This window comes from Colossoma macropomum, unplaced genomic scaffold, assembly GCF_904425465.1.
Source record: "Colossoma macropomum unplaced genomic scaffold, Colossoma_macropomum, whole genome shotgun sequence".
Lineage (NCBI taxonomy): Eukaryota > Metazoa > Chordata > Actinopteri > Characiformes > Serrasalmidae > Colossoma > Colossoma macropomum.
The window spans coordinates 11,652,746-11,708,642 of record NW_023494808.1 but is presented as its reverse complement, the minus strand read 5'-3'; the positions used below and the strand labels follow the sequence as shown (position 1 = coordinate 11,708,642).

The 55,897-nt window shown below is 39.0% G+C and overlaps 1 protein-coding gene across 1 annotated transcript; it reads left to right on the top strand.

Annotated features, from left to right (window-relative positions):
* The first annotated feature begins 18,488 nt into the window (after window positions 1-18,488).
* Window positions 18,489-55,113, top strand: akt3b (v-akt murine thymoma viral oncogene homolog 3b). Its single transcript, XM_036557690.1, has 15 exons — window positions 18,489-18,902; window positions 25,301-25,581; window positions 30,393-30,518; window positions 37,910-38,021; window positions 38,762-38,906; window positions 39,195-39,326; window positions 42,999-43,064; window positions 43,206-43,274; window positions 43,408-43,530; window positions 48,752-48,880; window positions 50,325-50,423; window positions 50,771-50,886; window positions 51,081-51,168; window positions 53,316-53,418; window positions 54,960-55,113. The coding sequence occupies exons 2-15, from the start codon at window positions 25,536-25,538 to the stop codon at window positions 55,043-55,045; spliced, it is 1,440 nt and encodes a 479-aa protein (XP_036413583.1). The 5' UTR covers window positions 18,489-18,902; window positions 25,301-25,535; the 3' UTR covers window positions 55,046-55,113.
* The last annotated feature ends 784 nt before the right edge of the window (window positions 55,114-55,897 follow it).

The following is a 55,897-nucleotide window of genomic DNA, read 5'->3' as shown; positions in this document are numbered from 1 at the left end:
GGCCTAGCAGGCCCTGAGGTTATCAAAGAATGCTGATGATAGCACCCACTTTGGACAAAAGTGTACTGCGTCATATGTTATACCAGTGGAACCTGAAATATTGATGTCAGCTTATGCAGAGTATGAACTTTAGCGAAACTGACAGTATCAGCAGTAGAGCGAGAGTCATTGTGTTTTTAACAGAGCATCGTTGGCCAGTCCCAAGGAGGTTCAGTACACCTCCAAACCACAACCCATGGCCATGCATCTAACAAAAATGATAAAAATAAAGACCTTCACAACCTCACATGTAAACAAAATGTAAGTCTTATCATTTTGATCAGTTTTAAATGGGAACTCATGTTTCAAAAGTCAGGATTTTTCACAGTGGTGGTGATAGGAACCAGACAAGTTTAGTGCCTGTTATTACATGAAATAGTTATGAATGTGCTGCCTGATGCCTGAGACATTGTTCTACACCAGTTTTGACATAAATTTGGGAACTTTTTTTAAATCCATTCATGGTGGAGAGGTACGTGTAGGGTGTTGTGAGGCAAAATAGTTCCCAGAGAAACCTTATTTTTCCAGATATACCTCTATTTTACCATCATCAGCACTACATATAACAACTCAGAAGACAGGTGTAGGTTCACTACAATGTAAGTTTTTCTATAATTAACCATTTTACATCAAAACATGATGAAATTATGCAGAAATTTTAAGACATCAGTGGAAATCCCCGTTAATGCATCATGCATGATTATCGTGTGTAATCAGGGTTTGGTTCATATAACACAAGCCTCATTACACTCATGTAGGTCACTAACATCGTACATGTTTTGTGCCACGTCTCTCTGGCTCTGTTTGCGCTGGTGTGCTGGAGTGAATGAATTTAGTTTGGAAACTATACAAACAAAGCAACCTAGATTCAACCCCATCACTGTGGTATAAGGTACTTCCCATACATTATAGCCTTATTTATGTTAAAGGCCTCAAAATGACTGTGCTACTGGTTAAGAAGCACTAGAGATTTCTGATGGACACCTGAATCACCCCAAAAACATGTTTATGTCAAAACAATAAACTCAAATGGTACTTAAGTGTCTTTATAGGAATAAAGTCTGCAAACACATGATACATGTTGTGTTCACCTTTATTCCACGTTTAGGCCAAATTATGCTAATACTGTGTTACACTTAAAGTCTAATTAGATCTGTTGATGTGGCAGGACTACAGTATGAAAACACATCACCAACTAAACATCTGTTAAACTTTATTCCAAATTCAAGTTTGATTATTATGATATTGTGTTAAACTTTATTGCATTTTTAAATAATTGTGTAACAGCTTAAAGGAGTCTCTGCAGAGCAATAAGAAACAGGAGAATATTTTCACTGTCCTATCAAAAACCATGTATCATTAACTAACATTAAAAGTTAAGAATGTTTTTGGACATGGTTTTGTTAGGACAGCGATGTTATATTAGGCCTTAAAAAGAATACAGGGGGTTAATAAATGTTAATTTTGAAATCCAATTTTTCTATTTACTGTTTTACTATATTGTTATGTTTAAGTTTGTTAGTCGAATAACTGATGTTCAAAATGTAATTTTACATATTCATTTTTTATATTCATTTTTTACGTGTTAATGACACTTAACCATCCTTATTTAGGAAAAAGTTTGCAGTAAACAGGATTAGTCCCTTTCGAGAAAATATAAGGTCAAAAAAGCCTAAAAATGGATTTTTAGTTGTGAAGCCATTTTGAACGTTGCTTCGATTATTGCTTGCGGAAATTAATAGTTCATAATAATTAATAAATAACTGAATGTTTCAATGTTTAATGTTTCATATTGATGCCTGCAACATGTTCCAAAAATGGGGCAACAGGGGCATGTTTATCACTTTTCCTTGAAACAACATTCAGTAATTGTATGGGAACTGAGGACCCCAATTTCCCCATTCTTGATTGATATAACATTTCAGCTGCTCAAAAGTCTGTTGTTGTATATTGCACTTTATAATGCGCCACACATTTTCAGTGGGAGACAATCTGGAAGGTCCTTTTCCTTATTGGCCCAGAGAAATTGATGTCCATTATTGCCGAAAACAATTTGAAAGGTGGACTCGTCAGACCACAGCACGTATCCATCTCAGATGAACTTTAGCCCAGAGAAGTCGGCGGCGTTTCTGGGCGTTGTTCATATATGGCTCCTGCTTTGAGTTTTTACTTGCATCTTAGATGCAGTGATAAATTGTATTTAGTGACAAGGATTTTCCCGAGCCTATGTGATCATATTACAGGACCATGCTGGTTTTTATCAGAATCAGAATCAGAATCAGAATACTTTATTGATCCCAGAGGGAAATTGCAGTTGTTACAGTTGCAACCATTTATGTAAAAGAATAAACACTCTAAATGCAGCGCATCTGAGGGATCAAAGGTCACAGGCATTCAGTATTGGTTTTCGGCCTTGCCCTTTATGCGCAGGGGTTTCTACAGATTCTCTAAATCTTTTAATAATGTTATGGACTGTAGATGGCGCAATCCCTCAATTCTTTTCATTCATGCGTTAAGAAATATTGTTCTTGAACTGTTGACCTATTCACTCACGCAATTAAAAAAAAAAGTGGTGACTGAGCCTTTCATAAATGCTCCTTTCATACCCAAACCATGATAGCACCACCTGTTACCTATTCTCCTGTTTACCTCTGGAAAGTTTCAATACAGATCTTTTTAATCATTTCACAAACTTCCCAGTTTACTGGAATGTATTGCAGGCATCAAAATTGGAATTAGCATACATTTACAAAAGTTGATAAGATAAAATTTTTTAAAAAATCATATCTAAAAACTATTTGAAGTACAGCTTTGCAAATTTGCATGACTACACGAGTTAAACATAACTTTTTGCTTGATTTTTTTCATGAAAAGTGAGTTAGTGTGGAAAACATGGTAAAACATGTTTTACATTTCCTTTTAAAATGAGCTTTCATTTAAAGTGCTATGAAATATGTGCTTTCTTGTACTGATGATAAATAAATTGATTATTAAAGGAAGTTTTTCTAGTGAGACATACAGACAAATAGTAATGTTGGTTCACTGGAGACAGCAGGATAAGTGTACATGCTAATTTTATTAGGATAAGCAAAATACTAGGAGATCCAAACAAGAAACTCAAACACCAGCTCAGAACACAAACTAAGAACATGGCCAAATACAAGTTCAAGTAGACACAGATATTTTTTCAGCAAATTATTGATGAATTGTGGATGATAAGAAGTGTGGATAAGAACTGTGGCCAAAGACAATATATGCTAGGAGACTGCTGAACCTTTGTTATATAATTTCTTATCCTAAGGTGAACTGTGTTCACTCTGTTAACTCTGCTTTTTCGTTCTTTTCTTTATCTGTAAAATTGTTAATGCATGGCTTATGTTGTATTATGAACTGTATGATGTTTACTGTGGGAATATTACACCACTTTTGGCATTTATTATCACATGTAGGTCACCAGCATCGTGCACTTTTTGTACCGCATCTCCTTTGGTTTGTTGCACCAATACTGTATATTCAGCATTTTGTTGGAAATTATGCAGACAAAGCAAGACGGAGGTTACAGTCCCTGTAAATTTCTTCTCCAACAGTGGGGCCTTTTGGAACAACAGCTATAATTTATGAGGCATTCATGTTTATGGAACAGTGGATTTTAGTTCAGGAATGGTGGACATCTGAATGGAGTTCCCCCACCCCCCAAAAAAAATATGTGTTACACAAATGTCTGTCAATATGACAGTAGTAAAGTATGCAAACATATAATAGGACTGTGCATGTACACTTTAGGGGGCAGGGGTTTGAAGGAAAAGAAGAGCAACCTGAACATGATTTAAATGTAAAATTATAGCATATTGCAGACTCTCATAACATCTCTATTTAATCATATTGCAGAGGAAACCAAACGTAGTCTTAACAGTTCTTCCCAAGGCGGCCTAAAAAACCTTTAGCACCTCAGCAGGGATTTGAACCCTCATCTCCAGGCTGTAACATCACCCACTACTCTGTCTTTGCAGTAAACTGTGTTTTTTTTTTTCTTTTCTTTACAATAACAGAAAATTGGCTTTACAAGCCAATGATGCATGGTGATGCATTACTGAAGTGAAACATCCTTAGGTGGTCAGTCCTGCAGTATTGAGTGGGCACCCAAGAAGTGTCTGATAAACTACAGTTTCTGTGCTGATAGTTACTGGGTATACTAAGAGGTTAGGAGGTGAAGTAAGAATGTAGGCTGTTTTTTTCAGCTTAGTTTCCATATATGTATGGATTGTTTGGACTGGGGAGTGAATGGTCTTTACTTTAACCGTGTTTACATCAAACTCTTTTATTTAAAAAATTAAAAAGAGGGAAATGTGGGCCCTTTGAGTCTCAATGTGGAGTAGTAAGTTAGGGGCTCAACATGTTTGACATTTCCTTTTCAATGTGCTTCATTTAAATTCACATCTGTAACCCTCATAATATGTTTTGGTCTCACTTTATTTGGATAGTCCATTATAGTCCCCTATAGATTATCTACAGATGTTCAAATTGTCAACAAACTATCTGTAGAAACTCAGTTGGTTCTAAACAGTGGTGGGGTTAGGGTCAGGATTTGGAACAGGTTTAGGGCTAGGACCAGGGTGAGGGTTGGGTTTAGGTTTTGGTTTGAGGTTAAGGTTAGAGTATCTGCAAATCATCTAAAGTGGACTATCCAAATGAAGTGTTACATTTGTTTTTTCTAAGAATTCGTTCTAGAAGTTCAAGTGAAACAGAACTATATTGGCTTAATGTTGGCTGAAAGAACCCAGACGACCATTTGGGAAACCTTAGAATGTGACAACTGCATTGACATTCCTACATCAGTGCTGATTATGCCTCCCTTAGAAAACATTAGTCTTTTTGTTTTGCATTTAAATGTCAAATTTCCCATCATTAGTATGCCATATAAATAAACCCAACTTGACTCGATTCTAAACCTGCCTGCCTTCATTCTTTCCTAGAACTCAAAGCGTGCATTCTGATTATTCATTACCAGCAGATCCTGTCAGAAAAAAGCAGCTTAAGTGTATTTGCCTGGTGTTAACATTCAGAATGGACCAGCCTGTTTGAGTTTCTGAAGAATCATCGTGCAAGACCTCAACTCACAATGATGTCTTAGTTCACATGCTCAGTGCTGAATGTAGGCCTCTCCCAGACTCTCAAAGTGCTGTCTAGAACATAGGGCAAATTCTTGAACACGATTCACATTATTCATGTGATTTTTTTTATTCTAGAATATTTTTACGTGGAAATTTGATAAGGTTAATCAACTGACTGAATTAGTACTTGCTAAAGCAAACAAACACAAACTAAACATGTTTGTTGTCCAGACTTAGTCACCTACAACCAGTAGCATCATTAGGGGAGAGGGGAGCACAACATAACATGTTGTGGGTTTTTTTGCTAAATAATTTAAATGCATTTAAGCAAGATAAACATCTCTACTATAAATAAAATATAATAAAAATATAAACTTTGTTTCCAGCATCTGCTACTATAGAACAGTTTAGCCTAGAGCAGCGCAAGTGCAAAGGTTACCTTTACCTCAGATACAGGGTTAACTGTAATAGACTTTTATAAAAATCATGTAATTAATCTAACACTGTTCTATGGTGCTTGAACCAGACAAGCTTTTCCAGCCTAAATCTAGAAAAATATCTGAATCAGAACAAATATGATCAGTGAAAAGAGATTCGGTCAAGTGTGGCAAATTGATTTTTGATCACAAAGTAGAACAGCGAACATCACAATAACACTGACATGTTGTATTTATATTTGACTTACACGACAGCTATAGTACATTTCTGATTAATTTGTACATACTTCCAGGAAATGAACTGATATGGGGGAATATGGAGGTCTCTCTTTGTTTATTCAGGGAGTCTTAATTGTAACACTCTGTTAAACTAAAGCCCCCCGAGGCCGAACTTTAGTCTGACTAGTTCTCTCTGTGAGTTATTACATATTTCAAAACATTGCTTATTATAGCCAGGGGCAGTGTTTACACTGGGCACAGGTAGACAGCTGCCTAGGGCCCCCATGAGCCAAGGGCCCCTTGAAAATATCAACTAGATATATTGATTTTTCTTGAATTTTCCTAGACGTTTAATAGAGAAAAAAGAACTGTTATCTTCCTTGCATTTTGTGGATTAGGGGTACTGTAGAAAAGATGCCAAATACTGTAACAGCAATAAATAAATAATATGTATAAAAAGTAAGTAACTGCATGCTATACAAATTGCATATGAATTTGTTGCCATTGCTGGGGAGGTGTGGACGAAATCCCTCTTGGTTCTCTTTCAGTAGTCCAGAGGAGCTGGGAATGAGCGCAGGGTCATCTTGGTGTCATCAGGAGCTACAAAACACAATCAATATTACAGTCAAAACACCTCTGTTTATAGTTTTCCAACAATAAACAGATTTTTCTGCTTTCTTACTTTTCAAGCAGACGCTGCCTTCAGGTTCATATTTTATTTATTTACTATCCAAAACGTTTTCTGAGTTTATACATGTAATTTTACATAATATGTAATGTTATAAAATGATAAAATAGTGGAAAACCCAAAATCCACAATTAATGTATTTCAAAAAACACATTTTAGGCCAAAACTTTCTCAAATCATAAAGCATTTTTCAGGTAATAGGGAGCACGTCTGTAACTTTCTGGAAGCTTTTACAGTCCTTAAACTCTTTAGACATCTGGTTCTTATTACCACCAATGTGAACAATTCTGAGTCTGTGAGTTTCATATCCAACCACTCGGAATGACTTTGCTAACATTGAACATTTTGAAAAATGGGTGAAATTCCCAATTAAGAGGGATATAGAGTTGATTATATGTAAGCAACAGGTACATAGCAAAGGCCGTAGTGGAAATAAATCTTTTGACCATAAATGCATATCTTTAAAAATGTTTTATTCAAAATGAGATGGAACTATAGTGGATAAACTTTAAACAGTAAAAGTGTGACTGTGCAAACTGAGAATAAATATGTGAATTATTATGATGTGTAATGATGTCAATAATGCATGTTATAAAATAATTTAAATTATTACCAAATATTTATACCTATAGGCTAATACCCCAGATTCTAGGTTTAACCCTCTTGGATTAACCACGGTAAAAGAAATGGGTGTATTCGAAACAGCACACTTGTATACTGCATACTATAGTAGTACACACTTGTATACTGCATACTACAGTAGTACACAATGTACTGCTTCCTACAGTAGTGTATAGAAACCAGTAAACATATCTCAAAACCAAGGATGCAGCCAAGGAAGGCTATTTCTCAGGCATCGCTGAAGGGCTTTTTGTATTGAATTTAAGGTGGCACTGAATTTAAGGTGGAATTGCATTTAAGGTATCACTGAATTTAAGGTGGCACTGAATTTAATGTATCGGTAAATTTATGGTGGCACTGCATTTAAGGTAGCACTGAGTTTAAGGTGACCGTGGATTTAAGGTATAAGTAAAATTAAGATGGCAGTAAATTTATGGTGACAGTGAATTTAAGATATCAGTAAATAGACTCAACAGGTGCATCCTTCCAGATCTTCAGTCACCCATAGTCCTTCACGCATAGCCCAGGCTTTGAAAACCATGTGGAAAATGGAAACAGCTACATATGAGTGAGACGCTCCTCTTGCAAATACTGTTCTTCAGTGGCTCTTTCTGTCATAATGTAACAGCATATAGTTCATACAATCCTGTACAAACGTGGCAAGGCAGTCCCGCACTATTACATTGTCAGGGATTGTTGATTGGAGTGGTTATACCTTCTGTTTGCTTAATAATTCTAAGAAGTGTAAAAGCAAGTCCAGCAGTAAACAAGATTGTATCATTACTGATTGTATCATCATGATGACTATGGTTAGTGTGACTTTTAAAAATAAATATGTACATGCCAGACATACAGGATCCTTCAGTTTACCCAGGAAAACCACTTTATTGCCCATGTGATATAACCAGTTTAATTTATTACTTGTGACATGCTATGCGATATTCTGTAGCGCAGCATTAACCGGGTTGGCAGAAATTTAATATCATGTTCATGTTTTTGTTCATTAATGTTTTCACCCACTACTCAGCATGAATTACACAAATACAACCACTGGGAATCCCTGTGCTGTCAACTAGTCCTGACTGCTAGCCGAGCCACTGGGCTACAGGGTAATAAATATAAGCAAGCTAGTATTAATATAACTCGGCCTTGTAACTTGACAAAATCATAAAGAACTGAGATCTTTTTTTAACACGAAGTGGATGCTAGAGTTTTTTAACCCTTTCAGCCAGGAAACAGGTAAAATAAGGCATCTACATAGCCAGGTAGCTACCATGCTAACTGTAACATTAGACACAGTAATAAATAGATATACAGCATTAACAAACCCTAAACATTAACTAAGTTACCGTTATTTAAAGTTGTTACAAGCTAACATAATGTTAGCTAGCATTTTGAGAGTCTTTGCTTGGGTTTAAATATTTAGCAATGCTTGATGGTAACAGTCAACATCAAGTATAAAGCCAAAGCAAAAGAGTCTGAACAGTTAATCTGAATGTGTAATTTAGCTATTTTTTGGCCAGTAAATTTAACATCTATGGAATTTGCCTGCATGACATCCAGCTAGCTGGTTAACGTTAACAGTGGCTTTTCTTCTTAAAGGAAAACTAATATGCTTTACAAAACGTGACTGATGACAATGGGGGCAAATGGAAAACCACATTTAACTGTAATGAATCTGTTTTGTCTTTCATTCGTAATGATAGATTTGACCTGTAAACTGTTTAGTCTTGAGTAAAAACAGTATAGCTATAATAATATAAATGGAGCTATTGGTACTAAGATGCTTCCTCAACAACTAATGTTAAATTCTTCTTGTTTTTGTTTTTATGTTTAGAAATATTTGTGAAATATTTCCTTTTTTACATTGTTGTAAATATATATCTTTTACAGATAAAACTGAAATTTTCCGTTAAAGGAGTGAAGAAGTGCCTAGTTGAAAAACACTGACGGTAAAGCTGGGACTGGTGGCCGAACCCCTCCTGGTATGTGGTGCAGGCTGAGGGATGTGTATAAGGTGTGAGCTTCACTCTCTGCGTGGCCTTGGACAGGTCCAGAGCCTGTAGAGTGAGAAGGTCAAAGCCTCGCTGGTATCGTTCCTCCAGTTTCTCTGACCACGGTGGACACTCTGCTGACATCAGCCTCGGTCTGAAGGAGAGAGAAAATCAAAGTGGCCTCTGATTTTCATAATCCAGATGATGAACACAAGCTCTACGTTAAGATTCCAGAAAAGAAAGACACGTCTACACCTTCACTCAGCACAGACCCTGGGGATGAGCCTTGCCTTCATCCTGAAGGGCATTTTGATTCTCAAAATGAAACTAAAGTAAATGTTAGTTAAATGAGATGCAAACCTTTGACCTGAAAAATTTAATTTGATTACGATTCTTTATGCTTATTGAAATGTCATATTTCGCTTTGACTCAGTTTGATTCCAGTACTGTGTTAAAATTCAGATTTTTACTTTTTAAATACACTGAATACACAAATGTGAACAGCGCAACTATTTTCACAGTAGCAGAATAAAATCAGTAAAAAACAATACAACAAGCATTATCTTGTATTTTTTTGTCCAAAAAAATTAGTTTTTTTATTATTATAGTTATTATAGTTTATCATAATTGACTATAACATTCCAAAATTGGGCCGCCATCTTCAGATCAATGCATCACAATGCACAGCGCACATTTTTACACCTCTACTACATATCGCTGCTGTCGGAAAAAACCTTGTATCTCGTTTTTTCAGTTTTTAACATAATTTGAAAATGACCGTTGTCATTTACATTGTGTGTAAATTTCATGATGAATGGACCAAAAGAAACGACGCAAAATTACTTGGAAAAAATTCTGGTTCCATTGACTTACATTAAAAGTAAAGTAGGTTTTTTTCCTTTTCCTGTAAAGTTGTTGTTTTGGAAACATGAGGTTTTCTTCCGACAACAGCGATAAAATTAAATGAGGAATTCATCAGTTTTGTAAATTTATGCTAAATTAATCATTCATTCAAACTGGTTTGATGTGAAATTGTAGAGAAACTCACAGACTCTGAAATCTTTACAGTGGTGCTGATAGGAACCAGGGGTCACAATGTCTGCAATACAAAAATAGCCACTCTATTTACTATTCAAAACCACCAGTGAACCTACACGTGTCTTCCGAGTTTTGATCAACCATGTTGATGATGGTAAAGTAGCAGTAAATCTTTGAATGAAAAGTTTTCTTTTGGTACTGTTTTGCCACACAACACGCTGCATCTAGATCTCTGCCATGATTGGATATTAAAAAATAAGTTTTAAGCCAAAACCTTCTCAGAAGAAAGTAGAGTTAGAGTTATGTAGAGTTTTCATGACCATTTCATTTAATAACTTTCTGTGAGGGAGCTTTTAAAGACAAACATTTCAGACGTCTGGTTCCTATCACCACCACTGTGAACAACTGGGAAGAATTGGGAAAAATAACTTTTAATTCCCTCACGGGAAGAAATACATAGCATGAGTTCTATTGCAGGATAGATTTGTCAGGATAGTCACATTCATTTCATTTTTCTAATATCTGATACAGCATTTTCTTCTCATATCAGCCTGATACCGTCTCTAAATTCCAGTTTCTCTAAAATGGAGCTTTCCACATCAAACCACTTGAGTTGGTGCATTTACATGCTCTCAATAATCCGATCATAATCAGATTTTTGCAGTTATCTGATTATTGAAATGTTCATGTTAACAGCATACTCCGATTTCTTAGATTGGAGTAAGGTCTAGAAATCCAATTAAGAAATCTAATAAAGACAGATGGGTTTTAGCTCAGTAATCAGATTTCTCAGTAATGCATGTAAGCATGTAAACTCTTACTCTGATTTCTTTCTGAGTTCTCAGTCTGCGCATGTGTGAAAACAGATGGCGGTAATGAAAATGAGCAAGCAGCGCTGCGACGAGACGCGGAAACCAAATACATGTTTAACGAAAATAAGGATTTAAATATTCTTCATCTTCTAGGTGATGTATGCTCATATTTTCAGGTAAAGTGGTGCGAATTTTTTTTAAAAAAAAGCACGAAGTTTGATTTTTACATTACGTTTACGTCACGTCTTCTTATGTGAGTTTACTGGTGGGTTGCAAAGCAGAAATCTGATTACTGTCTGACTCATGTAAACGCATTGATCGGATTACTGACAAAATCTGATTTTCTGCAGTTATTGGATTAGTAAGTGCATGTAAACACACTCGATGACTTTGTTTGCATCTTAACCATTTTATTATACAGAAATGTTTTAAAATTGGTGGAATTCCCCTTTAATCAAATCATGAATATCACTGCCTATTAAACTCATAGTGAAAAGTCAACTTTTTCTCTCTCTCTGGTACCTATAAAGTGTAGAATGGATGACGTGAGCTCTGGCCAGCTGTCCTGGATACAGTCCAAGCACGTCTCTGCCCTGCCGGACGCTGCCGAAGAAAACAGACACTTTCAGCTTGGATTTCACGTTTCATTGGTATCCCGTGTCTCACACTTACAAAGGGAGTTCATTCTTTCACACAAAGCAGGTACTTTGGTATGTCTGCTCCTTGCTGGGTTTTTTGTATGTTTATATATTCAGTCATGAACAGTAGTTAAATGCATCGCTAATTATGTGCTGCTTGTTATGTATCTAGCTACAGTACTGTGTAAAAGAGACCATTCATTTATTAAATTTACAGTCAAAAATGGCCCATTAAGTGCGAATTATTCGTTTTCAGCATCAGTCAAAAAAGCAGAAAATATGCATTTAATGGAAAATCACACAGAAGCCTCAACAACTAAACATAACATCATTTTCAGTATTTACTGTGTCCACTCTCTACCTATATTACAGCTTCTGTTCTCTTCAGGAGACTCACTTTCAGTGTTTCAGAAAAATCTGCAGGGATGTTTTTCACACCTCCAAAGTTCAGTCTTAGAAGTTGGTTTAACATTTTCTGCTTCTCACAATCCAAATAATCCCAAACACATTCAGTGCTGTTGAGGTCTGGACTCTGGGGTGGTCAGTCCATTATTCTGAGACACACCAGCAGCTTCTTTGTTTGATGTGTCTCCTTTTCTCAGTAAGAGCTTCTTAACAGCTACACATCCTTTCAGACTCATAGTGCTGAGTGTCTCACAGTGGAAGGATGGACAGAAACTCCTGTGGATGTTTTCAGATCTGAATCCAGAGTGGAGCTTGATTTTCTCCTCTCTCTCAGAGATGAAAGCTTTAAGTGCTGTTTATCTGATGGGGACAGTTTTTTTGTTCTACCAGCTCTTTATCTGTATCTTTTAATCATTTTTATCTAACCTTATGCATTTTGACTGGATATTGAATAAATAAATTTTATACACATCTGTCTGTATACTCATGTAAAAATATGATCAAATAGGCAACGCCTGCTGTTTTCTACTGCTATACTACTTACGACTTGGCGCCCCCTGATGCTCCATGATGTTGGTCAGCTCCATGTATTTCCTTAAACGCGTGAAGTCGCACTGCCACGCCTGGTCCAGCCATTCTGAGCAGAGCCCACATGGTCAGCATCTCATTACTGAGAGGCAGATAAGCGCAGTCTGTACAGTGTGTTTGTGAGTCATTATAGAACCCAGCTATATTCTAGTCCTCCATGAACTCGTCTATGTTCTGATACTATGTTAAATTGTATGTCCAGAACTCCTTAGACACCTGCTCATCCAGCATTTCTTCTGAAATCATGTGCTTTCAGTCACAAGAGCATTAGTGAGGTCAGTTACTGATGTTGGATGGTCAGTTCTGGATCACTCCAGCTCATCCCAAAGGTATTGGATGGAGGCCCATCACTCCAGAGAACTGTTCCACTGCTACACAGCCCAATGATGGGGGTCTTTGCTGCTCCGCTGCCCTATTACGTGATTCTTGACGTTGGAGACCATCCCTTTCTATTGGTCATTGCTTTTCTATGGAGATTATACAAGCTGGATGTGCACAATTAATAGGGACAAACTGTCTTTTAATGCCCTTGATTTCAAGAGAAATGTTGGATGAGCTGGTTACGCTCAGGATCTCATCTGTCTTCTGATACTTCATTGCATTCAAGAACATTGTTAGCCCTGTTCTAGTACTTAAAAGAGAATTCCACCAATTTTTCAAAATTTCTAAATAATTCAGTCTTTGAGGTGTAAACAAAGTCATTCAGAGTGGTTTAATGTGAAGCTGTTCATGGTAGAGAAACTTACAGACTCTGATTTCTTTACAGTGGTGCTGATAGGAACCAGGTGTCACAATGTCTCCAACACAAATGCAGCCATTTTATTTACTATCCGAAACCACCAGTGAACCTACATGAGTTCTCTGAGTTTGCATATATAAACTTTAATGATGGTAAAATATTTGTAAATGTGAAAAAAAGTTTGTCTTTTGGGACTATTTTGCCTCACAATGCCTCACAGTGTCCTTCCGCCTTAAATAGATAATGATGAATGGATTAAGATACATTTTAAGCCCAAATCTTATTCCAACACTATCATAAAACAATGTTTCAGACACCAGGCAGCATATCTAACCATTTCATTCACTAATTTTCTGTGAGGAAGATTTTATAGGCATTAAACTCTTCAGACGTCTGGTTCCTATCACCACCACTGTAAACAGTTCTGACTCGGCAGGTTTCTCCAGAATGGAGCATTTCACACCAAACCACTCTGAATGACTCTCTTTACATCAATCATTTAATTATGTAGAATTTTTTTTAAAAATCGATAACTTTTAATAACTTTAATAACATTTAATAACTTGAGTGGATGAAGCTGTCAGGTTCTGTAGTTACAAGTTTGAGCATAAATGCCAGACGCCTCCACAGACTTTAAGCCACAGAATCTAATTCTGTAAAGTAGATATAGATAGAGATGGTGTGATACCAACATTAAATTGTTCACAGTGATGGTGACCAGATGTCTGAAGAGTATAATGCATAATTCTACCTCACAGGACATTATTACTTGAAATGGTTATGAATATGTTGACCAACTTTTTTGAAAAAAGGTGCTCAAAATATATTTTAAATATATCCTTTGTGAAGAGGTGCATGCAGGGTGCTGCTGTCGGAACAAAACCTTGTATCTCCAAAATGGTATTTTACAGGAGAAGGAAAAAACCTACTTTACCTTTAATGTAAGTCAATGGAAGCAGTTTTTTCTTTTGGTCCATTCATCATGAAATTTGCAGACAATGTGAAGCCTATATATAAACCTATATATATATAGGTTTACTAGTTGTTTTGAATAGTATATAATATGCTTATATTTGTGTGGTAAACATTATGACCCCTGGTTCCTATCAGCACCACTGTAAAGTAAGTTTCTCTACAATGCACCATTTCACATCAAACCACTCTCAATGACTTTGTTTACATTTCACATCTGTATTAAGCAGGAATTTTGACTCAACTCAAGACAAATCCCCCTTTTAATTCCCTCACAGGAAGAAATACCCAGAATGAGTGAGGGCAGTTTGAGGACAGATTTGTTACAGGATTTAATCACATTCATTTAATTTTCAAGACATCCCATCCAGCATTTTCTGCTGATATCAGCCTCACGATACCTGCTATCAGATGTGTGCCATCTCTACATACCACTACATAGGAAAAGATGTCTGATTACTCTATATATCCAAGGTGCATTTTACCTGTTTATAATCAGATGAAAGCAGCTTTGGCTTTGTTTTCTGGTCCTTCTTGCCCTGATCTCCTCTGTGGACATCAGCAGAATGACCCAGTGGGTTTATGGCCCTGCTCTAGTTACCTGAGCCCAGACATCTAATACTCTCTCTCTCTCTCTCTCTCTCTCTCTCTCTCTCTCTCTTACAAACAACGTATAAGGGGATCTCTATGACATACATCCACATACACATATTTGTGCCCAAGAAATAAGGAATGTTCTTTAGATTTCACTCTTCTTATATGGACATTTGGTTAAGGCCTTGTATTGCAGTGCCCTCTAGTGGCCGTCTATTGCCAGATTCTCCACAGTTGTAGAAATGTATTGGGAACGAAGTGCTACACATTTACCACAGTGTGTTTGGCATTTTAAAACCTTAATCTTTCAATAACATCGATTTATTTGCGATTGTGTATTAATACCTTGTTATATTTCATTGAAAAAAAGGCTGAACTTGCTGCCTGAATCTGCACGACACGACATACGGCCAGACGACCACTAGAGGGCGCCGTTCTGCTGCTTTTATCACGATGAGACTCCGATTGCCATACATTTGTCCATATATACATCGGGTTTACATGGAGAGGGAAATGCTTAAACGGCAGGTTTCATGGAGTTGAGTATTTTAGATCTACACTCTGGAGGGACGTGTTTTACAGCCTCCCCCGCTGCTGATGTCTGAGGGCTGCTGAGCTTCATGCACTTTAAAGTGAAACAAAAGCCTTTAATTTCAAGCGCAGCTCATTAAAAGGAAAGCAGATCATTTCAGAGAGTTTAATGTTACACCATGTAAAGTGCACTAGCTTTGAGGACTGATTTGAAGGTACGTGCAGTTTGTGAAAGGCGAGGCAAAACTGTGGCGGATTGATTTTTTTAAGGAGTGTCCCATTCATCATTCAAGCACACTGAGAGAGAGAGAGAGAGAGAGAGAGAGAGAGAGAGAGAGAGAGAGAGAGAGAGACAAAAGCTTGGCAAGAGATAAAGCCAGGAAAAGGGAGGGAGGCGGGAGGGGGGGTAAAAAAGGGGGGGAGAGGGGGCAGAAAGGATGGGGAGTGGGGGGGGTGTGTGAAGGGTATTAAGAGGGAGTTTAAGAGAAGAAGGGGTAGTAAAAAATGAGCATAAAGTGGTGGTTGAAGGGGTAAGTGGGGTAAGAAGGGGCAGTTTGAGGGGTGTGTGTGTGTGTGTGTGTGAGGGGGGTAATAAGGACGGGGAGGCTCCGCGTGACGTCACGAGATTTCCTCCGTGCCACCGGCGGCAGCTGAATGGCTGCTAGTGGACACGAGCTGCTCCGTCAGCGCGCAGGTTGCCAGATTGGGCGAAATTGGGCTTCTGATTGGATTCTCTTACAAAAAAGGAAAAAGATATATGATAATATTATACTGTAGTACCTAAGAGTAACACGTTATACTAAATATATATTGAAGTAATATAACTTAAATAACTGAAATACTGTGCTAAGGTTACAGTGTGTCAATGGAGACTCAAAATAATAATCCCAAACTGATCTGGACTCTGTATTACTGTACAGAGTAGAAGAGGCATTTTATAATTATATGTGTGCATAAATGTGAATATGGACAGTTTATTATTGGCGTCATGTTGTAAATGCTCTGCTGTATTATTGGGGTGAAAATGGTGACTTTTATTTGTTTTTTAATATATACTCGTTCATGCATATAGGCAGTTTTAGACAATTGTTTTGCTGCAGAACAACAAAAGGAATCTTGCAGCTGGTTTTCCTCTGTATCATGGTGGAAATGCTGGATTTATTTACAATATTTAATTATTAACTAATTATTTGACTGAAAGTGTTAGTCTAGCAACCCTGCTGCTTGAAATGCTAGCTTTCAGCTGTTTTTTGATGTGCAAAATTTTGGTGTATATATATATATATATATATATATATATATGTATAGTAATTTGACTGTAAACCAGTCTGGCAACTTTGCCTGCATTAGAGGTGAAAAAAGGCTGAATGTTAACAGATTTAATGCATACACATGGGACTGGGGCAACAAAAGGCTGGTAAAGTTGTGTAATGCTAAAAAAAAAACACCTGGTGGTTGATAGACAACAGGTCAATAACATGACTGGGTGTAAAAAGAGCATCTTTTAAATCCAGTCTTTCAGAAGTAAAGATGAGGAGTGTTTCACCGCTCTGTGAAAGACTGCACGATCAAACAGTACAACAATTCAAAAATAATGTTTCTGAATGTAAAATAGCAAAGAACTTTTTATCATCTACGATACATAATAACTTTAAAAGATTCAGAGAATCTGGAGAAATCTCTGTATGCAAGGGACAAGGCCAAAAAAACAGTATTTGCTGGCTGTGATCTTTAGGCCCTCAGGCAGTACTGCATTTAAAAACAGACATGATTCTGTAGTGGAAATCACTGCATGGGCTCAGGAACACTTCTGAAAACCACTGTCTGTGAACACAGTTTGTCGCTGCATCCACAAATGCCAATCAAAACTCTAAAACGCAAAGAAGAAACCAAATCTAAACAGGATCCGAAGTGCTGCCACCTTCTCTGGGCCGGAGCTCTTTTTAAATGGATGTGAAATGGAAGTGGAAAAGTGTCCTGCGGTCCGACAAATAAAAATTTGAAATTTCTTTTGGAAATCATGGACACTGTGTCCTCTGGGCTAAAGACCACTTAGCTTGTTATCAGTGCACATTTCAAAAGACAGTATTCATGATGGTATAGGGGTGCATTAGTGTACGTGTCATGAGTGTCGTGCACATCTGTGAAGGCACCATTAATGCTGAATGATATATACAGGTTTTGGCAACATGTGCTGCCATCTACATGACGTCTTTTTCAGGGAAGGCCTTGATTATTTCAGCAAGACAATGTCAAACCACATTCTGCATGTATTACAACAGCATTGCTCCATATTAAAAGAGTCTGGGTGCTAAACTGACCTGCCTGCCGTCCAGACCTGTCACCACTGATAATATTTGGCACATTATGAAATGAAAAATACGACAAAGGAGACCCCGAACTGATGAACAGCTGAAATCCAACATCAAACAAGAATGGCATAACATTTCGCATTCAAAACTACAGCAGTGTCTCCTCAGTTCCCAAACGCTTACAGAGTTTGTTAAAAGAAGAGGTGATGAAGCACAGTGGTAAACAGGCCCCCGTCCCAACTTTTTTGGAAAGTGTTGTTGGCATCAAATTCAAAATGGGCATATATTTTTCAAAAAACAATAATATTTCTCAGTTTCAACATTTGATATGTTGTCTTTGTTTGTATTATTTTCAATTAAATATAGGGATTAAATGATTTGCACATCATTGCATTTTGTTTTTATTTACATCTTGCACAGCATCCCAACATATATATATATATATATATATATATATATATATATATATATATATATGTATGTATGTATATATATATGCACATAAACGTTTTTGGGTGGGTAGCATTAAAGCAATCTCCTGGGTGAAAATCGTGGCGTGTAATTTTTTTTTTAAAATCTTTTTTTAAAAAAAATATTTAACTCGAATATTGTACTGAAGCGATCTGCGGTCTCTGTTATGATCAGTGAAAGATTTTTGATGTAGAATCAAAAAATTTGGAGCAATTATCTGGAGCAATCTGGCAACCCAGCGCCTCCGTCTCCTGCAGCAGCAGCAGCAGCTCGAGCCTGCCTGGTTGGGGGGTCATTCGGTTCACCGGGGGAAACGAGCGAGCATGGCAGCTTCACGAGCGACGCGCGGGTCTTCTTTCTTAGCCTCGACCCGCTCCTCTTCCTCATGAGCCGCTGCTGGCGCTCCTCTGTCTTCTTCTCTTCACTTGCGTGCGCGAAAACAACAGCAGCCCATCCGCTCGAGCCAGCAGCCCCGCATGGTGGACGCGCGAGCGGAGCAGAGGAGCTCGAGCTGAAGGGAGAGGGAGAGAGAGAGAGCGAGAGAGAGAGAGAGAGGGAGGGAGGGAGGAACCCTGCGAGCTTACCCCCCTCTAACAACATCCTACTACTCCCAACACCACCCTGAGCGCGAGCACCCGTCCCACCCTACCTACAGCAGAGACCGTGTCGTCTCGCGCTCGCTCGGCCTGACAGGTAAGTTAACGCACATAGCAGGCGCCCCAAATGTGTGCGTGTGTGTGTGCGCGAGAGATGGAGGATGCGGTACGAAGCTGAAGTCGGCTTCCTATTCGAATTCACCCGGTCCACCTTAAATGGTGCAGCAGCTACATGCAACCTAATGTAACCGCTGCACGCAGTACATGCGACTGCTGCGCCATTTAAGGTGGACCGGGCGAGTTCGAATAGGAAGCCGACTTCAGCTTCGTCAGCTGCGGTGGTGATGTTGGCTGGGTGGTGGCGCGAGTTAGCTTGACTTGGCTTGGCTGGCGCGCGCTCTCTCGCGCTCTTGACTATGTATGTATGTACGTATGTATGCATGTGTGTAGTCGGGGTGCGCGCGCGCGCGCGCACTCTCGCGCTGATGCTTCGAACGTTCGGCCTCAAAACAAACCGTTAAACCGTCACTCCGTTTTCTGTGAGGCCTCGACGCGCTCAGGTTAGCACGGTATCCCCTCCCAAACCAGACACGTTTAACCATCCTCTCCCTCTCTTTTAGCTGTCGCTTGTTGTTTATTTGCACCAAAACAAGCTCGTCTTGACTCCTGACAGCGATTCTCGGTCCTCCATTTTGATTGTAATCAGCTACGAGCGAGGGGAAGAGGGGGGAAAAACGCCACATCTCGCACGAATCTCATTGTTTTTAACCCCGTTTTTCCTCCGTCTTCGTCTCTTTCGACACCCAGGCTTCTACGCCGTGGCCTTTCACGTCCCAAACGTACTCGAGAACGACCACCCCTGTGAGGTTTTGTTCATTTTTTCCAGCCTAAATAACGTGACCGGCTAGCCCCGTCAATCTCAGTCTCCTTTTTAGGATGTTGCGGTGGCGGCGGCGGCGGTGCTGCTGCTGCTGCTGCTGCTGTTATATAACCAGAGCCTAAATGACACCACACGCCCTTGGAGCGGAAAAAAAGCTCCGTTGCAGTTCGGGTAGTTCCTTCACTGCACCTCCTCGCCTCTCTCTATCACCTCCTTTACATCTTTAAGTCAATGGCACATCCGTCTTTCTGGGTTTTTGTCCTCCTCTCCTCGGGTGGAAATAGGATACGCAGCGTGGGAGACGGGGAGCTAACGCTAGCTCGGGAATGCCACTAGCCTCCTCCTCCTCCTCCTCCTGCTGCTCCTGCTCCTGCTCCTGCTCCTCAAGCCCAGGGCTGCTTTTTTGTTGACATTTGCTCGGTTTCCTTAATAAACCCGTCTTCATTCTGACTGACTGCGGGTTTTTTGGCGCTCCTTCAGAGATTCAGCAGGAAAATAAGCCAATGAACGTGTATGTTGTGTTTTCTTTTTTATTTCCTGCTAGCCTGCTAACTGTGTTTTTGGTGTTGTGTTGTTCATGTTGTATTCATGATGCTGCACACTGTGGCCTGGGCTGCTGAACAGGACAGCTAAACGTTAAAGCCTCATCTTTTTTTGGCTGCGAATCTGTTTGCTTCCATCCTTTGCCTTTCTGTGCTCAGGCATCAACACATCTTACCCAGCAGCTGTGTTTTTCATGGTATCTACCAAGCTATCTAGCGTTACCTTGGAATACCATCAATCTGAATGGTAGCTATTTTCTTTTCCCTGTAAGGTTGTCATCAGCCTCACAGTTCATGCCTGTTTTGGTTTCTGTGTTTGTGGATGGAGCTGGCTGGTAAACATGGAGGATGGATGTGGAGATACAGACACTGATTTGCATGAAATGAGGAGAAGCCAGGAACTGATTGTTGTCTAGACATTGGCAAACCCATGAAAAGAAGCTCCTTGTGTTTTTGGGGGCATTAGGCCGGCTTTTGTTCCTTTTCACACTCCTGCTATAGCGTTGGCATCGCGTCAGCATACGTTGATGTACATGAATAGGGATCAAGCACTGTGTTTACATGACCGAGGTGCTGAGGATCGGTTTGTTTGTCCTTCTTTGGTAGAGATTTTGGGTTGATTTCAGGTCTTTGAAACTGCATCAAAGTGTAATTTGCTGAAATGGCTGGATGTCCTTTGAATATATAGTGTATATATAATATAGATTATAGATTATTATTAACATTATTAGACCCAAATATGCTTGCATGAATTAGGGAGCAAAAAAGGACTGTGCAAAATGTATATTTATTAGAGAAAAACTGTTAGCGTTTACAGAATTTGCAAAAGTAGAATGAACAACGCTATGAATAACCAAAATCAGAAAGGCTTGGCCCATGTTTACCTCATCAAGGGTGATATCCATGTACTTGAATGTAAGAGAACAGTTTTTAGATTATGGGCCCTTGTTAAATGTGATTCCTGCTGTTTAGACTTGAAGGAGCTAAACAGATAGCTTTAGTTATTGTGGTTGTAGAAACTCCCTTGGGTTGATTACATTCCCAAACAAAGGTTACAGTCCTGAGCTTATGTACATTTAAGTGTTGAGTCAAACGGGCATCGTAAGTAGGGATGTACCGAGATGGAAACTGTGGGCCGATGCTGATATGTGATATTTTTCATGTCTGTATCTGCCGATGCCAATACATTTTTTTAAATCTACCTGAATTACTGAGAAATATTATTTTATTTCTGTGTACACTCTTAACAATGATGGCTCTTCAAGGGTTCTTTAGTAAAGAAAATGGTTCTACATAGAACCATAAACACTCAAATAACTCTTTACATGATTAAGGGCTTCTTTGCACGGTGGAAGGGTTTTTCAGAATGTGCTGTAGATTTTTGAAAATAGTTCTATGTAGCACCAAAAAGCGTTCTTCCGCTGTTACAATGTCAAGCTTGTAACAATAGAAGAACCCAAAATGGTTCTTCTGTTGCTACAAGCTCGCCATCTACAGCACATTCTCCATCGAGCTGACGAACCATTTCACCATGCAGTGAACCCTTTAATCATGCAAAGGGTTCTTTGCGTCTTCATTCATTCTTTTCTCTACTGAAGAATACTGGAAGAACCATCATTTTTAAGCGTGCGGTTACAGATGCAGACATTTTAGCATTATTAGCATTGCGTCACCTAAACATTCTGCTCTGCCAGGGTACAGTAAATACGCCATCACATATGACTATCAGTCAAACCTAAACATCCGTCTGATGCTGATCATTTTAAATTAGTTATCTGCTGATAAGAATACGATTCCAATATCAGAGTAACCCCTAATGGCAAGTCTGCTGGTGAAAAGTGCCAGAACACTGACCTAGAACACATTCTAGACTGCTCAATGTTCTACAATGTGTGTCAAACCACTGGCAGCAAGTATAGGCCCAGACTGTTCTCCGGCTGGCCTGAGCAGTATCTCATTTGCAGTACTGAGGTTGCAAAAAAAAATACAGTAGTGCTGGACAGTATGTTGTCCGTTGATATGTAGTTTTGTTAGTATTGACAGAAAATGAGCATTATACAACAGTTAGTTCCGGCCATGCAAGCTGATTGGTTGAGAAGCGCTCTAACCGTGCTGATATTTCGCCATAACATCACGGGTTTTTCACAAACACTGTATCACTCCGCTGAGACAGCTGTAGGAGACGCTCAAGCCATTTGAACGTTTTTACTTCTTACTTTGCCACAAACAGAAAATGGATACTTTTAAGATCACATTTGACCGACAACCGATTTGGTCAGACTCTGAAGATGAGACGACACTAAATTCCCAAACTGTCATCACCACTGAGCAGCTTTTCAGTCGGCAGCTGTGACAGAAGAACAGCCAAACGACCTGGAATCAGCCAGAAATGAACCCAATACCATTCGCCAAACAAAATGGGCTGTAAGATGCTTTACAGACTGGCTGGAACAAAACAACATTAATACTGATCTGGCAAAAAATGACAAGACTGAGCTAAACCTGATATTGCGGCAGTTTCATGGCTCAGTCTGTGCTTCAAAAGGCGAGGTTTACAGCAGACTGTGCAGCGAGTGAGCGGAGTTCGTTACTCTGACGTAGCAACAAGCTGCTCGATAAGGAACTATAATTTGGCTGAAGGAACTGCGAACATTAAAACATATTAAATGCCACTGCCCGGTTTATTTATTTCTTACTTTATTTATTTAACTGTTGTATAAAAGCAATAAAACACTCGAGGTCGTGTGTTATATTCATGATAATGTTTCAAAGATTAGCCACACCGGTAGAAATACATTGCATTAAGTTCCCTTTGGGGTTATTTTAAGAGAAGAAAACTAATCAAAGCAAGCTGTGTCAGGTTTGTAAGATATTAGCTTAGCATAGACTAGCAGGACCCAGGAAGAAGTGGCTCATTAACATTGTTAATGTTATCAAATATTGGAAGATATTTAATTGTATTGTAAATGAGCTCTTTAACCAGTCACAGTGTGCTGGGAGCATCCTGACCAACCACTATTCCAGATGAACGTCTCCAGGGTGCTATGATGAAGTGAGGTGTTCATCTTATCCAACAGAAGTTAATTATTTTGGTCAACACAGTTCCAGTCTTTGTCCTTGTGACACTATTGGTTTGCCAGTGTGTCTGTCATATGTTGTAAGTACTGCAGTTGCAGTTAGGGATGTCATGATAATGCAATTGAGTTGAAAAAATGTATAAATTAAATGTCTTGAGTCATTTTATGTCTTTTAGCTCTTGCCAACGAGTAAAAGCCAATCTGAGATTTACCTTTGTCTGGTCTTTTGCTCGGTCTCGCTCTCTTTTTTTCTCCTCACTTCCTCCAGTAACATCTTTATTCTCTTCACAGCCTCTGCCGTGATGTCCATGCTGGGAATACTGAGCTAGCTTCTAATAGCTAACTGAGTTGTTGTGCGACTTGGTGCCGTAAAGCGTTACGCAGTTCTCGCGAGAGGTTTTGTGCCCGCTCCTCCAAAGTTACATAGCGCTCTAGCAGGCATTCTGGCCCGCAGTGGCGATGACAGAGACACCATTCTCCCTACTGTAAGTCAGTGTACCATGAAAATGATTTTGAATCTGTTATTGTGAGGTAAAATGGTTACATAATGTCACTGTTTAAATTCCCAGACTGGTCCTGATGGACATACAATTACATTCATTTGCCTTTTTTGTGACAAAGTAGTCACATTCAGTAGTTACACTGTGGCTCCTAAGGCTTCGTAATAATAACTGCTGCACCATTTAAGGAGGAACAGGAAAAGTAATAGGAAATTAATAGGCGAATAGGAAGCTGACTTCAGCTTTGTGTGTTTTAGGCTATCAACCTACAGTTTTATGTAGGGAGCTGCTTATATTTGTGCCCTGTGGTTGGACATTTCAACAAGGCAGCACAGTGTGTCAGAACAAGGCTTCCTGTCGTTCCGACAGCACGACAACCCAAGTTAAGTGAAGATACATTGTTCAGATTACACAAAAAAGTAGTGATATGATGTTACAGGGACTGTGATGAATTCAAATGCAGATCCCACTGTTTTGACTGCAGAAAAAATGTATATATATATATATAAGAGAAAGAGAGAGAGAGATACATATGTAATATATGTCTATGTGTCTATATATATATATATATATATATATATATATATATATTTATATATATATGTATAAACACACACACACATATACACATATATATGTATAAAACATCTGCCAGTGTACTTATATAAATACTTGCAATTAATAATTAAATTTTTTTGTATGTAACTATCATTGTTTAAGTCTGAAGTGGCTAAATTGTGGCCCTATTAGCTGTCTTGCTTCCTAGCTGTAAGTACTCACTGGATCACAACTGACAACAGACGCAACTCGAACTCAGATAAACAGTACTCAACGCTGCTACCTGAAAACGTTATTAACAAACATCAAATAAACAAACGTTACTCACCACTGCCCTCTAAAGGCCTTACAAACGAACATCGAATAAATAAACGTTACTCACTGCTGCCCTCTAAAGGCCTTACAAACGAACATCGAATAAATAAACGTTACTCACTGCTGCCCTCTAAAGGCCTTACTAACAAACATCAAATAAACAAACATTACTCACTGCTGCCCTCTAAAGGCCTTACTAACAAACATCAAATAAACAAACATTACTCACTGCTGCCCTCTAAAGGAGTTATAACACCACCAAACTCATGACTTGTCTCAATAAATGCATTTTTCTTCATTTTCCTCATTTTATTTACACACCCAACGGGTGAAAACAACTTAAAAGATGATCAGGTGAATATACTACTGTATTTGTTCAGCCTAAAGTCCACTGGCTCCCAGAGAGAGAGAGAGCGAGCGAGAGAGAGGAAGAATGGGGAGGGGCGGGAAACCCGCTCCGGGTTTTAACAATGACTTAATTTCTCATGCAAAGTGTGTGTGTGTGTGTGTGTGTGTGTGTGTGTGTGTGTGAGCGACAGAAATGCAAGTGGAGAGTGATCAGTGTGTGTGTGTGTATGTATGTGCTCATTTTTTTCTTTCTTTCTTTTGTTGCTTCCTTCCAGGCTGAGTCACCGCTGAAGTGTCTGAAGGGTCGCGAGAGAAAGAGAGAGAGAGAGAGAGGGAGGTGGAGAAGGAGGCTGAGGAAGCAGTAACGCATCATTAGAGAGCAGAAGAGAAGGAGAAACAGAGAGAGAAAAAAGAGTGGCAGGGTCAGGACGAGTGACCCCGCAGCAAGAGGACGAGTGCTGGGCTCACCCCCTGACCCTTGAGTTCTGACCCTTGGAACTCAGAGTCAACATGAATGACCAGAACGTGGTGAAGGAAGGATGGGTGCAGAAGAGAGGTGAGAGAAAGATTTGAATTAAACAGAGGCTTGGTAAAGGAATACTGTCATGCTTTTCAACCTGACCTTTATCTGCTACATCTTCAGCTACAGATGATCAGCAATTATTTACATCTACTTAGGACACAGTATATTATATTGTTTCGCATTTTATTATACTGTATAATATTAAATTGAATTGTTTGGCTTTGAATTGTGTTGAATTATATTGTATCACATGGTATTGCATCATATGGTATTGCATCATATTTTGTTGTGTACTATCATATTATCACATCGTATTGAATCAAACTGTATCCTATTGTATCGTACAGTAATATATAGTAATATAGCGTATTATGGCTAGCATTTTTGCTCTTGGCTGATGCATTAGCTTGAACTAACATAGGTTACATTCACACAGCAGGTAAAAGTTGCCCCAAATCTGATTTTCTCACCAAATCCAATTTTTTTTTGTTTGGCTGTTCACATTATCTTTTAAATCTGACCTGTATGCGACATCAGTCTGAACGACCAGCTCCCAAACCGACCTGCATGCACAAAAGAACAATGTTTCACGTTGCTTCACGTGGCTCATCCAGAGGTAAACAATCATGACTATGAACCAACGCCAATCCCGGAGCCCCCGGAGGGTTCAGCTTCACCTTCGCCAGCATCACAGGAGCCATCATGAAGCTTCATTGACTGTCAGCGGGGCTCATCACCCAGAATGTGTTCGCGCTTGCTGTGAAAAGGGCTCGGTCACTTCTTTCGTTCATGTCCTCGATTCGTTAAACTTTGCTTTCAGACTTTTAATTGTTCTTTGACACTACAGCCTCGGTCTTTGGCTGTTCCTTTCAAAATCTCTTCAAACACGCATCGGTTGTGATAAGTGCCTCCTAATTTTGTGGTACAGAAACATCAGCCTAAATGTTTATGAGTCTCAGCAGCGCGAAATTATGACGAATGTCGAGCTGGACTGACATAAAAGTCGCATGAATTCCGATCCGTCTGTTCAGGCTGAGTCGCATTGCCGCAGATCGGATACGGATCGGATTTCAGTACCACATATGAAAGCATCTCAAATCGGAATTGAAAATGTCAGATTCAGTGTGTTTTCTGCTGTTCATCTGTGTCACATATGAAGAAGAGATTGGATTTGTGTCACTTTTACCTGCTGTGTGAGCAAAGCCTTATTTGTTTGTGGTTAGCGTGTTTGCTCCTTGCTAGCGCATTAGCTTAGGCTAGAAATGGCTCAAAACTTTGGGTATGAGCCAATGTTAGTGTTAGTGCATTAGCTCAGGATAGAGATGGATCAAAACTGAGTGTTGGCTAATGCTGATCCTGTATTTTCTTCTTTAAAAAACGACCAAGCCTTCAAATTGAAGTACTTCACATAAGATCTGCAAGTACTCTATAATGCTGAAACTACTCATTCACGCTACTAACCCTACAGGAAGAACTACACAGCTAACAACATCACACAGTGAGAGCGAGTGCTGTTTCAAGATGGTTTGTTACAGGATTGGATCACATTATTTATTTCCTACAATATCCCATCAGTATCAGGCCAATACAGATACCCATCAATACCCGATACGCCATCTGCGCTTCAGGCTAACACATTAGCTTGTGACAGTTTGTTAAATTGGGGCTTTATACAGTGCAGTTTGTATTTTTAAGGTTTCTGTGCTGATGAAAAACAGTCTGAATGGATCGGGTGTCATTCTACGGTCTCAAATGTTGTATTTTTATCATATTGAATGATTCTGTGGACTAAAATGGACACATTAACATATTAACATGAGGCATGTTTTCAGGCATTACTCATATTTATTGGTTTGAGAGATGTATAGAGACACCAGTGTCTCTCGAGGAATCGAATTATACATTTTGTGAATTGTTCCCCCACTGTTGCTCATTGGTTTTAGGTTTTTTTCTGTTCTGTTGAAGTTGGGAAAACACGTCAACAGTAACCTCTTTGGTAACCGACCCCATGGTACACATGCAGCAGATAGAGATCAGGTTCACAAGAATGCTAGAGTCTTCCTTTAATATGCAGCTATCTAGAACTGGGTGTAGTGCTTGGCCGTATGTCCATCTGTGTTAGTGTATTGGTATTTGTGCCATACAATAATATTGATTTTATGTTTTAGAGGATTAGAAATGGAATTACAGATGGAGCTATTTTGCTATTCGGATATCTGCATTTTTAAAGTCAGTGTGAACGAGAAAACAATCCTTTTACCTTTGTACCAGGATGTATTTGTGAGTGAAACTCGGTATCTTTTGTACTCTATAGCGTTTTCTAGTCGTTAGAGGTGGGAGGGAGAAGTGAAATTATTAATTAAAATTATTTTCCCAGCTCTCTGGTACATGATAGCATTACCAAAAAAAAGATGTTTCAGAGGTGGGAAAAAGGCACTACATTTTGATGGCAGACAAGAATTTTGTCTTTGTAATGGTGTGATGAATTCTGATGATGTATCTTGAAGGTGGTAGGAACTGCTTTGGGGTGTATTTTTGGAGGGCTGGCTGTTTTGATTCTTCTTTTTTTTTAACATTAGCTGGTGCGTGCGGAAGCTAACACTTTTGCTAGACAGCCCAGTATCTCATAGCAGCTGCCAGGAACTGTAGTAACTGTCTTCAAATCGTTACCACAGTAGAGAGAATGGATTTCTCAAACCACAGAAATGACTCATCAGATAAGGGAGACTACAAGCTAAAGGTAGATTCCTGGCTATCTCGGTACATTTCCTCAGTTTAGCTTTTTTTCTCTGGCTGAAAGAGTAATAATCTTGTTTCTGGTGTCCATTTTTTCTGCCGGATAAAGAGAGAACCGCAGTTTTCTTAACAGTTTTGTTTGACATCCAGGTAAGAGTTACAGTAATGCTTGATTGGCTGTATTTACTAGCCTAGAGATCAGTGGCTAGCAGCCAGGATTGGTATTGGTGTGGTATCGTAGTGAGAGAACATTGATGAAAAAACACATGATCATATAAAATTGCGAGTTCAAATCAATGAGGCTGAGGTAGGGCTGGGCGATAAAACGATAACGATAAAACTTTTCCTTGATAGAGTGATACGTCGTTCAATAAATGTTCGATATAATACACCATTCTCATACTTCCACGTTCAGCGAAAGCCTTGGTGGCGTTTTCTACTGCAAGGAAAGCGACACTACTCTGCTGTCGCCAGGAGAGGGCGCAGGAGAGTTTTTCGACATGATTAGAGAGGGAGGGGGCCACGAGAAAGATGAGTCGTTAGCAACAGCTGAAACGCGGAGTTACACATTCCCTGTCTGAGCGGAGCGACCGGCGATCTGCTCTCCTGTGACCGAGTCTGAGTGACGAACTATACTGTCCTACAGTGAACTCACCTCTTTCCTAACATCCTAACCAGCTTTAGCAGCGTTAAATCACAATCCTCACAACTACAGCGCTGTTACAGCGCTCGGACAGTCATATTTAAGTATGAGTGCATTCACAAGCAACGAAAGTGAAAGAAAGAAGTGAGTTCATGTAAATTACAGCCCTGATTTATACAAAAGTAAACTGAGGAAGCTGTGAGGCATTGGAGAGCGGGAGAGCGCTAGGTTAGCTTTCCAGGCTAGCTGTTTTTAGCAGCTGGCTAACTTGAAGCAGCGCTCCGTCACTCCACAACACAGAGAATTGATGATACTGTAGATCAAACACGACACAAAAGCACCGCTTTCAGTTTAAACATACCTAAAAGGAGGACTCTGTTTGTCTGGTGTTGATATTTTGCGGTTTACCCCTTAAACTACTACGATAGTATAGAGAAATCCAGTCGTCGCCAGCTGGTGTCTGAATACTGTGATGTCATGCGTAACGGGGTAGCCGAACGCTCATCGTTTTCTTTCTTAAATTATGACTATTACTAAATAGCCATGCTTTTCCAGCTGATAAAAACAGCTCAGCAGACACTTTCTCCCACTCTCCCATGACAGATTTGTGAAATGTTCCACTGTTTGGTGAGTGTTCATCGTGCTCAGACCATAAAGTATAGTTTAAAACAGCAATTAACCACCCAGGAGCACAAATCAGCCTTCAAACTTGAAAGAAATAATGATTTGACATTTATCGCGGTATGTATCGATATCAAACGATATGAATTTTGTTTATCGTGGTAACATTTTTGGCCATATCGCCCAGCTCTAGGCTGAGGGATATAATGTTACAGAGTAATTAGTAACCAAACAAATAGCATATTTAACGCTAGTTTTTGACTGGAATGCCCCTTTAATATGACCAGGCACATGAGCTATGTTCAATACACTGTTTTAAATTGTTTATTTATTTTTTTTAAATACCAGAGATAGTATATTGGGTATTGATGGGTATTGGGATTACATCCTGTAACAAATCTATCCTGAAACAGCGCTCACTCACACAACTCACGCTGTGTAATGTGATGCTCTTAGCTGTGTAGTTTTTCCAAGTGGGGTCAGTCAAGTAAATGAGTAGCTTGAGTGTGATAGACTACTTTTAGATACTCATCTTAAGTCAAGTGCTTCAATTAAAAATAGCTCATTTTAAAGATTAGTAGTTTTTAAAGAAGAAAATATCAGTTCAGTGTAGATGTCAGCTGGTATTAATAATATCAATATCGGTATCAGAAAAGAAAAAGTGATATCACATCTCTGTTGAAATCATTGCAGCCTTAACATTAACCTACTGACACATTGCTCACCCCTAGTATGTTTGTTTGTGCATGACTGTCTCCTCCTGGAAAATATATAAAGAAAGAGTACAGCCTGTATGTTTGTATGTGATCATGTCTGATCATGCCTCTGTTCCTCTGCCCTCCAGGAGAGTACATAAAGAACTGGAGGCCACGCTACTTCCTCTTAAAGACTGATGGCTCCTTCATCGGCTACAAAGAAAAGCCTCAGGATGCGGACTTCGCCTACCCCCTCAATAACTTCTCTGTGGCCAGTGAGCATCACTTCTTCTCTGTATTTCTTATCAGCTTTCTGCTTTTCACCATCTCTCCATCACATTCTTCCTGTTTGTAGCATTGGTTCTTACAGGAATCCTTCAGTGTTTTTCAGCCTAAAATCGATCTGCTGCATCTGTAGTGTGCAGTTAATGTGTGCTCCAGTACTTGATTAACCGACAAACCCTGCATTATTTTTAACTATTGTTTTCCCGCTGTGCTTAACTGGATATCCATTCATGAGCTCACGGATACTCAAGTATCGAAATTAGTCAGAATGCACATCCATATTGACAATCACGTATAGTAATTTCCCTCTAATTTGAATACGATAAGAATCCCATAGGCTTAAAACACATTTAGAATGGACATCAATAGTCAGGTGAAGCAGCCCATTGGCTTCTATTATAAATATGTTTCGAATTAGTAGATTTTCTGTTTCTTTCTGATTACTGGGAATCATGTCGTAGTTGTTGTCCATGGTAATCGATCACGTCACTGCAGATTCAGCAGATAGATAGTAGGTTGAAATGTTGTTTGATAAGACTGTGTAGAGCCCATGTGTCCAACAAGGCCCCCACATAATCCTTTCCAGCCTGCAAAAGTATTGTAGTTTTCTATTAGTATTAGCCCGATTCACAATGTGCTGCACTACAGTCACCAGCGTACACTGCAACGTAATGTACGCTCTGACTCTCCTACTTCAACAGCAGTCTATGGGACAGTGGTTAGACCTCAATTCTACTCAATTCTGTGCAATTCCACACCAGTCGTATCACCAAAATGCATTTCAGCTGCAGTTCAGCCAATATAAACGCTTAACATTAAGTCAGCAGCTCAGAAATTGAGCCCAAGGCTTAATGAATTTGCAGCAAAAAAAGGATCCCAGGTGTTTAGTTCAAGCAAATAGGTAGGTTTAAAAGACTGAGCACCTGGGGACATTTAGATTATGAATATTTTAAGTGTCCATGTAATATTTCAAGGTCTACTACAAGTGTCTGTATTTTACTGTTGAAGTTTTTGCATATTTTGAATAAATAGTGGCCAGTTTGGGTTATAGCACAACATTTTTTAAAAAAGAAATAAAAAAAAAAAGTTTTCTCTGGCCCACAGATTTGATGAGACTTTTTAATATGGCCCTTTTAGTGGTTGATTTTGACGCCCCTAATCTAGAGCTTGGTGTAGGGCTGGCCAGTTGTGTATACTAGTGTTTTCCAGCCCAGTCCTCAGGGCCTCTCAGATGAGCCACATTTGTTCTTCACCCCTGTGTGTTGTGAGTTAGGTTGGATCAAAAATGTAGACTGTCTTGGTGGTCCCGAGGACCAGGTTGGGAAACACGGGTCTATGCCAGTATACAGTGGTGTGAAAAAGTGTTTGCCCCTTCCTGATTTCTTATTCTTTTGCATGTTTGTCACACTTAAATGTTTCAGATCACCAAACAAATTTAAATATTAGACAAAGATAACACAAATAAACACAAAATGCACTTTATAAATGAAGATCTTTATTATTAAGGGAAAAAGAAATCCAAACCTACAGGGCCCTGTGTGAAAAAGTGATTGCCCCCCATTAAAACATAAATTAACTGTGGTTTATCACATCTTTGGAAAGCTGAGTTCAATTTCCCTAGCCACACCCAGGCCTGATTACTGCCACACCTGTTCTCAATCAAGAAATCACTTAAATAGGACCTGCCTGACAAAAGTGAAATGAACCAAAAGATCCTCAAAAGCTAGACATCATGTTGCGATCCAAAGAAATTCAGGAACAAATGAAAAACAAAGTAATTGAGATCTATCAGTCTGGAAAAAGTTATAAAGCCATTTCTAAAGCTTTGGGACTCCAGCGAACCACAGTGAGAGCCTTTATCCACAAATGCAGAACAGTCTTGGGGAACATGGAACAGTGGTGAACCTTCCCAGGAGTGGCCGGCCGACCAAAATTACCACAAGAGCGCAGCGACGACTCATCTAAGAGGTCACAAAACACCCCACAACAACATCTAAAGAACTGCAGGCCTTACTTGCCTCAGTTAAGGTCAGTGTTCATGACTCCACCGTAAGAAAGAGACTGGACAAAAATGGCCGGCATGGCAGACCCCCAAGACGAAAACCACTGCTGAGCAAAAAGAACATAAAGGCCCGTCTTAGTTTTGCCAGAAACCATCTTGATGATCCCCAAGACTTTTGGGAGAATACTCTGTGGACTGACGAGATAAAAGTTGAATTTTTTGGAAGGTGTATGTCCCATTACATCTGGCGTAGAAGTAGCACAGCATTTCAGAAAAGGAACATCATACCAACAGTAAATTATGGTGGTGGCAGTGTGATGGTCTGGCGCTGTTTTGCTGCTTCAGGACCTGGAAGACTTGCTGTGGTAAATGGAACTATGAATTCTGCTGTCTACCAAAAAATCCTGAAGGAGAATGTCCGGCCATCTGTTCATGACCTCAAGCTGAAGCACACTTGTGTTCTGCAGCAGGACAATGATCCAAAACACACCAGCAAGTCCACCTCTGAATGGCTTAAGACAAACAAAATTAAGACTTTGGAGTGGCCTAGTCAAAGTCCTGACCTGAATCCGATTGAGATGCTGTGGCATGACCTTAAAAAGGCGGTTCAACAATTCAGCAAAGATGAGTGGGCCAGAATTCCTCCACAGCGCTGTAAAAGACTCATTGCCAGTTATCGCAAACGCTTGATTGCAGTTGTTGCTGCTAAGGGTGGCCCAACTAGTTATTAGGTTAAGGGGGCAATCACTTTTTCACACAGGGCCCTGTAGGTTTGGATTTCTTTTTCCCTTAATAATAAAGACCTTCATTTATAAAGTGCATTTTGTGTTTATTTGTGTTATCTTTGTCTAATATTTAAATTTGTTTGGTGATCTGAAAGATTTAAGTGTGACAAACATGAAAAAGAATAAGAAATCAGGAAGGGGGCAAACACTTTTTCACACCACTGTATTTACGTTTGGTATTGGTGTCACACAAAAGAGCTGATTTATATAGCATTATGGAGTAATAATGGACAATATTAACCATTTCTGATATTTGAATACACAACGTTTGTAAATAAATTAGATTGATTTAGATTGAATTTATGTTTATATGAACTTTAAGAAGTGAAAGCCTAGAAGGTTTAACATTGTTTCATTGCGCTGGACTAGCACAGTTTAGTAGTTAGGTGATTTATCTTTGTGTCGTTGGCGTGTGTGAAGCGTCAGCCCACTGGCTTATATTCAGAGATTACATGGTACCAGTTTTTCTTTTCTGATACGGAGAATTCTTTCTATAAAATGAATAAGCATTCAAATAAACCAGTAAGCTATGAGAGGCACGGATTTACTGTGATTTTATGATAGGTAATGGGTGTTCTTAAAACACTCTTACTCATAGTAAAATAACTGTAATTGACACAAACAGCGAGGATATAAATATAATAACATAAACTCATTTTCAATGAGTAATTTATTTAACAAATAAAGGTACCTGCAGCCGAGACGCGTTTCAAAGGCAGCGATATGTCACAACGTTGCCGAGATACTGTTAGCATCTTTTACCCAGAAAAAATATCCTTCAAGAAGGTTAGCAGAATTTACTTTTTATGGCCAAATGTAATGTTTTACATTCATCTCAAAAAAATAAGCTCTAAAGCTCAAAAAACACCAGTATTTCTGGGTTATTTAAGCGTTAGCATACCTTAGCTTAAGTTACGTTTTATTAGGAGTACTGGATGAACTATCCTAAATGTGTTCAGTTGTGTATTCAGCTACATAACATAAAAGAGTCATATATGCAGAACACAATTAAAATACATATTGATAAGGCACATAGGGAAAACTCTACTGTTGTCATTTTTATTTAATTCACACGGTTCCTTGCTGTTTCTAGTGGTATTTTTTGTGTAATTCTTTTCTTCATATGTTTTATGAATAATTCACTTATTAAAATGCTCGACGTTATTTTGGCGTTCATCACCTACTTTGGTTCAGTGCTGCTCCCATAACACCACTGCCGTCTCATGAACTAAACAAACAATTTGCCACATCCCAGTAACTTAACTTGAGGACACCAGAGTTCACACAACTCAAACGTCTTAGTTGAGTCACAAGTTCTCCCAGCACCCACTAGATGGCGCTCCTTATGTCACACAGTCCCATCTGGCATATCTTCCTCTTGGGCTTGCAGATATGGACAGCCGTGGTATTGCTGGGATTCAAACTCACAGTCTCCTGATGTTGGGATGAATCATTAGACAGTTACACCACATGAGATGATATCATGCTTTAAAGCTAAAACAGCAAATATTTTCTCCAGTGTATTAAACATTTGTAGACACAAAATCTGACATGTTTCATGTGTTCCTGAGTGGTGCAGTGGACTAAGCTGTCACCCCAACGGAAGGTTGTGAGTTTGAGCCCCAGCGATGCCACAGCCGTCCGTAAGTGCGTACCGAAAAAAGAGTCCTGGCTAGTGGGGAAGTTGAGTATAAAAAACAAGCTCATTTTATTTACCTAACTCAGATGCAGGTGTCCTCTGGTATCCTCTGGTTTTACATATATATATGTGTGTGTGTGTGTGTGTGTGTATATATATATATATATATATATATATATATATATATATATATAATGTGTATTTTTTTTTAAGTGAGTATATGTTCTAAAAGTATTCTTAGTATTAGTATCTGTATTCTTAATATATTCCCAATACTTGTATTCCAGTACATCCCAGACACTGTTCTAAAATGACAAAATAAAATAAAGCACTAAAAGAACAGACTAGCTGTTTAGGTAAGATTAGTACGAACTAGCATTTTTCTCCTAACCTTATCGATGCCGACACACAGGATTATGGGATATGTAGGCAGTGAAGGATACATCTACACTGCCTTCAGAAAACGGCTGATTGGAGGAACCTTAGCAGGCAGACTTTTATGCAAACATTCGATTCAGGCGTGACTGGGTGCCTTCCTGCCTCACAATAATGTCTAATGTAGCCGAAACAGCCGAAGTTTATTTACAGTATGCTATTGTTGCCAAGCAACCATGGACTGCTGAAGCAAGACGTTTCAGTTGCTTATCATTGTATGCTGCAGCCTTATTTAATTTTTTTTTGTCATTATAACACTGAAAATATTACAATACAGCAGAGTTAAATGCAGAAACACTCATCTTTTATAAGTAGTTTTTGCTCATCAGATTTCCTCAGAATTTCTGTTAGCTTCTCAGTGTGATTTCCTGTTTGGTGATACCATCAAGATACTGGTGCTACACGTTTGATTTGCCGCACTCGGTCAAGTACTTCCTCAAGTAGATCTAACCAAAAACATAGACAAGCGTGTCAAACAGTCGAGTAACCTATTCCCAGCTTTTTGTGTTATGGTTTTACAGTGAATCATTCAAAGCCTAACACAATGGAAATGAGCAGTTTTGCCTGTATAGCTTGTCATATTATAGTTTAAAAAAATTTTATAACAAATTTATTAATACAGAAAAAAAGTAATACAGAGCATATTGAGTATTTTACAGTGGCTTTGAAAACACATTAGATTTTAGAAGCAGAACTGTCTGCTTTTAAATAAGGCTGAACAGTTTATGGAAAATATCTAATTTACAATTTACCATTACAAACTTTCTTAACTTTCCATTTAATATATTTCCCTGAAAAGATTAAAACAACTCACTATAAAGGGAAAATGTAATGCCAAGCTTCACTGAAGATGTTCTTTTACAAGTGACCACAGGCCTTTATTTTGGCCAAGAAGTCCAGCACATCCACTTTTCCTCGCCTGAGGCTTGAACACTGAACTACCAGTTAGCTGTGGTTGTGTTGTCATGTACACAGTACATGGGTGTTTGGTTGCTTCTGATTGGTCTAACTCGTCTGCAGGCAGTTCACAAACTGTGTTATTAGGTTAATGTTCATGGCTAACGGGAAGCGACACAGATTTTTCTACATTTCTGCATAATTCAATTTTTGGGATGTGCACAAAGTCATTCAGAGTGGTTTGATGTGAAACGGTTCACTGTAGAGAAACTTCCAGACTCAGATTTCTTTACAGTGGTGGTGATAGGAACCAGGGGTCATAGTATCTACAACATAAATATAGCCATTTTATTTACTATTCAAAACCACCATTGAACCTACACATGTCTTCTGTTGATCCATTGTCCAAGATTGTGGTTAATCTAAAAAGAATAAGCTTTCTTTTGTAACTATTTTGCCTCACAACACCCTTCATTTTCCTCTCCATCATGAATGGAGTTTTAAAAATGACAAAACACAATGTATTCATAACCATTTCATGTAATGAAGTCACTTTTAGAGACATTAAATGCTAAACCCATCTGGTTCCCATCACAATGTCAACAGTTCTGACTCGGCAAGTAACTCAGAACCGAGCATTTCACATCATACCACTCTGAATGATTTTGTTTAGGTCTTAACGGTTAAATGGTGCTGAAATTTTGAATAATCGATGGAGTTCCCCTTTAAATTTGTTGAGACACCATTGTGCGTAATGTTGGCTATACTAAGTATCTGAAAATTACATTCTTTCAAAATGTGATTTTGATGTAAAAACAATTAATCTGCCTTCCCTGCTTTAAAATGGTGTAAAATGTTTCCTCTTAAGATGAAAAGTATTCTGTGATGCTCAGTCATTCTACTGACCCCACAGGAAGAACTACACAGCTAACAGTATCACATCACACAGTGAGAGACTGTTTCAGGATAGATCTGTTATAGGATTTAATCACATTCGTTATTTTTTCACTCTGATATTCCATCCAGCATTTTCTGCTGATATCAGCCCAATGCAGATAACTGGTATTGGATCGGCGTCATGTCTTTATACAGGTCTCCAGAGATTTGTCTCTCATAAAAGGGGAATTTCTATTTTGAGTATGTTTTGAGTCAGGGAAGTACAGGGAAGACAGCTGAAGTACTCTTTTAAAATGTTCTGTAATCATGGATGACTCCGGTTATGTGTTTGTTCTTTGTACAGTGTTCTAGAGGGCCAAGTGGAACACAGTGATAATAAGGTCCAATCAATTTTCTGTTGGTTCAGATCCATGTGGCTCAGAGCAGGCTGACTCAAACACTGCTTCGCTTTCTGACCGAGTCGTGAGTCACGCGTACAGTCCGGGATAGTGACAGGATTAAAGCAACAAACCCTCCATATTACTGTTCAGGCTGATGGCAGCTTCAGTCCAGAAAATAAGTACTTCACGTTACAGTCCAGGACAATGACGGTCCAAACAACAAATGCTTCACATTTCAGTCACAGTAAACATCAGATACTCCAAATACTATCTTTATCTTAATATGCCCCCCTCCCTTTCTGCATTTCTCTCTCTCTCTCTCTCTCTCTCTCTCTCTCTCTCTCAGAGTGTCAGTTGATGAAGACCGAGAGGCCGAAGCCCAACACCTTCATCATCAGATGTTTGCAGTGGACCACTGTGATCGAGCGCACCTTCCATGTGGACACACCCGAGGAAAGGTGAGCACATGACGACTGATCACTGAGAAGCTCCTGACGCACAGTTTTTGTGTTGATGTTGCTTCCAGAGGCAGTTTGGAACTCTGAATAGTGACCTGTTAGCAATAGGTGTGACTGAAGCACCTGAACTCAATAATTTAGAAGGGTGTCCACATTTTCTTTGCTCTGATTAACTTGTCAGTTATGTAACAGTGAAAAGGCAAAAATGGACAGTCCATATTTGTATCTGTAAAGGTAAAGATGCTCCCCTGAGGCCCCTCAGTTGGCTGATGGCTGATTTACCATATAAACAACATTATAACAAGAACTTTAATGGACCAAATAGACATTTAAAAGTTTTCAGTTTTAAATCGGTTTCCTGTTTAAGTAACATGAATCAAAAAAGTGCTACATTCGAAAGTAAGAGGCAACTGGCTATTTATCATGAGTCATGTATAAAATTTGTACAATATTTTGGTATTTGAGTGGCAGCAGTGTTGAAGCAGCACAACACACTTACCTGACTCAGCTTATTTTCACCATAAAATTGCAAAATAAAAACAATAAACTGGCCAGTTGACACTTTTGTGTTTCAAGGAAAAATCTGCAAATTCTGATCTTGGGCGATTCCGTGTAGAACGAAGACTGATGCTTCACAGTCCTTTTAGAAGCACTTCACACATGCCGGGTGTTATGTATCGTCTACATTGGGAGCGTTTGATTTGGAGGTCTTGACTGTGCGTCTGTTGCCATGGCGACAGGGACGAATGGGTGGAGGCGATCCAGATGGTGGCGGACAAGCTAGCCAAACAGGAAGAGGAAGGAATCCTGTGTAGCCCGACTTCCCAGATCGAGATTGTCAATGAAGAGGAGATGGACACGTCTATCAGCCACCATAAACGAAAGGTAGCCAAACACCCACAGTCTCCCCAGAGGACCAGCGCTCATTGTTGCTGTTCTTTAAACACTAATGTAATGAAAATTTCCTCACTTCAATATTTTAAACCTTGCTTTTAAAGTTTCAGAACAGTTTCCGGTCTTAAATTAATTATGGCTGTTTAATATATAAACCCACACAAACACCAAAAGCGGACCTGTAGAATGTACTTGTAGAAAATGGGCCCTTTAGCACATTCACTGCCTGGTTCACTTGTGGTTAAGAATTCTAGACCTTTCTTAATGTTTCTTCCTCAGACAATGAATGACTTTGACTATCTGAAGCTCCTGGGTAAAGGCACATTCGGGAAGGTGATTCTGGTCAAGGAGAAGGCCAGTGGAACTTATTATGCAATGAAGATTCTAAAGAAGGAGGTCATCATCGCCAAGGTGAGGTCAAAGACAGGACCCCCAGAAATGAGAGAAATCTAGAGACCAATGTTAAACCGATCAAGGCTCTCTAAATAACCATCTGGTACTATGTTTTCATGGGAGTAATTATTTTACACAAATTATAATTTAAATTGTATTTATGTGCATTTATAGAAGTATTGAAATTATGATTTTGACGGGAGACCCTTCTTAAGGTGCTGATCTCAAGGCAGCAGCTCTTTATGCATACTTTTTTAAGATGTACTCTTAAAGTGACTTCAGCGTTAGTAGTCTAGCCCAAACACTCTTACTGGTATAAAAGTAGAGTTCCTGTCTTTTTTTAAGAACATCACACTTTTAGCAGATTTTTTCTCTCTTATTGATTCTGCAGTGCTACCCAGTGATGCAGCGTATGTAGTGTGACTTTGTTTATAAATTTCTTTCAGGTTAATACATCAGTAATTTCACCAAAAAGACCAAAAGTATTACATATAATTCCAAAATTTCACACGAAGTTAAAGCAGTTTGTATTAGGGATGTGTGCGGGTACTCAGGTACTTGGTAAACTGTGAGATGCAAGTGTTCAATTACAGAAATTTCTGTTCTCTTAATTGAGACATTTCATTTTGGGAGACTGAGAAAATATACAGCCAGCAACCCAATGAAATGCACATTTAATGTTTTACCAGGACTGTAAAATGTGACAGTTTGCTTGTTTTTGCAAGTCAGTAAGTGTATTATTTTATACTTTACTGCTAAAAGCTGAGTGTCTGAACATGAACATGTTTCCAAGGTTGCGTTGTTCAGGACACGATCGAGAAAGCAGAGATGACGGGGTGTTTATCGCTAACTAGGCTAACTGCTCTAGCTGATGTTAGCTAGGTCCAGAAACAATGGAAATATTCCTGTAACAAACTAACATGTTGGCACATCATCCATTGAGTAGCCATGTTTACATGCAGCCTAATAATCTGTTAATAATCTGACTAATAGCTCAATCAGAATACAATACGTCGATGTAAACACCTCAATTGGACAAGACTAGTCTGATTGAGACTATACAATTCCTATCAGATTGAACGAGGTGAGTAATCCTGTAAATAATCCGTTAAATAGAAGAATAATATCCATGTAAACACCTGTATCTGATTACATTCCCAGTCGGAAAGTTTAAGTCCGTTCTGATCATGTTCGTCGCCTCATAGTGAAAGTTTATACTGTTCAACATGGCAGAGGAGACGAAGTTTATGCTCTGATCTTTAAAAGACGGCGGTGGGACGGACGTCCAGCTTATGTGTCTCAGAACACGACGTCTCCCTCTCGGCCTTCTTTAATAAGGACATGTGAAGGACGTTTTCCTGAGTCTGACATCATTTTAAAGTAATTAACAACAAAAGCACTGCTCACTGCTGCTCATCTCACTCTGACTGGACTCACGTGATGCTCGTTGTCATGGTAACGTCTACACTAAGTGGTTCTCTACGCATGCATGTAATTTTGGATCGGCTTACTTGTAGTGTGCATGTACACAGTGATTTTCATCAGATTGTTTAATGGAGTGAGCATATAAACACCGCAGTCTTGATCTAGAATCGGAATGTATTCAGTCGGATTGGCAAGAATCTTTGCATGTAAACACAGCCAGTGAGTCCTCATCAGCATCGGGTTAGCTCTGTTAGCTCATTAGCGCATCTGAAAAGGCAATCGCCGCTACTCATCCAACACTAAACATACTTATTTCCCTTGATTTTTTTGGGATAATAAAACGTTTTCAGATGCTACAGATTTTTTTGTTAGTTTCTTGACATCAGTGACGTCTCCTTAAAAAGTAAGCCTTCAGCCTAATGTTTTTGTTTGTTTGTTTGTTTGGTTTCCATTTCATTTCAGCTTGAACTAGCATGTGCAGAAGTTTGCACTTGCACAGTGTACATATTACTAAACTTGCCTAAAAAGTTGACGCAGCAGTGTGGCTAAACGTGCTGTGTTCAGTTAGGCTGGAGAGGAAGATGATATTCAGTTGAAAGAATTCAAATCAAGTAACGCTTTAATGGTCACACACAGTCATACACAGTATAATGTGCAGTGACATGTTTAAATGACTGTCCGTTACATGACTGCAATACAAAAATATAAGAATATTAAAAAAGGGGAAAAAGAATATAAAATATAAAAACATATGGATATGATAAAATACAGTGATATGTGCAATGTAAAGTGCGGTTGTGTGTAAATGAGCAGGAGGTAGTAGAATTGAAAAGGGTCGAATATTATAAATATAGCAATGTGTATTGTGTATGTAGGGTGTTTGGGTGCAGTAGTCCAGTTATGTGTGTGTTTGTATAAATAGTCCCAGTTGTTGTCCTGGTTGAAGGCCTGAATGGCCTGCGGGAAGAAGCTCCCGCAGGCCAGCTAGCTGACATGGAAAAAAGGCCACTCAATTAACTCTTTTAGATGCTGTTTACATTTTGAGTGCCGCTGAGAATCATTTTAGTCTGACCATTGCTGTAATTATCTTGTCAGTCATCTGTCCAACAGGGACTACAACAAATTCAGTAGCACAAAGAAAGCAGACAGAGGAGCATGTTCATAAACATGATTTTTTTGTGCAAACAGCCTCATTTAAAAGCGAAGGGATGTCATGTTGCCAGTTTGGGTTAAATCAGTACGTGAACTCTTGTCAGAGTTAGAGAAAGATCTTTTCTAGGTTCAGCTATTCTGCTTGGTGTAGCCACATGCCTTCAGACTTCTCAGTCACATCTGTGGCATGTGCATGTTAGGGCCCTCATGTTTCATAGTAACAGCAGAGTAAAATACATGCAGATGTATTGGCCATTTGAGCTACTGAACACACCCTGATTTGAATAATATAGAATTTTATATAAGTGTGTGTGTGTGTGTGTGTGTGTGTGTGTGTGTATACACACCGATCATGCATAACACTATGACCTGATCTGTGTATCGGTGTGTTGTGCTAGTACGAGTGAATCAGACACAGTGGTGCTGCTGGAGTTTTTAAACACTGTGTCCACCCACTGTCCACTCTATTAGACACTCCTACCTTGTCAGTCCACCTTGAAGATTTGAAGTCAGAGACGAGAGCTCATCTACTGCTGCACAGTTTGTGTTTGTCATCCTCGCTGCCCACAGGACGATGTTGGCTGGATATTTTTGGTTGGTGGACTATTCTCAGTCCAGCAGTGACACCAAGGTGTTTAAAAACTCCACCAGCACTGCTGTGTCTGATCCACTCAGACCAGCACAACACACACTAATGCTGAGAATGATCCACTATGCTGAGAATGATCCACTACCCAAATAGTACCTGCTCTGTGAGGGTCCATGGGGGTCCTGACCACTGAAGAACAGTGTAAAAGTGGGCTAACTAAGTATGCAGAGAAACAGATGGACTACAGTCTGTAACTGTAGAACTACAAAGTGCACCTATATAGTAAGTGGAGCTGATAAAATGGACAATGAGCACAGAAACAAGGAGGTGGTCATAATGATATGCCTGATCGGTGTACACACACACACACACACACATATATATATATATATATATATATATATATATATATATATGCAAATTTTTTCTTGCCCTTCCATCTCCTCACAATTTAATTCAAAGTGTCCCTTTTTTTTGTTTCTCTCTTTCTTTCTTTCTTTCTTTCTTTCTTTCTTTATCTTCAGGATGAAGTGGCCCACACTCTGACTGAAAGTAGGGTATTGAAAAACACTAGGCATCCGTTTTTAACTGTGAGTACCTTTGTAAAACCCCCCGCCACTCCAAACACCCACAAAAAGCCCAAATCCACAGTGAGAGATATGTGAAAAATGTGAAGGGCATGCCTCCATCGCCTGAAATCCCCTCTTTTTCTCTCTGTCCTTTTTCCACAGTCTCTGAAGTACTCCTTTCAAACGAAGGATCGTTTATGTTTTGTGATGGAGTATGTCAATGGGGGTGAAGTAAGGCCTGCTGCTGTTACATTCTACTTTTGTGAAAATCAGACTTCTCCAAAATGTTTAGAGAGGAGTGAAAACGGACTTTCAAATATGTTTGTTTATTTTTCATTTGTTTATTTATTTTTTTTCCCCACAGCTGTTTTTTCATTTGTCAAGAGAGCGTGTGTTTTCGGAAGACCGGACTCGTTTCTATGGCGCCGAGATCGTCTCTGCACTGGACTACTTGCACTCTGCTAAGATTGTTTACCGTGACCTGAAGGTAAACAAAAACACACTTTTCTTATTCTGAAACGTGAAAAAGCGGGTTTTAGGAACACCTCAACATTTGAGCAAAGAAAAAAGACATCTTTAAAGAAAACTACTGGAAACGTTGTGTTGTTCACTCGTTTCTGACTGTAACCTTAAAGGAATACACCCTAATCTCTATCTGCTGCATCTGCAGTGCCCAAAAGTAGCTCAAAAGTAAACCTCTATCCTCATTTGTTTTTAAGATTATTTGATTTGTTAATGTATTGTGGAAATTCTGTTTTACCATATTTAAAAGTACATAATGTCAGCTATATTATGACTTATCAATCAATACTTTGAGCCCAGCTGAGCAATAGCAAGCTAGACAACTTTCACTTAACTCTCCACTTCAAAAATAAAATAAACTGGGTAATCCACATGCACATACGTTCAAACCAGAGATCTCCAACATGGCTGACTCTCAGCTGAATTTCATTAACATTCTGAAAGTGAGAGAATCTAAGAAAACTTAGATGTACAGATGAAATAATCTGACAAAAATGAAATATTGTCTCTTGGTAATACAATATCTGTGAGAAAATGTACAGAAACACTGAAAATTCCAAAATGTAATGAAAAGAAAAATGTGTTTAAGTGGTGGAAAGAGACGGGACGTGTTCAAAACCTGCCACATGAGGATTCCAGCACAGGGAAGCGCTTGTTGGGCTTATAACACTATGTTCCCACCAGTCTCGTTATAGGCCACTTGTGGTTTACCATAAAAAACATTACCCTTCCAAACTGAATGTGCAGGGTTTGAATCCCACCTGACCGGTCATTAAAAATGTCAGCACTGTGAAGCTTGTGTCCTAAAACATGATTAAAAAAAGCCATCCATAAGAGAACATCCAACAAGCTTGGCTGAGCATCAGTTATGCAAATTCATGCACTCTTGTTAGTAACTATGGTTGTCATTATTGGTTGTTATAACTTTTGGAAAGTAACAATCAAGATGTAAATCGTATTCAGAGAGTGTCCCAGAGTTACTTTTGAGCACTGAACATCGTACTGTCCGTTTCCTGAAGAAGAGTAACTTTGTCGGGTTTTACTGAAGTAAGAAAATAACAGAAAACCTTTTTTAAAACAGAAGCCAGTGGGGCAGCTGCTGAGTTCTATTAAGAAATATTTGAAATACAGTATGTTGCAAAAGTTTGAACACCCCTGGTCAAATGACATGTTTTGTTTGTTTGATATTCTATGTGAAAATAGGTTAACAAGTCCTCACTACAGATACATTTAAATATGGCAGTTGTCTGAATATAGCAGAGAACAATAGAGTTTAAAATATTGAAAGGAATAAGCATAAAATCTAAAGTGTGCCATAACTTTGCACACTTAGCAAATAAGCAGTAATTGTGTAGTACAATATGCAGAAGTCAGTAGAGGATGTGTTCAGTTATTTTCACTTAGAAAATCAACAAAGCATGGAATTTGACTAGGGGTGCCCAAACCTTTGCATATTGTATGTACCTGTATAGTATGTGTTCTTACCAAAGTTATTTATCTAGTTTTTCCAAACACTGGAGCAACACAGTTAAATAAATAAATTACGTAATAAATAAGTAATTAAGCAGTTCTGCTTACTGTCACATTCTTTAATTCTTCAAGCGCCATAGATAGGCGCTCTGGTTTCCCCCCACAGTCCAGAGACATACAGGCAAATTGGACACACAAAATTTCCCCTAGGTGTGAATGTGTGTGTGTGATAGTCTGTGTGTCTGGTTTGCGATGGACTGGCGACCTGTCCAGGGTGCTCCCTCCGCGACCCAGAAGGATATGGGGTTTAGAAAGTGTGTACACTAAAGTTAGTACACTAAAGTTAGTACACTAAAACTAAAAAGCCGATGCCACTACACCGGTGATGAATTACCACAAATATTTCCCTCTGGTAAACTACACCCATCTCTGAAGCCTCATTGCTCAAATCCAATTTTTTTGCCCACATCCGATCTCTCTGACATGATGGTTCACACTCGTTTAGGTAAGTGATTCAAATCTGTCAGTAGTGTGAACAAACCGGCGTCCTGAAATGACCCTCATGCGCACATGCTACTCAGTAACGTCACGTGAATGAATCACGTGCATCATCAGCACAAACTAACGAGCAGAACGAGCTTCGCTGAGAAGATAATTAACTCTGATCAGCTCTCAGCTTCATTATTAGTGCGAGACGAAGGACAAAAAGGTGAGGTGTTGCTTTTCCACCATTTACAGGCTTTAATGTCTGTTTGGCGCTGCTGCCATGGTAACGCTGAATGATGGCGCAGGCGCAGTGGAAAAGAAAGCACATGAATTCCAATCTGAGCGACACATTAAGGTCGCATGGACACAAATCGGATACGAATCTGACCTGGGACCACATATGAAAGTGGCTCAAGTCGGATTTGTAAAGATCAGATTTGCGTGTCCGCACAGCCCTGAAAACATCAGATCTGAGTCACATTAGGGCAAAAAATTGGATTTGTGCCACTTCAGCCTGGTAATGTGAACGTAGCCTAAAGATTGAAAGGTCACACTTTATTTTGATGGTCCCCTATAGATGCCTATAGATCTACAGATGCTTATATTATTACCAAACTTTCTGGTGATACCCAGTTGATGATCAACAACATTATGGTTAGGATTAAGTTTAGGAGTAGGTGTAGGTTTTGCCTTGAGGTTAGGGTCAGGGCTACGTTTAGGGTTAGGGACAAATTTAACAGAATCTTCCACACGCAACTTCAAGCTCTGTTGCATTTAATAGATATTTAGTTAAATGGTAGTTAAAAGTAGACTGGGCATCTACAAAGCATCTACAGTGGACCATCCAAAGCTATGTAGCTTCATTTAAAAATACTTCTGTTCTTCCAAAAATGTACGCGTCTAATAAATGTTTACTGATGAAGTTCAGCAACTGCCCTTTGGCTTCTAGTATAAGTGCGGTTTGAGTCTAGGGGTTTTCTGTTCTTGTCTAAGTACAGGGAAGTGCAGTGAAATTGTTGTTAATATCAACTGACTATACGTTACACATGCAAAAGAGATTAGGTTGAAAAACGCTGGAGTGTTCATTTAAAGAAGGGCTGGGGAACTGAAGGTCAGAGTCCAGTAGAGTTTGGTGATTTCCCAGATCTAACACGCCCACTACACCTGTCAGTTAGCTGCTGAGTTGAGCCACAAAGTGTTGGAGCAGGAAACCACCAAACTGTGCAGCCTTAAGGTGTTAATATCTCAAAGTGTGTGTCTTAACAGTCCTGCAGGTATGTTGAAAGGGGCATTCAGAACAGGAAAGAGGTGTCCCTGCCCCTGCATTTGCCATTAAGGCTGACAAATAAAAAAGTATGTATTGTATTGACCCATTTAAATTCATAGACAGAGCTCTAGATGGTGGGACCAATAGTAACCAGATTAATCATGCTGTGGTTACTCTGTTCACATTGTTTGTAAACAGTTTAACAGTAGTAGTTTACACAGAGAAATAACCATAAACATAATGAACATCAAAAGTATGCCTTTAAATTAGTGGTGTGGGCCTGATTTAGTGGTGCAGACATAATTATGCATGCGGAGGATGAATTGTACAGTACAGAAATATTGAACAATAAAGTTCGGTGCCCTTGGGTCTGTTTCCTATTCATTCACAACTCAGATGCAAACGCTGTGCTGTGGGCTGCCTAAATATATAACTAACTGTAACTAACTAACTGAAATATGTGATATAAGTGGGCAGCATGATGATACATTATCGCTATCGTGATAAATGATGTCATAAAACTTTTTCCTGAGCGTTACATTAGTACTTCAGAACACTGTTTCAATCTAGAAAACTGACTTATTCTAGAAAACTGCTTCACTCTAGAACAGGGGTGTCAAACTCAACCAGTAAAAATTTTATTTAATTTTTAATTAATGTTGTGCTCCAACCAAACTGGTCACTGTTTATTTTAAATATGCAGAAAATATCAACAGTAAAATACAGTGGTAGACCTTGAAATAGTTACATGGACATATTCTAAATTTAAATATTCCCAGGAGTTCGGTCTTTTAAACCTACCTGTTTGCTTGAACTAGACACCTGGGATCCTTTCTTTGCTGCACGTTCATTAATACTTTGGCTCAATTTCCGAGCTGCTGACGGAGGTGTAACCGCTGTCCCGTAGACTGCTGTTGGGGTAGGAGAGTCCGAGCACGTTACGTTGCAGTGCATGCTGGGGACTGTTGTGCAGCACATCGTTTAAACTGGCTAATAATAATAGAAAATTAAAATACTTTTGTGGGCTGGTAGGATTGTGTGGCGGGCCTGATCTGGCCCGCGGGCTTTGTGTTTGACACATGGGTTCCAGAACAAATGCATGCATTATAACTAATTATATAACAGTTAGTTTCGGCCACGCAAGCTGATTGGTTGAGAGGCGTTATAGCCGTGCTGTTATTTCGCCATAACAGCACGATTTTTTCACAAACACTGTATCACTCCGCTGAGACGCTGTTGCTAGGCAACAAGTTTGACAGCTGTAGGAGACGCTCAAGCCGTTTGAACGTTTTCACTTCTTACTTTGCCACAAACAGAAAATGGACACTTTTAAGATCACATTTGACCGACAGCCGATTTGGTCAGACTCTGAAGATGAGACGACACTAAATTCCCAAACTGTCATCACCACTGAGCAGCTTTTCAGTCGGCAGCTGTGACAGAAGAACAGCTAAACAACCTGGAATTAGCCAGAAATGAACCCAATACCATTCGCCAACCTGTAGTCTGATCTTCAGAGTCTGACCAAATCGGACTGAGCCATAAAACTGCTGCAATAAAAAAACAAAAAAGCTGCTCAGTTTAGTGTAAGTTTAGTGTAAGGAGCTGGAGAACGAACTGCTGTGCAGCGAGTGAGCAGAGCAGAGTGAACTGTTGTATAAAAGACTTGAGGTCATGTGTTATCGCGATAACACTCCCTCTCGTGTTCTGTTGCTTAATGACATCATTTGATTCATTTATTTTAATCAGCTGTTGACTTTTCCTCCTGTTTCTTCTTAAGTTCTTTCTTTTGCAAACATTGCATTAAAAAATCTTTTTACTGCATTGCTGGGACTTTTTGTCCATTCCAACTTGTTCATAAACTTCAGAAAAACTAAGTATTATGTATCGTCCAAATATCAAGTATGTTGATGTTGTTTTCGTGCCACACTTACAAAGCCCACTTGTGTACATGTTTGTTTAGCTAGAGAACCTGATGCTGGACAAAGACGGCCACATTAAAATCACCGATTTCGGCCTGTGTAAGGAGGGCATCACCGACGCCGCCACCATGAAGACGTTTTGTGGAACCCCCGAGTATCTGGCACCCGAGGTAACCAAGGCAACACCTGCAAACACCAGCCCTGTCATAGATGCTGTCATTTGCCTGCTTTATTTAAGGCTTCTGAGGATGATGTCACCATAAGATGACTTCATTCCACATATTACAGAAGCACAGTTGTCATCTCAGACCGAAAACAGTTTACTGTGGCGCGCATGACTCACAGAGGGGTTACATCACAGGTGTAGATGTAGGACAGCGTGCCGGTCAATACAGGAGCATTAAGAATTCATAGCATTAGTGCGTCGTGAGAGCGAAAGTGTATTTTTGCAGTAAAAGCGGGATGATCTAATGGGGTGGTGATGCAAACAGACGTCAGCGCTGATTATTGGTGACCAAGGATTTATTCCTGAATTACTAAGCAGAGTGGAGGATTAGTTCTCTTCATTGTGCATCATGAACCCTGTATGGGTAAAGCAGCACTGGAGGAGAACTGACTGACCCACACATTAGGTTTGTCCCTAATTGAGCACAGAGACAAGATAATATACTATTTTAAAAGACTGAATTAGTTATTGATCAGGTTTTACTAATGTAAGTGATTATATTGAATATTTCTAAGGTATTGAAGAGTAATACCGCTAATTCATTACACTCAGAGGGTAATAAACTAACGTAAGTGATTATATTGGTTATTGATTACATATTGAAGGAGAATGTACTAATGTGAGTGTATTGATTATTGCTCAGGTATTGAGGATAATACCGCTGACTCATTACACTCAGAGGGTAATATACAAATTTAGGTGATTGTATTGATTATTGATCCAGGTATTGGAGTATAATGTACTACTGTAAGTGATTATATGGGTTATTGATCACATATTGGAGGATAATGTATTAATGTAAGTGATTATATTGGTTATTGGTCACATATTGAAGGATAATGTAGTAATGTAAGTGTATTGATTATTGTGCAGGTATTGGAGTATAGTGTACCTAATGTAAGTGATTATATTGGTTATTGATCACATATTGGAAGGTAATGTACTAATGTAAGTGAGTGTATTGATTACTGCTCAGGATTGGAGGGCAGTGTCCTCATATAAATGATTGTATTGAACGTTGTTTGGTATTGGAAGATAACGTATCAATGTAAGTGATTGTATTGATTATTAATCAGGTATTTGAGGATAATGTACTAATGTAAGTGATTGCTTTAAATATTGCTCAGTTATTGGAGGACAGTGTCCTAATACTAGCAATTGTATTGATTATTGATCCACTATGGGAAGATAATGTACTAAATGAGTATTTAATTGACTGTTGATTTTTTAATCAGGTATTGGAGCATAATGTATTAATGCCAGTGGCTATACTGATTATTGTTTAGATTTTGGAGAATAATGTACTAATGTAAGTGACTGTATTGATTGTTGCTTAGGTATTGAAGGACAATGTCCTGATGTAAGTGATTGTATTGATTATTGCTCAGGTATTGGAGGATAATGATTACGGCAGAGCGGTGGACTGGTGGGGGCTCGGTGTAGTCATGTATGAGATGATGTGTGGACGACTGCCCTTTTATAATCAGGTATGATGACTTATGATTACGACCTGAATACATTTACAGTACATTTTATAGCGTAATCAAACAAAAAAAATTTTTTGAGAATGACTGTTACATTTACTATTACTGTATATAGTGTTGTGTTTTTTAACTAAAAAGGAAGAAAAAACAGGTTATAATGAATTCTAGAAAGTCTTCCTGTAGCAAAAAAGAGCATGTGTGATGTGATAACATTGCCAGTAAGGTCCAAAATTAAAGGCACTTGTACATACTTTTATGATGATGTTTGTGTGTATGTTTATGTATTTAGCTGGCAGTTCAGTCAGACGCTCGTCTGCCGTATTCGTGTATGTTTTTGTTTGTTTTTCCAGGACCATGAGAAGCTGTTTGAGCTGATTCTTATGGAGGAAATAAAATTTCCCAGAACACTCTCTGCTGACGCCAAGTCTCTGCTTTCCAGCCTCCTCATCAAAGACCCCAACAAGAGGTGAGCCAGTGTGTGTATGTGAAATAGAATTATTTAGCTTGGACTCGTTACGGGATTACGGGAAATGACGTCACATGAAGAGACGTTATTGCTGTTATTACTGACACGGGAGGTTGAAGAAAAGTTGTTTGTAATTGCAAATCTGGGTCAAACCTCAAGTAGAAGTGTGCATTTCTGAACCCCTGTGTGTGTAGATTGGGAGGAGGGCCGGATGATGCGAAGGAGATTATGAGACACAGCTTCTTCTCTACGTTGGACTGGCAGGACGTGTATGATAAAAAGGTACCAGATCAACCGCTTTTTTTTTTTTTTACCTAAAAATAACAAAATAGTAGCAACAGCAACCAAAATCTTGTCCAGAGCACATTCTCTCAAGCATTGAACAAATAAGCAATGAAAAACATAAAAGAAAACAGTCATGAAAAGCAAAAAGGCCACATTAAATCAAAAAGGAAAGGAGGAGAAGGAAGAAAAAGAAAGGGTGAATGATGGAGAAGGAGTGGAATGGGTGTTTGTTACTATGATGATTTTGACCAGTTTTAGGTAAGATAGTAAGCAGTTCAGATCACAGTGTTACTGATGTAGACATTATAACTAACAAAGGAACCACTGTCCACTGTTACAATCCCGTTGACGTGCAAAGTGCCTGTTACGACACTGACCCCCGTTTCAATACAGTTAACATGCCCCTTTGACATGGCCTCATCATTACACCCACCACTTGCTTAGCTCAAGTTCAGTTTGTTAGATGACTCTAGGCATCAAGTCTATGTAATTGTAGACTTAAATTGGAACATGTATACTCTCCGTTATACATGCCTGCTGAAGTCAACCTGAAATCACCTGAAAAAACCTGAAAACCTTTGCTACCTTGTTGGTTCATATTCCAGGTTACAATTCATGTCATTTAAATAAAAATAAAAAAAATTCCTGTTTTCCTGCAATCTTGCATCAAAAAATAATGACTTTTACCCAACTCTAAAAGGTCTTCTAATTTATTACATCACCGTGTACAAGTGAGGAGGAAAAAAAATTAACAAATACTGTCATGTTTCACATCCTCCTCTCACCCGTCCCACCTAGCATGGAAAGAAAATGCTCAGCTAGCCCAAAGACCATCACTGATACTGTGTTTCACTCAGAAATACGTGTCAGTGTGGAAGGAAAATACGTTATGATTTTCAATTCACGTTGACTTTAAGCCAGCAGCATACTTTAAACAATAAGTGCGTTTACATGCACTTAAAAATCCGACATGCAGAAAATCAGATTTTGTCTGTAATCTGATGAACACGTTTACATGCTCTTGAGTAATCAGATAATGGGAAACTCCAGGTCTGCATGAGTCAGATGGTAATCAGATTTCTGCTTTACAACCAGCCAATAAACTCACAGAAGAAGACGAGACGTGAACATAACGTAAAACTCAAACTTAATGCTGCGGCCTTTTTTTTAAACATTGCGTCACTTTACCTGAAAATATGAACATACGTCATCTAGAGGATGAAGAATATTCAAATCCTTCATTTCGTGTTTGGTTTCAGCACCTCACCCAAAATGTTTTGCTGCCGTCGCCCGTCTGATCTCACGCATGCGCAGACTGAGAAATCCAATAGAAATCAGAGTAAGAGTTTACATACACTGAGAAATCTGATTACTAGGAGTTCTTGCTCTAAATCTGAAGTTTAAGTTTAAGTTAAAAAGTCTAAACCAGGGCTGTATCACTTGACACAGGGGCCACTGGTTTAACCCCTAAATTACTACAGACATACACTTGGATGTAACATTCTTGTGCTGCGAGTTTATTCATTAGCTCACAGTAACCGGCCCAAAACACCACCGGCCCACCAGGAATTCTACCAAGTCTCCTGATTTCCCACTCCAGGATTACGGCCATGGATGCAGGTTATTTCAGAAGCATAGTTCGCACGAAGTGCTGGCTCGACACTGTCACTTTCCACAGATTCCACTGTCTCCTCTGTTTATTTCACTGCTGGGGCCAATAGGCCATTAAAGTAGCCAATCAAAGGTTCACTGTGCTCCACTTCTCCTCCTCCTCGTCCGCCACTTCACAGCCAATTAGCGCTTCATTATGTGCCCTAATGCAATTGCCTGATTAAAAATGACAAAAATAAGTAGATAGAGATAAAATAGATAAATAGATCATTAAAACTACAGTAACGAGCCTGTTTTGAAAATGTGGTGAGTAAAAGTAAAAAGTATTGACAGAAATTTTCACGTACAGACACGTAAAAAAAATGACTTAAGTACAGTAACAAAGTACCTGTACTTGGTTACTTACCACCTCTGGACACTTGTGTATAAGTTTACTGAAGGAAAAACCACCAGCTGATGGACTACTTTTTCACTTTCTGGACTTCAGCGTGGGTAAGAGAACTTAATGGCTGTCTCTTTTTCTCTCTCTCTAGTTGGTTCCCCCGTTTAAGCCCCAGGTAACGTCTGAGACAGACACCCGGTATTTTGACGAGGAGTTCACAGCCCAAACCATCACAATCACCCCTCCTGAGAAGTGTGAGTTTAAATCCAGTCTGTTTTCAGCCTGTTTGAATCAGGATTGTTACCAAGAGTCGGGGTTTCATGAAGCTGGATTTCTCAATAAGCTGTTTAATAAGTTACAGTTGTATCCAAAAGTTTGAACACCCCTGTTGAAATTACATATGTTGTTGATTTTCTATGATTTTAAATGAAAACAAGTTAACACATCCTCTACAGAGAACACACTTAGATATGGCATTTTCTGCACATTTTAGTGCACAAGTTCTGTTTATTTGCAGAATTTTATTATTAATTAAACTGATTCATTTTTATATTGGACAAAAATTAAATGCGAATACATGTACCATAACTTTTGCACAGGCACATTTTATTTTTTTCCCCCCCACATATTTGAAATTCAGCATATTTGCAGACATATGTTCTCTGTAGAGGACATGTTAACTTATTTTCACTTAAAAAAAAAAAAAATCAACCAAAATGTAGTTTGCCTAAGGGTGCACAAACTTTATCATACGACTGTATGCTGCTTTGTGAAATACCAACTTTCAAATTTCACTCTTTATTATTATGTACACCTACAAGTATAGCCTGTTCCCTCTGTTTCCTCTTTCTGTCTGCCTTGTATAAAAAAAAGAAATATTAAATGTAATAATAATAACAATTACAACAATAATAGAGTTCTTTAGAAGCACCTTTCAGGTCCCTTAAGGACACTGTACAATAAAAACTACTAAATAAAATACGAAGTGTATAGAACTTTCAAAGGACCCTCAACATCATCGTTGTTGGACTAAACCTTCAAAACAACTTTACGATAGAAGGAAAAACGTTCGTATAGTTGTATGCAAAAGTTCGGGCACCCCAGGCCAAGTAACATATTTTGTTCATTTTTGAAGTAAAGAAGTAAACACAGTTTCTCCAGCAAACTTTTAAAAAGGACTTTTCTTCCTGTAACTGTTAATGCACTTACTGTTCCTTAATGTATCTATTAAAAACACAAAAAATTGAAAAAAATAAATAAATAAAATAGAAGTTGTGGCGTGTGCAAAAGTTTGGCCACCATTTCAGTTGTAAAGTCTCTGAAGTTTGAGCTTAAGCCTAAAAACTTCTTAGGCCTTAATGAAATCATGAGGACATTGACGTGAAAACCTGCAGCTTAGTGACTAAATAATTTCCCCGGTTTGAATAATGGAAACATAGTTTCAAGAATCCTGGTTTTGTTCTCTTCATATTGGCCAGCTTTCATATTTTGTCACTTCTCAAACATGTATGTCTGCACTGAACACCCTGCAAAGCCAGTTTTTGTAATGAAAAATGGTTTGTGCTTCAGAGTTTTCCGTTGTACTGCTTTTAGTCTGTAAGTGCAAGAGTTACAGGTACTACCAGGTGGCCTGAACTGAAAGTTTGACGGACGTAGCAGCAGTTGCTAAGGGAGGCGGCCTTTCTCACAACTTTGTGGTCATTCCATTCTTGCCATATTTTTGTTTTCTATTGAAATGTACTTGCTGAGGAGGTCAGCCCGTTGAAGTCACTTTCTCTCTCTTTGTCTCCTGCAGTCGACGAGGATGGGATGGACTCGGCCGACAGTGAAAGGAGACCACATTTCCCACAATTCTCATATTCAGCCAGCGGGCGAGAGTGAGCTCATTAAACTGCACCACTGTTCATCCCAGGCCATTTAAGGAAATTACGTAGCCATGCTAGGAAAAAGTCTGCCCTGTTTTTCCCCCCTTTCTCTCTAATTACTTATTGACTTGGGGAAGCTGTTTTTGTTTTATTTTGTTTTTCTCGATGTGGGACTTTAAAATAAAAGGGGTTTTGCACAGTTGGGTTAGACTAAACTTAGTCAACCCACAAAAAAAGTCTCATACATTTTCAGCATTGTTGTTGTTGTTTACAGAAGATCACAAACAGTTTTGTTTTGGTTTTTGTTTTTTTGTGCATTAAATTATATCCATCAGTATTACCATCGATGTTGACGTATTAGATTTTTGTTATTTTTCTTTTTGCGATTGTTTGAAAGAGCCATTCTGGGGAACAAAACCAAAAATGTTGCCTTACGTGTGCAGTTGTAAGTGTCAGATGAACACTTGGACCAGACGGACAGACATGCAGGCAGGCAGGCAGACAGACAGACAGACGGACGGGGTTAATGGCAGTGTCGGTAGATTGTCCCTCAATAGGCTCATAAACTCCTCCCCTTTATCCGTTTCTATATAGCGCACATCTTCCACCTCCTAATTACGAGCGTCACTCTCACACTGCGGAATAAATGCATAAGATAGAAAGATAAATTGCTTGAAAGACACTATTCTAGTTTTTTGTTTTTATTTTTTTATTTTTTTCTATTCTGAAGATTTCATTTGCAGGTGGACATCAGTACACAAAACTGCCGGTTACTGTAAACCTCACTCAGGCAACTCTGAGCACAAACTACTAACAAACCACAGGGCAACTCCACCCAAAAAACAAGGTGATGTAACTTTGGGACCAC

What these genes read in the sequence shown, in the direction of transcription:
- akt3b (XM_036557690.1), top strand. Translation starts at nt 25,536, where the DNA reads ATGAATGACCAGAACGTGGTGAAGGAAGGATGGGTGCAGAAGAGAG. An exon ending in AGGATGGGTGCAGAAGAGAG is followed by an intron (nt 25,582 to 30,392) that starts GTGAGAGAAAGA and finishes TCTGCCCTCCAG; the next exon opens with GAGAGTACATAAAGAACTGG. An exon ending in AATCACCCCTCCTGAGAAGT is followed by an intron (nt 53,419 to 54,959) that starts GTGAGTTTAAAT and finishes TGTCTCCTGCAG; the next exon opens with TCGACGAGGATGGGATGGAC.